Source organism: Protopterus annectens, chromosome 4.part1 (assembly GCF_019279795.1).
Source record: "Protopterus annectens isolate FY-2018-M chromosome 4.part1, PAN1.0, whole genome shotgun sequence".
Lineage (NCBI taxonomy): Eukaryota > Metazoa > Chordata > Ceratodontiformes > Protopteridae > Protopterus > Protopterus annectens.
In genome coordinates this window covers 707,560,256-707,632,344 of record NC_056734.1, presented here as the reverse complement: position 1 = coordinate 707,632,344, position 72,089 = coordinate 707,560,256, and positions in this window count along the sequence as shown.

The window sequence follows — 72,089 nt, the reverse complement described above, 5'->3', positions numbered from 1 at the left end:
AATACCCCTCTCTTTTCTTTCCACCAAATACCTACATCAACTATCTAAAATTGCCTTCACAAACTGAAAATCAGAACAACAGCTGCTGACAAACTCCCAGCAGAATACCTTAAGTTAGCTGTTGATGTCCTGGCATACTCCATGTCAATACTCATAAATAGATCTATCACAGAAAACTATGTACCCATTATCAGGAAAAAAATCACATATTATACCACTTCACAAAGGTGGATCAGCCACAGACCTTTACAACTACTGGATCACTGTGATTCTCTCTCCTATGTTCAAAATCTTAGAAAAATAGATACACTCCCAGCTCCTAACCCATCTCATAAACAACAAACTACTCTCCCCCACACACCATGGCATTTGACAACACCACAGCACAACAGCTCCATTTAGTTTCTGATAAACCATAAATACCAACAAAAACAATGATAACCTAATATCATCCCTTTTCCTAGATCTGTCAAAAAACACTTGACACAGTATCCCACCAACTCCTAATCAATGAACTATCTCATTAAGCTCTTACTTGGTTCTGTAGCTCTCTCCCCAACAGAAAACAGGCCATAAAATGGAATTAGGACAGATTCCCCTTCTTCCTTGTTTCCGTTGGTGTATCACAAGGGTCAGATAAACGCAATGGTTTTCAAACTTCCATTTACTGCAGCACAAACAATAAATAATAAAGGATAAGCGCTTTCATCTCAAAACACCTCCAAGACTTCATCAGATAAAACACTGTTACAAACTGCTTGATTTTAAACCTCAACTACATCATCACATGACTCTTACACCATTTCATTCTTAAAGTGACAGCTTGCTATTAAAAGTGTTGTGAAGTTACTATAGGAACAAATGTTCTAAAAGTCCTATAAATTATACCCAATAAAAATACACACACACATATACAGTATATATATATATATATATATATATATATATATATATATATATATATATATATATGTGTGTGTGTGTGTGTGTATGTGTATATATATATATATATATATATATATATATATATATATATATATATGTAGATCTAGGACTATTTGACGAAAGTTCAATAGTCTGAATCCAAAATACTCGAATGCACTTTAACAAAAGCAATTTCACAGAAAAAGCGCTTTCATTAAAGTCCGTCCAAAAAAACCCCAAAAAAAACGAAATCTTTTTTTATGCAGGGCCCCCCTGCACCCCCCAGCCCCCCACACACCCCTACTTTTATATTCTCACTCCGAGGTCGCACTACAGTGGGGAAAAGGGAATTCTCCCTTAACCGCACCGTAGTGCAAACGGCACAACCAGCATACACAACTGAAAGTGCTGCTTCGGTGAACAGCACTTTCGGTTATGTATGTTCAGTGATTTCTGCTTCGGCAGAAAGTGCCGTCAGGGATCCGTACGGATCACACACACATATATATATATATATATATATATATATATATATATATATATTTATATACATTTCATTTTTTAGTTTGAGTTAAAAACTATTACTTAATTGCCCACTTGCCATCAAAAAGCTCTCTTTATTCTAATTATATGTATTTTTTTTTTGTTTTCTCTGCGTCTCATTTCTCATATATGCCCGCAATTTTAGAATACACATTATAGAGGCCACCTCATTCAAACCAGGTGGGTAGGCTGCTTTTAAATGGACCTGCTGCAATAAATGGAAGTTTGAGTAACATTGCGTTTATTTGTTTTTATAGTTTATTGGTGCTGTTCGTGAAATATCACAAGGGTCAATTTTATGGCCAGTACTTTGAAATATTTTCATAAACAACCTGCACAAAGCCAACTAACCTGCCAGCTTAGTAGAATATGCCAACAATGCCACCATCAACAGCCTCAACCCTTCTGCTATTTTAGAAAATGACTCAACACTCTTTCACTTCCATAGAATCATGGCTAAAGGCACATTAGCTAATCTTAAATACCAAAAACACAAAATTAATTATTTTTATGCCCAGATCTCATTCAACAAGTAGTACAGCCTTTAGTATTACCTCAACAAGCACCACCACCATGGAAACTGTAAGAGATACCAGACTACTAGGAGTCATAATCAACAATAACCTAAAATTTGACCTGCATATTACCATCATCTTACCTTCTCTCCTCCCCTCTCTATGTACCACTTATATTAACCAACACTCAAGCCACCCTTCTAAATAAATTAGAGGCATGCTTTAACAAAATAACCAAGTTTGTAGCTAATGCAGCCTACTGTATGCACCACTGCTTAACACTAAAGAGGCTCAACTGTCTAGAACTACCTAATCACATTACATTCACTCAGCTTCAAATTGCCCACAAAATAACACACAAACTACATGCATGCCCTTCTCCACAAGAAGATTTTCAAGCACTACTCCCCACTACATTGCCTTCACTCAGGTAACCAGAGCCTACTAATAACTTCCAAATCCTGTAATTCAACTGGAGGCTCACTATACTTATCCTATGTCACCAGACAGTGGGGGTCTATATCATTTTATCTAAGTGACTACCCATTGAACACCCGTTTGTTGAACTTAATCCATTGAATATTAATTCTGTTGAAAGTTCATTTAAGCAAATTTCTTCCCAAGGAAAAACAACAGTCAGCCAACCTAGCAACCATCACAAAAAAAAACACATTATTTAAAACCCACCCATGTGGGGGTTATGCCCCCCGCACCCCCTAACTAAATATACCAATTCCGAGATTGCACTACAATGGGGAAAGGGGAAAATTCCCGATGATGGCCAACAAGTTTTTTCCTGAGAAGAAATTTGCTTAAATGACTGTTCAATGGAATGTTATTGGGTGACCATTCATTCATACAGCCTGTTCTCTGTGTTGGTGTGCCTTGTGCTCTACTTTGGTTTTAAGTCTTTTTTTTGGCACATTCCCCTGTTGGATTTATTTGTTCAATGGAATGTGCATTCAATGGATACAGTTTGATAAATAGGTATTCGACAGGTAGTTGCTTCGACAAAATGATATAGACCCAACAGTGGAACTCCCTGCCCATTCCACTAAGACAAGGAAGCTGTGCATCTAGCTTTTAACTCAACCTAAAGCAGCAAATAAACTCCCCCTGTCTCTGTTCTTGTTCACACCCTAACTAACTTTCTCTCTCTCAGATCTTTAGACTATCACCAACCACTGACTCTCCAGCGCTACTATCCTATCCTGCGAATAATGTAAACTAATCATATCTACATTTACAACTATATACTGCCTTTATCACTGCTATGTAAATAAAACCTGTTTATTATTGTATAACACTCCTACAGAAATCAAATAGTGTTATCCTTTGTCTTGATTGTATTACCTATTGCATGATTCTAAAATCCCATTTCTACGGTTAAGAAACTTAAATTCTTTTTTTCTCTGTAAAGTTTTTGTAATTTTTATAACTCTAATAAGCTTTTCATGAGGGGTCTCCTCTGACAATGGGCTTGAGTGTTCAGTCAGACCATCCTGGTAAAGAAAAGGCAATAAATATCATCTTTGAAGTAAACTGCAACTCTGATCATTAGTACAGCATATATTCTTCATCAGGAAATAAGGTCATCTGTGAAGTAGTTTTGTATAAAATGATTTCCACAAAACCACACAAAGGAAACACTCTGACTTCTACTAACTGATGGGTTCTTAGGCTAACCCTGAGCTCCACCCTGCTGGAACCCTGGCATTAATAGGCTGTACAACAAAGGAAAGAAAATCCTGTCAAGAAATAAGAGGGAATGTTCACAACAAAGCAAAAAGTCCCTCATTAGTCCAAACAAGTGAAATGGGGAACTAGTCAAGTCTCTGAAAGCTGAATGTAAGGTAAAAATAGCCTCTACAGCTAAGAATAACCATAAGGCATTCAGGTTCATAGGATGATACTAGGCTATTGGCCTGGAGGCCCTTATAAGCCTAACCAAGAATTTCATCCATGTTCCCTCAAAGTCAGCACCTGTTTCCCCTGTTCAGCAGGGACACAGGTGGGATCCCAGGGTGCATTTTCTGTTTCCCATCCAGCTGTCCAGGTTATTCGTAAAGAGGGATAGAGAAGTACTCTGCTTGACATGGAAAGGGAATCTATTCCACAGATAGGGTAGTCTTTGGGGCACAAATCTATCCCACCAACAAGTTCTATTAATGTCACAGACCAGGTTAAGGCCTTGCGTGTGGGTTGCGCAAGTGGAGTTTGACTTACAGATATGCAGCAACTCCATCATGGCTGTTTTTTCAGTTATGCCCTCAATGGGAAACACTCAACAATATGCTGAATTAGTTGTAGATGACATCACCTATACTCATCCAGAAGACATAGCAAATTTGCTGACCAACAAATTCAGATCAAATTTCACCTCCCCATCACCCCCAGTTCTCCTCTCCACTACTCCACTAGCAATTACCACCCACAAACAGGTTACCATTGTGCTCTCTAAGGCCTCAATGGGACCTGATGATATACTGGGTTGCCTATTAAACAGTATAAATCAGGTCCATTAGGATCTCTATTTAACCACAGTCTCTGGACTTTCTCCCAATAGAGTCATGGACAGCAATGGTCATCCCTCTGCATAAAGGGGGATTGATTACTGACCAGGGAAATTACAGACCCATACGTAAGGCCATGGAAAGAATAATCATGGACCTGATACATAATGACATAGTAAACCTTTAAACACTGGACCCAACCCAAATGGGCTTTGCCAAGGACAGGCCATGCCTACTGAATCTGATGGACTTTTTTGAGAAAGTCACTAAGGGCATGGATGAAGGTAAACAATACATACTGCCTACCTTGACTTGGCCAAGGCATTTAACACAATTCCCCACTCATACAAGTCCTCACTCAAGTATTATAAATAAACTCAAAAAAAAATGGAAATAAATCTCTACATCATCAGCTGGATAGTCAATTGGCTCATGGGCAGGACATGTGGTTAAAGTGGGTGAATCCAGATCCAGCAAGAGGCCAGCTACTAGTGGTGTCCCACAGGGCTCAGTGCTAGGACCACTCCCATTTGGAATATAGACTTCTATGAAGTCAAGACTAATGTGGAAAGCCTCTGGATGACAGAGATTGATGACAACTGCAATCTGGGGCAATCATTGAATGTCTCACTGATGGAGATATTCTTCAGGAGGGTCTAACTGAGTCAAATGATTAGTACCAGAACCATGGCCTAAAACTAAATATGAAAAAATCCATTATCATACCCTTTGGGAAGTCAAATAGCCCTGCAAATTACAACATCAATAGCACACTCCTAAGAGTAGACTCAGAGGTGATATATCTAGGTACACAGATAGACAGTAGCCTGATCTTTGACCACCATTTGTCCACAGTGGCGAGGAAGTCCTTCTATGTGGCACTACTTATAAGTAAAGGCATGGCATCCAGATTCAGGGAAATTATAGTCCCGCTGTACTCAGCCCTCATTAGACAGGTAATCAAGTACAATGCACATACTTTAGCACTTGTAGCAGCAAGAGTGATCACAGAGGTTCCTCACAAAGAAAATACAGGGTGTAAATAACATGTCCTATGCGGAGAAACTAAAAGCCCTATCCCTTTACTCTGTCTCCTGCCAACTATTAAGAGGTGACCTATGCCTAACCTACAAGGCACTCACAAATCCAGCCCTGATGGAACCACCACACATCTGCATGTTAAACAACATGAGGGTCACCTGATTTTAGGGATCCAGTCTTAGTCAGGAACTCACACAAAACATGCTGAAGAGACAGGCATGTGTCTCAGAGATTGCCCCTTCTTTGGAACAGACTTCTTATTCAAATTAAGCAGAGCCCGTCTACACCTGGGGTAGTGCCTATGTCCCTTATGGACAGGGGCTATCTATAAGAAACTCAAGACACAGGCACAAATCCATGCTATCCTCTTGCCCCTAGGAGCCATATATTGGGTAAAATAAGGTTATATTGGCTAAGCTGATAAGGGCTCTTAAGCCGTTAATCTAGTAATCTCCTATGAACCTATAATATTTGAATTTATGGTTAATGCTTTCATTGTCCTCTAAAGTTTCTCCCTGCTCTTAATGCTCTAGCTGATTATTCCTTGTTCTGTTTTCTGGTTATATATTGATGCGTACATTTTAACTATGCATAGCCTAAGCCTGAACTTTTTTGCACCTTTTTGTTAATACTGGACAAAAAATGGTTTGTCATGTAAATATTAGTCATTGTTATGTGTTGCTGTATGTCTCCTGTTGCATTTACTGATGTATTTGAGTTACTATTATTTATACTGGAACTTCTCCCTTAAATATTCTGTGAAAAAGTCATTGATATCTAATAAAGATAGTAAGATCCATAACTAGATAGACAGACAGACAGATAGATTAAAATGTGGAAAATTGCTCATATTACCACACACACTTGTTATGGTGTTTTTTAGTTTGTGAGTTCCTTTTCATCACAACATATAAAACCTACTTGCATGTGTCACAGGTCTGACGTTTTGTGCCCATCTTTGATTTAGCTTGTCTGTTAAACCCAACGGACTTGCATCTGTCTCAAGACTTGTTTCGTTTTAAATAAGTTAATCGGGTAAGTGGGAAAATTATATAAAATGTAACATACAGTGAACAGACTGACACAGTAATGTAAAACTAATCATGAGTTTAAGTTTAGATACATATCACAAGAATATTGCATGAATAAAATGATTTAGAGAGGAGCAGTTCACAATATTATATACAACACATTCAGACTGCAACTTGCACAAAGTACAGCAAGATGGCTAAATTGCTGAAGAATCAATCAAAACAAAAGGCAATGATGTAATGTAGTTGAATATATCATTAGCCAAGCGCATGAGTACAACTGCATTTAAATTTAAATTTGTCTTTTAGATGGTTCTTTTGTTTTCTCCTGAAAATAGTACATTCAGATATAGCTCTTAATTTGGGATTGGATGAGTTCCAAATTGCTAGGTTGATTTTTGGAGAGGGCTTTTTCATAATAAATAAGGTTAAAGGAAGCCTGACTCTGTGGTGAACCAGGCAATCGAAGTTTGATTAGAGACCTATGCCCTGGAGAATACAGATAAGGATGGACAGGACTGAAGGGGTATCCACAGCAATGTGATTCCTTTAGTGTAGACCAGGGAAACAGCATTACATGCTCCAAGTGGAGGCATAGAACTACATGAAAAGAACACCTGTTTGCAAAGTGACGGATGGCCTCCACAGTCAACCCACTGATCATCCTCTCCCAGGTGCCTGTGCCAGTCTTAACAGGAGCAATCTTGAACCACCCCTGATGACTGTCTAAATGATGGAGCCACAGGGCAATGAGAAATGAATGGTGCAACTGATGACGACTGACAGGCAGTGGGGTCAGAATGGGGCTAAAGTGAGATCCAAAGACTAACAAACCTTCTTAATTGCAAATATAATAAACCTTGTGATGTATTTTCAGTAAAGCAGACTGAGGGAACAATATCTATCATTTATACATTTAAAAGTTGGGAAATTTATGAGTAATGTTACTCTGGCAGCCACTGGTAAACAGTGCACTTTGGGTATAGTATCATAGTGATATTTTCAGTGCTAGGAAAAGAAAACATCTTTTTCAGCAGATTGGATTAAATAAGTGTGTTAAGTTAAGCTTAGAACAATAACTTTTAAGTTGTCTCCTAGGTATGGAAGTAAGACTTTGATAGTCTTTCCTGGCACAGACTGAAAGCATATGGAAATGTTTTTAAGAGAACTTTTTAGCTTTACACCTTTTTATACTTGGAGTTCTGTAAGGTAGTGAAAGTCAAGATCTTGTCACTCTCCTAAATATTTTTGTTTGGTAACCATGGGCATTAGGTTGCATAGGGGGTCTTTAATAGTTTTATGGGTGCTTCAGTGGGTACTGCAATCTTCTGAAAGGTACTTAGCAGTAGAAACATAGAGGCAGACTACTTCAATATTGAATATTCAATATTGATGCAGCTAACCAAAGTAACTAGCAAGGTGAAGTCTTCTTTAGGTCAGATTGTAGATTTCTTGAGGCAGTGGTACTTTCTTAAAGTAGCAGAAAACTGTGTCTAAACGTGGTCTTTATTGTAAGCCATAGTCTACAACTTACTTCCAGGAGAGTCACACTAATATTTGGACTTTTTCCACCCATATGTGTTTGATTAGCTTTATAAGATCTCTTGAGGTTTTCCTTTGTACTTTAGTTGTTTCTCGAGATACCAAAAGGTCATCCTTGCCGTGAAGTTCTGACCTTGAAAATTTCTTAACCACCTTTTCAGAGTCTAAGTACGTCTTTCTCTCTCTCTCTTATACCATATCATTAAATACAATAAAGAGAAATTAAAATTACTTTCACCACTAATATATTCCATAAGACATGGGCTATCAGATTTGATCCTCGATGTTTAACTATGGAATACAGAATTCCAATGTACGTAACATACTATATTATTCCAGAGCAATGTACCTTGTATTCACAGACCTCAAGTGAATATAATCTAAACACTTGAAGTCATAAACACACATTATTAAGATATACTGATGACCCTTTCAGTTTCTGGAATGGAACCAAGTCACATCACTCACTATTAGCACAGTGGACTGAAGTTTCTGACTTGTTAATGAGCTGTTTCCTTTGCCAAAGATGCAGAATTTGAATCTTCCCACCTTTATTTGCCTACTGTGTAACCTTAACCAAGGCATTTAATTAGATGGCACTTTTAGACAATTGGGAATTTGGGTTAGGCACCTTAATGGTCTCCTGTGAACCTATCATGCAGCATTACTTCCACTAAAGATTTCAGAGGTATGACTGCAGCCATTAAGATTATCTTCAGGATGAGGTATAAAACATTTGATCACATCCCTTTCCCATACCCTCTCTTACACATCACATAAGCTTGTTTAATAATTCTAAACTGACTGTTGTGTCCCTGAAGCAAATGATTATCAGCAATGTGCATTATTTTTTTTTACTTAGAATTCCTGTGACTTTAGTAAGTGCTGCAATTCTTCTTATATCCACTGGTCATAAAGACTTATTTTTAATAATTCTGCTGCTCATAGATATTACTTGCCATTGTTTCTCACCCAAGTAACATATTAGGTCTACTGTTCTAGGCTGCTGAATAGTACAACCTTTATATCTGTCTAATGTCTATATTTCTTTTTATTAAAATATTTATAATCTCTTTTGCATACTCCATTAGAATAGATTACAGGACCAACTGATACCTCTGTATTCCCCTTCGGATAAAGTTAGGGTAAAGTCCAAACATTCCTAGTTATATACACTGCATTAACAGTTTTATCATACTGCAATATAAATATGTTCATATGTATTGTATCAGTCACAAAAATAGGTATATTTATTATCAATCAAATCAGTCATCTTCTAATCAATCAAGAAAACAGTCTTGAAACAAAATGAATGAATTCCAGCTGTAAAATACATCTTGTGTTTTCTGAAAAAAATTTGGGCAATATGTAGTCTTTCACTGCAACTGTATGCTTAATACATTTTTGAATGGCAGTGGCGGTTAGTGACTTCAAATTAAAGGGGGGCTGCAGAAGACAGCTGAATGGGTAGGGCCAATGGGAAGGGTCTGGCCAACTAGAAAGGGGTGGAGCTATGCACAAAACCACAACATCTGGAACTTTAAATACACTCCCCTAAGTGCCAAACCATCATTACGAGAGTCCAATTAAGACAAAATGAAGTGTAGAAAAAAAATATTTCAAAACATTGGCTATATGACAGCTTATTTAATATATCAATGGAAACACAGAGGTTGTGAGGCATGAAAAAATAAATTACTTTTTAAATACATTACTGGAATGCCAGTCAAAATCAAGTATAAAAAAAACAAGCAGCACTCAACTCAAACCACTTCTCCTTGCAGTGCAGTTCCAATTATAATTTATATTCAGCTTTATAAAATTACTAAGCAACATGCTGAAAGTAGCAATCTCTGTGATACCCCCACTTGTAAAATTTTTTTTTATCCAAAAAAGACCTGCTGCCTGACAACTATCTACTTGTTTCATGGGGAAGACATGATCAAAGTAAAAAATGAACAGCAAATAAGAAACAAGCTCGAGGTAAATTGCTTAAAGGATCACTGCACAAGTTAAGGACCATACATGATAGATTAGCATTCTATTTAGTTTACGGGTAAAGCCTGCAAAGATGACTGCAAGTCTCCAACAAATGTAATGAGCTTCTGAAAATACTGTAATCTTGTCATTTATTACAAATAATGTCATATGCATTTCGATATCCAAGGCTTATACGTTATCTAGTTATGCAAATATTCTCTGAATGGCAACAATAAAAAAGGCTTTCAATGTTGGTAATTCTTTAACAATATGCTTATTGAAACTTACTTGCATCTTACAATCTCCGACAAGCTTACCTGATGGTCATTAAAGCATTTCTACTTAAACACAGAGCAACAGGGCACTGCGACAGCATGCATTTTCTGAATAAGAAGCATAAATCAACAGTATAAAAATATGACAGAAAACAAGAACATTCTGCAAAATCAAGGACAGATGAAAAGCCACTGTTGTACTTGTGTCCCTCTTGGATGGAGGAATACTCTGCACACTTACACTGCATAACTGCTCCTTGCCTTGCTTGGACACATCAAGAGTCACTACATGGGGGAGTGGGGTGCAACAACTATGTCACAAGTTGAAATGTCTCTGGCTGATGGTGATGGCTCTGACACTCATACCTCTCAACCTCAGAGCAAGAAATCTGGAAAAAGCCATACATAGAAGTGGGACACAGGCCCAAAAATAAGGATAATTTTTAAATATTGCTCTTATAAACTTAGAAAGATAATAGAATAGTAGGTCTTGCATTAGTATGAATTTTCTGAAGGGTATGAAATCTGAAAAAAAATGTCTGGCATTATTTTCTAACTTCAGTCTTTAATGATTTGCCACTAATTTGCCAGAAAACACAATTTTATGAAAAGTGGATCAAAAATGTGATGCAAAAATATAAAATTGCCACAGAATACAGCTGGGAACCTGTCAAAGAAGGGAATTTTTTTTAAATATTAGTATTGTTAACTTGAGCAGCTGACAAAATTAGAGACTCTACATGCATTTCGGAAATAAAAAGAATTTATAACTCTGATCATTACAGTTATTTATAATTGTAAACCCTCCACGTTTTCTTCCAAAATTGCTATTTTGCTGAGGGATTATTAGGGGGAGAGCAACATTTTGAGCCAAAATTGGGGACAGTTGAGAGGTTTGGATATTCCTAATTCTATAAAGTGATTTATTTGCATGTACCTCTCAACCTCTTAATGCAGGAAATCTGGACAAGGCCAAATATATTGGGGGAACACACAAACAGTACTAAAAATTGCTCTTGTATAAACTTAAGACAGTTGATAGAATAACAGGTCTTGCTTTAGCATGCATTTTTCTGAAGGTTACAACGTCTGAAACTTAATGTCTGTTATTATTTAGTGACTTCATTCCTAAATGATTTGCCAGGAAATCACAAATTTTATGAAGAACAAACCAAAAATAAGAAGCAAAAATCTATTCATTCACAAAAATAAAGTTGAGAGGTGGTGTCAGCCCGGTGCTGTCTTAGAGGAGTTGCTTGCCTTATTCATTCACAAAGTCATGGTCGAATGCAGCCATTCCAATGTCCCATTCCTTGGTTATTTCACCCCATTTACCATAAACACTGTAATGTGCATACTGCTTTACTTCTGTGATGATTTGGATTTCATTTGAAAGTTTTATTTTGCATTTTACAACACAAACACTTAATAGATATCTGCTAAACAAAGCAATGCAGTCTCACAATGAATATAGACTTAGCATTAAAACTTCTCTGCCCTTGAAACTCACATTGATTGAAACAGCATTGAAACCAACATTCAAAGAAAATACATTTTGCCAGTGGCCGATAAAGACTTTGGGCTGTTTTCAATTCATAGGCCCCTTGCACATGAAACATACACATCCTCTTTGATACACCTTCCTGATTGTATTAAATTAAACTATATATTGCTTGTACAATACAGTACAGTTGTTAGATGGCATTTTAAATGTATTGTTTTAAACATTTTTCCACTAAACAATGAAATAAAATGGATGCACCAATAATGGCTAAACTGCCCAATTCAGAACATTTCCATCATAAAAGTCTACTCAAACTTCTACAGTCCACCAATATCAGTAAATATGCACAATCTCTTAAGTAGTAAAAGTCATCTAAATAATTCCACATTAAAGAAATATGTAACTAATGAAGAGGTTGCTGCTAGCAAACAACTTTATATTTCATTGTTTCATCTACAAATAAAGTGGCTGCTGCCCTTCAGGAATAAATTGCCTATGTTGCATTAAAAAAATGATAAGCTATAGTAATATTGCAATAGGGAATGGACGGCATACTGATAACAGGTTCATTGTTACTAAGTACCTTCACCAAAAAGGACTGCAGCATCCACCACCCCTTTACAACACAGTACAGTATCAGCAATGCATCTACCTACTGTGGGAGTAGAACCCAGAACTTCTGCATCAAAAGCAAGGACACTACCTGTTGTGCTATGAACAATACAAGCCAACTTAGCATAAGCCGCACTAAACTTTAGTTCCCCTGCAGCTCTCAGCTCCTTGTAAAATCTACTCAACTATCAACTGTATCTCTGAACTTTGCAGCACAAGAAATCTGGAAAAAGCCAACATTTATTGGGGGGGGGGACAAAAGCCCAAAAAACAGGGACACATTTTAAAGTTGCTAGAATAAAATGCCATGTACCACTAAACATTTCACTGCCAAGACTAGAACCCAGTACCCTGTGCAAAACAGTCAGAGCAACATACTACTATGCCAAATCAGCTATTTTGTGAAATAAAGGAAGACTGAAACTTAAATGGCTACTATTTAGTGAATTCAGTTCTCACCATAGCTCTCAAACTCTTAGCAAAAACACCTGGATAAAGCCAGTAATTGAGGGAATACAGCCCCCAAACATATTCAGTGAATTCAGTTCTCACCATAGCTCTCAACCTTAGCACAAAAAACCTGGATGAAGCCAATAATGGGGGAATACAGTCCAAAAAAGGGACAAATTTCAAATATCCATCTTATAAACTTAGAAATTGCTAGAATAAAAGGTTCTGTGTTACCATGTATGTTCTGAAGTATATGAAGTCTGAAATTCAAATGCCTGTCATTTTTAGTTATTTAACATTTGTTAACCAGGAAACTCTGACTTGGAACAAAAGCCAATTTTCAGCACAGGGAGAAACACTCCAGACACATCTTTGTAAGATGGGAGGATATGCAGACTCCACACAGAAGGCACCCCAGCCAAGAATCAAACCAGAGAAGCTGTATCTGCCAAGCAACAATACTACCACTGCATCACTGACTGTGTAAGAAAGCAAAAACACAGAAACCACAGATTTTATGAGGAACAGAACGCATATGAGGTAAAACTCTGCAAAATTTGGCACCCCAGCCAAGAATCAAAGCTGTAGCTGTCAGGCAGCACTGCTACCACTGCACTATGGACTGCATAAGGAAACAAGATCACAGAAACCACAGATTTTATGAGGAACAGAACAGAACAAATATGAGGCAAAAATCTGTACTAAGATGGTAAGACATGCAGACTCCACACAGAAAGCACCCCGGCCAAGAATCAAACCAGAGAGGCTGTAGCTGTCAGGCAACAATGCTACCCCCTGCACCACTGATTGCACCACTAAGGGTGTAACAATCATACAAAAAACACAGATTTTATAAGGAACAGTACAAATATGAGGCAAAAATCTGCAATTTTATTTTTAGAAATGGTGGTGGGTAGGAAATTCAGGACCTTGCCATCTGCATCCAAGGTACACAGGGTTCAAGCCTGAGGTATTCTCTACCCACCACCATGAGTTCTCTCTAGCCACCAGTATATATCATCTGGGGCATTTCACATACACACACTTCTCTGAATCAAATACATTAAAGGGCCACTACAGACAAAAAACTGAAAAAAGTATGTATGTACACGACAGCACAATAACTGCTTATTATTAATTTTACCCCTGAGCACCCCAACTGGAAAGGGCATGTTAATATCTTGATTTCTTGGACAGTTACTTTTTGCCCATAATGCAGTGTGACAACCAAACCTCTCAGCCTTGTAGCACAAGAATTCTGAACACAGCCAAAAATATTGGTGGAGGTGACGGGAGTAGCAAAGGCCCAAAATCAGAGACAGATTTTAAATACTTCTCTTATAAACTTGATAGAATAACAGATTTTACATTTATATGTATTTTACAACACATATGAATCCTTTAACTCAAAAATATCCCGTGTCTTTATTCAATGGCTTCAATCCTCAATGTTTATGAGGAACACACCAAATATATGAATAAAAAGTCTGGGCATTACATTGTTAAGTATGAGAATCCTCACAAAGTGTTAGTGCGTGATTTGGAGTGACACCTGTATGCATTTCCTACAAAAACATTGCAGAAATGTAAACAAATAACTGAGTTAGCAATTTTTTTTTTTTAGTGTCAGGTCCTGTCTTCCTGCCACCTTCCTTCCCTGAGTCAGACACAGTATTGCATTTTATGGCTTGCCAAGCTTAGCTAATTTGTAAAGGTAATTTCAGTGGCCATCAGGCTTTGAGTTCGGTAAGGACCCATGAGGGGAAAAATGCAGCTATAAATTACATTAAACAATTTAAGAGGTATAACTTTTCAGGCTGAGTAGTCTTATTAAAACTGCAGTGGGTGAGAAATATACACACACACACACACACACACACATACACACACACACACACACACACACACACACACACACACACACACACACACACACCCTTTGTCCCAGTCGACACACACGTATATACATAATACCGCAAAGCTCCGTGAGCCCAAATTTCAAGTTCCAACGTAGTAATCCAAAGCTCCATGAACACAGTCTCCCAACTTGAATAAAAGTACCCGTGCACTCCAATGTAATCCAAAGCTCCAGTACCCGCATACTCCAATGTAGTAATCCAAAGCTCCAGTACCCACACACTCCAATGTAGTAATCCAGCTCCATCAGTCTCCATTTGAATAAAAGTACCCGCGCATACTCCAACGTACCGTGCACACACAGTAAAGTCCCGCCTGCAAGAGCATGATTAGTCCAGCCAAAAACTCACCTCCTGACTGGTTAGCCTGCAGATGATGCAGTCCGATGTTCCTCTATTCTGTGCGGTCATCACTGCACATACTTCTGGGCATCTGCGGGGCATCTCTGCTTTTCCCCTATCCGGACTGCTACCAAAGCAGTCTGGAGTTGTGTCTGTGAGTCCAGTGCATGCGCACATGTGTGCAGAGTTCTGGGACTTGTACAGTTTAAAGAAATGAAGTTTTACATATTAAAGAAGTAAGTTTTCTGCTTTTTTCATTTTTTTAATATGTTTATTTTGGTGGGAGGGCTGCAGTCTTGCAGTCCTATACCACGAGCTGCCCCTGTTGAATGGACATGTCCTAGGTAGAGTCAGAAAAGGCAGGGCTCACAGGAGGCATGAGAGAATAAGGACTTCTGAATCTTATAAATCCTTTGGTTACTGCTTCCGAAATTAGTTACCCGCTACCTGCTGTATACAGTCTTTGATAAGAGACAACTATTCATTCTCAGCTTTGGACAGTGTTATCTTATCTGTAACTACAAAAGAGCAAACATGGAGGCAGTGAATGGTTCTACCCCTTCAGAATTTCTACTAATTGCTCAGGGGTCTGTCTCTATGGTTTAATCAATTTCTTGCACTTTTTTACAAGGGTGAAAGCCTTTAACCATTACTTAAACACAAAAGTTATGAATCTTTTCCAATTTGTTTTACTAGGAATTTCATTCAGTAGTAGCTTCATGCCTAATCAGGAAGAATGCTTGCTTCACTTGCTTTTAATATAATGTAGACTTTATTGATAAGCTACTATAGTACATTAAAGCTTGTTCAGACAGAAAGAGGATGCATCATACCCTCAATTGCCAGTGGCACTTAATGGCCACTCATTACCCGCGGTGGTTGTGCTGCGGTAGCGTTGTTGCCTCACAGTAAGACGCTGTCCGGTTCAATTCGCAGCTAGAGCATCTTCTGCATGGAGACATGCATGAATGGGCATACCTTCATTGAAGGTTGTGCGTCAGGCCTGGCAAGCCGGTACGTAAAAATCAACTGCCAATTATTATCAGACCGGTGTTTCGCTGTGGCGACCCCTAACCGGGAAAAGCCGAAAGACACAAACAAACTTTATGGCCACTCATTCATTTGAAGTAATGAAGGCTTTGATGTCATTAACATCTATCTTTAATGACTATTGGAGGTGCATCAGAGAGGCTGACTTACAATGAAGTTATCTGTGATACATTCTGCTCCAGCTTTTGTTCTGCTTTCTTCTGTTCTTAATCTTTCTGATTTGTACCATCTAAATGCTAGAAAAATTGGCACTTAATCAGCAACATGTAGCTTTTACATCATCTCAAGGTCAAGTATTTTGGCAGACGCTGGTCTTCTTCTGCTCCATATTTTTCTCATTGTCTTCCGCCTTTGAGACCTTCTTTACTTTGTGTTTAAATTTTTAATGTAATTCCTCCTACATGGAAACATGTGTTAGTATGATTTTATTTCATAGGTTCATAGATTAGTACTAGGCTAACTGCCCTTGCGAGCTATTTTAAGCCTAGCCAGTTATCCCTTGTGAGACTCAAACCCTGCACCTTGCGTTTGTAAGGCAAACACCTTAACCATTAGGCCACCCTCCCAATACCTCTCAAGTTGTTACATTGGTATTCAAGAAATTTCTTTTATTACTTTTTTGGCTTTATCACCACAGTGATTTTACTTGAAGTCCTAGCCCACTTTTGACACCAAATATGAGATGCTTCCAAGACCAAGAACTTCATGAATCAGGGAGAGAGATGCTTCACATCAAATTGCAAAAGCAAAAAGTTATATGCAAACTTCACCAAACAATTAGTTTCATATTTTGGCATGTATTCATAGTCGGAGGCTTCACGTTTTCATAGTAGTAATCTGTGAGAGTGGTGCTACATGGCTATGCAAATCCCAGACTTTCAGCATGAATACAGAATGTGAAGGAGTTGTTATAAATATACCCTCTATCTCAAAAATGAAATATACTTAATACATAAGTGATAGGGGACAGCTAATATGCTGATAAGAGGCCTTAGACATTTGAGTAAGAGTACAATTCACAGACATGAATCTATAATTTGATAATGAGCATGCTAAGCATGTAAATAGCCCTGAACTTATTCCAGTAAACAGCAGTTTTCCAGGAGAATATGAAAATGCAAGGGGAGATCAGTTGGGTAAATGTTTCATTGTGGTGCTTGTGCATGCTTGCACATATTACTGAAGGGCGAAGGGGTCGCTTGGGCAAATGTTTAATTTTGATGCTTGTGCATACCTACACATATTACAGAGGGAAATGTTTCATTCTGGTGCTTGTGCATATTTGGACATATCAGTGAAGGGGTCACTTGGGGAAATGTTTTATTGTGATGCTTGTGGATTCTTGGACATATTTCTAAAGGGGCCACTTGGGTAATATTTCATTTTCATGCTTGTGCATACCTGGAAATATTACTGCAAGGGGTTGCTTGGGGAAATCTTACATTTACTACTTGTGCATACTTGGACATATTACTGAAGGAGTCCCTTGGGGAAATATTTAACTTTGGTACTTGAGCATACTTAAATATATTACTAAAGGAGTCACTTAGGTAAACATTTCATTTTCATGCTTGTGCATACTTGGACATATTCCTGAAGGGGTCGCTTGGGGAAAATGTTTCATTTTGGTGCTTGTGCATAATGGGACATATTCCTAAAGGGGTTGCTAAGGGAAATAATTCATTTGTGCCAGGGAAGTGCTTGTGCATACATGGTCAGACTGTTGAAGTGATTGCTTGGTAAAATAATTTATTTTGTGTCATTTGACTGCTTGTGCATATTTAAGACAAACTAATGAAGAGGTTGCTGGGGGAAATAATTCAGTTTTGTGTAAGGGAAGTGCTTATGCATACTTGGACAAACTACTGAAGGGGTGGCTGGAGCCAAGTTCATAGACTGCATCTCCAACATCAAAGGCAAGGTATTGCTTTTATCAATGGATGTGTGTACCATGTGGGTGTCAAACTATGAATTGTAAAACTACATCATTTGCATATGTCGCTTTACAACATTTCTCATTTGCATCTCATTATTTTTAAGGCCTTTGCCATTAGCTTAAATGGCCTCTAGGAATCTTGCCTTTGCTACACTCCTTTGTAAACATCATGGATACTCCTACCATATTTGCGTAAGCGACTATGAATACCAGTATTTTGTCATACAGCAGATTAGTAAGTGACAATGATTTAATGATTTCATTATTCATACCATTAGACATAGTCATTAAATTATGCACTGCTCTCTCGTACACTTAAAACATTTAATCAAAGAGTTCTTTTTTTTTTGTATTACATATTTCATTTGGCACAATTTCTCAATGCACCATATAATGACAACCTGTAATTATGTTTTGCTTAAAATCTACAAAACAAGATACTTTCAGAAAATGTCTGTTGAAGAAAAAGACAATCCTCAAGATAGGAAAATGTCAAAGAAAATCAAACAGAGAAGTAGTGTAATGTAAGTGCAACAATGTTATTGGATTGTGGCACCAGGTCTACCCATTTAGTTATATGAACTGTCTCCACACTGCAACATAACTTTACTTACCAAGGTTATTAGGATAAGTATCAATGTATGCAAATACTTCCATGGAAAAAAATGTTCCAGTTGGTTTGGTAGTCATTCATGGGACAATGTGGAGAATGTTATCTATGGAAGTGCATATCCTCAGTGCTTAGTGCACAATCTGCAATACACAAAGCTGAATCCGTCTCATAAGGGTTGTCCATATTCATTGAATCCCTTACATATGTCAAATATAAAATATGAAGGTACTTACGTATTATCGCAACCAGATTTCGTGGTTCCAAATTTCGCATACTTCTATAGAAAGGAGGCCATTAAACACTGCAATGTGGTATTTACAGTGTTTATTGCTGTGGATTAAGTTTGCATTACCTTCAGGAAAAGAAACATCATTTCCGAAAACCCTCTTCCAGTTTTTGCATGCATTACACATGCACACTTACGTTATCACATCTGCTACCTTTCTGATGAACGGATTCCTTGCACTGAATGGAAGGCTTCCTTCAGAGAAGGCAAACACAGACACAGAAAAGATTCTTACAAATAAAATGTTAACCAAAACTAACTGTAAACATATGAGCAGGTCACACTGAAAAACCATGCTACATGCCACAAATGACAAGGAGAATCGCACCATCAGGCAGTAAGATATTTTCCGAAGTGTCAGTAACAGGAGGTGTTTTCAGAAACTGACTTTGTATCTTCCGTTTTGTGTAAGGTGCGGACATTGCTTGTTTCTCAAATGGGGACAGTTTCTAATAGTACCTTAAGTGAAAATCTTGATACATAAAGTAGGAAAGGCAGCAATCCTTTGGCTTGACAAATGTACACTGTAGAAGGTTGTAGGGTGTTTTTCGTGACTCGCATTCCCTTTCCTAACATTGTAGTGAGAAATGCAGGTACTGTAAAGCATTTCAGCAACATGGAGTTACAGGAGCAATGAGGCACGTCATCCACAAGTACAAAATTTCATCCATACTCCTCTTCTGGGCTCATACCCACTGAGAGAGACTAATGCTTAATTCTTGATAGACCCTTTTTTAGGTTAAGCAACCTGTTCCCGTGCACACCAAACAGAATAATGTCAGTGCGGAAATCTGGTTGCGATAATACGCAAGTACCAATATGAATTAATGTCCCTTTGAAAGACCCCACAACTTTTACATAGATCTTTAATTCAGTTTTAGTTATCACTTTTTCACAGGTTCATAGGTAAATACTAGCCTAGGCAACCAGTCTGTAGACTACTACAAACCTAGTCAATAATCAGAGGTCATAATCAAACCTTGTACCTTGTAGCTAAGAGGTGAAAACCTTAACTATTATGCAACCCTGTCCCCATTTTTCTCATAGGTTCTGCTGGGCTCTAATCAAAATCACCAGCAATTCTCTTTAAAAAGTCCATCAGACAACCTCTTTCTTCTCTCTGGCACTACTCTTATGCTAAATCAGCCCTCCCTAATAGCCGACTCCCTCCATCTTTACTCCACAGCTTTCTAACCATTTGCACTCCTTGTAAAAACTATCAATTCACTTTTAGTAAAACTACTCTCTTCAATAAATTAACTTTCTATTTCTCTGAACTCGCTGTCTCTATTGCGTAATGCTATATAATATCCATATCAATTACTTGAATACAGCATAATGATCAAATTGCTATATCTGTACTAGTCCAACCATAACCCACCCACTTCTTCTGAACTGTTTCACACCATATATGTAAATAATCTAGTGTGCCTAGCTTAAATTACTATTTATATAACTCAGTGTACCCTCCACTGTTTTGTAAAAATATATAATCAATTGTGTGCTTAAGTATAACTAGTGATTACATTGTGTGTAAACAATAACAACTGAGGGAACATGACAACTGTGAAGGAAATTTGTGCAAGTGCTGAAATTGCTGATCCTCACAGAACATTTCAGATTAACCCAGGGGATTGCAATGATATCCTGATGTCATTGCACTAGTCAGGCCCACTCAATAGGGACTGTGATGGACTGCCATGAGAATGATGTCTACCAGCTTAGCACTCACAACCTTTTGTGGGAACCATCACTCCCCAGGGTTAACCAAAATATTTGGGTGCCTAACTGGCAAAGGATCATATTAGGTATAGCCAGTGTTGGGTGAATGTGGGGACCAGGGGGCATAAAACCAGAGACTTTTCAGGGTCAGTGGGAGGTTAAAATATATACAGAGAGAATGTTGTGGTCTTTAACTCCTTGGGGAAGTTAACATTCTATGTAGCTAATATTGCTTGTCAGTATTCTGCTACATAAATAGTCTGATAGCACTGTTCACACTGTCTAGGCATTTCCCATCAATGTGCAATGATCTCAGAATTTCCTTTATTTAGTGGCATACAGGGTGCAGCAACTTGCATGGGGGAATCCACCATGTAAAGTAGTTTTTTCTTCATGCTGAAATGTTGATATTGGTCACATGTTGCTCAGAATACAGCTTTTTGGAATCACAGTTGGCAAAATATGAGCAGACCGCATCTGTTTCAGCACACGAGGATTACGGATTTGACATCTGTTCACCTCTGAAGAACTATCATCTGCCCCAGATGATCCAAAAATTCATGTTTAGCTTACTAAGAACAATATGTGTTCTGTTAGGATACTGTTCTCCAAATGAAGTCTCACAGCATCAAGCTCCCCTGAGCCTTCATCTGGGATCCCTTTCTCTCTCCTTCTATCTTCACAAAGACTGGCTATCTAGAGCACCCTTCCATTCAGTCATTATAAAATTATGACAAATACCTAATTATTCTATTTATACATTATTCTACTGCATAGTGGGATTTTAATTCAATTTAGCATTGTTATTAATAAAGTATACCTAGAAATTACCTAGACACATTATTGAGAAACAGATGTGGATATTCCCATGGCATTAAACAAAATTGTTAATGTACTTTCAAACCAGTCTTCATAAAAATGATGGCACCTTCATACTTAATTGCTTTTGTACTAAAATACTGCAGTTTTTCACTGATTCTTATAACATTCAACATTAATCACATACCTAGACACTAACAAAATATATATTACATTAGTAAATAAAAGAACAACTAAACCATATGTCCCCCTCCCTCTGTTTGTGCTTTATAACAAACGATATAACCCTGCTACTGTCTAAAGTATTTTGCAAAGATTTTCAATGTCTACAGTATTCTCTTGTACACTGTGCACATTTTGCTGGGAAAGGCCTACTACTTGCACTACTTTCAAGTGTACAAGTTCTTTCTTGTACAAGGAAAATGTAGAAGGCAGAATATATTACCCGTGTCAACCTACATAGACTATCAAAGCATTCTAACCACATAGACACAGTAACAAAAAGATTAAACATTCACTTTGATAATGTGCAATAATGTACTAAAAAAATTTCTGTTGGCAATTTAATTTGGTCTGTAATAAAGGAAATATGAATGCCTTATTATAAGGCTTCCTTGATAAACACTTTTATAAGAACACATTGCTAAATCATCTGCACACAGTGTGCAGATGATAAAATAAAATAGTAAAAACTTTTTAACACCAAAAGTTGCAGATTTACAATCTTGCTTAAAAATAATATATTCTAATTTTAATTTACAGCAAGTCCAAAACATTCTGTTTGGTTGTGGAATGAAAATTATGAAAAACAATTTTTGATAAATTTGTCTTGACCACACAAAATAATTAAGCATAAATATTAACAGAAGAAATTTGTAATGAAAAAATACTTCATATAAGACATCTGTTTTTTTTATTCAAGTATCTGTGCAACCTTTAAAGAGACATTAATAGTGGTTTGTATATTATATTTGGAGATCACAAGAGGGCAGTGCAGATATGTCAACACAATTCTTAAAACTGGAAGCTCAAAGATGTGGTAAAAGCTAGACAGTCAGTATAAAGAAAGACCATTGTAGGTACTACAGGTAGACAAACATTGACTAATAGTACAGTGAGCATATTCAAGTTTTCACTTACCTGAAAATTAGTTAATAAAGGACAGATTAGAGACTGAACCTTGGCTCTAGCTGATTATTACCTGTAAAAACTATATGCTATACAAAATCACAGAAACACACACTGCAGTTGCAAGACCCATACAATTTCATGGAAAGACTCTGATAAACGAAATGCATGACAAAAAATATTTGAATCATGTTTCTTGAGTCACAGCATAAGATATTTGCATCTTTGTGGAAAAGAATCAGGATATTTCATGCCATATAATTTACAGTACATGGAAGGTATATTTCATAAATTCCAGGAATATTCAATATAAAGCACACTTCTTGTTCAACAGTGTAACCTCGCACACACAATGCTGAGGACTGTGGCATATACATTACCATGTCATATAATAGGAATACTCACTGGGTACACATAGTGATAAGGACTGTGGGGCACATGTCAGAATGTTGTATGGCAGGAATAAACTGGGTACAAAGTGATAACTGAGCTAAGGTGAACGTGTTGCGCATCTGACAGAATAGTTATCTAACAGTGTGCTCCTCCACCAAGTATGAGTGGATGACCGCAACTATTATCAGTGCAGACTGAATGAAAAAAATGACCGCACTATGTTTATTTATTCATTTATTCATCATTTATTTTTCACCATTTGAAAACATCAAGGCACAAAATGTCTTCCTGGCTTTGTTTTAAAAATGTAAACATTGCTTTCATGACTAGAGTTACTGAAATATATATATATATATATATATATATATATATATATATATATAAATATATATAATGTTTATAATCAAAATCTCAAATGCCATTATGTGAACTTAGATTATCGAAAGGCAGTTTCCAAAGTTATCATAACGGCGATTCAAGATATGTCAAACCCGCAACAGTGAATGCTAGTGTGCATTCGCTGTTGGGAGATCAATATTTCGATCATAGATCGTACTACAGTGGGGTTCGAGAACTTTGCTGTTTTCCACACTGTAGTGCGATCTCAGAGTTGTAATATATAATCAGCAGGGGGTGTGGGGACTTTCCCCCCTGCAAAATGAGAGGATACAGTCACCAGAAGTCAAGCTACATTTCTATAATATCAACAATGCCTACATCGAACAATCGGTGTTTTGAAGGTGTCGTACTTTAGACTATTTAATGTTGTAATTTTCGGCATTTTTGTTCACGTAAGTCATCATTCGTGGAATCGTTGTTAACATTTTGATAGTAAACCATATATATATATGTGTGTGTGTGTGTGTGTGTGTGTGTGTGTGTGTGTGTGTGTGTGTGTGTGTGTGTGTGTGTGTGTGTGTGTGTGTATGTGTGTGTGCAGTTTCTGAACACTGTTGGTTATGTGTTTGGTTAACAAAGTCTACTGGGTATGCTTTACATTAAACATTGACACTGTAGGTGTCAATAGACAAAAGATAGATTGTCAACTTCTACTGTTGCATGATTTATGCTTGTTTGGAGATTGGTAGCATTTTTCATATTAAGGTTGTAGGATAGCTTTAGTTTCATGTGTGTGCATGTTTGTGTGTGTCTGTGTGTGTGTGTGTGTGTGTGTGTGTGTGTGTGTGTGTGTGTGTGTGTGTGTGTGTGTGTGTGTGTGTGTGTCTCGTAGTGTTTGTGTGAGTCTCTGCAATTTAGGGTTAGATAATAATTTGAATGATATATGTGTGTGGTAGTGGGCATGTGCTATGTTTGTCCTTATTTTTCTTATTAGGGGATACTCTTAGGGAAAGGGTTTTTGATAAGCTAATGTGTCAGGCTAGGGTTATGGACAGGAGCAGGGTAAGAGTTAACACATATGAGAAAAGAGGACTGGGGGCTATTTATATGTGTTTTAACTTTTGTGATTTCATTTTATTTCAGGAAATTTAGTTCTAATGGGTTTGTGTTTCAACACTGTGATGAGCTGACTTTTGTATTTGTTTCACAGTGAACTCAGAGCATGCAACTAGAAAATGGGTTTTCTTGCAGGTGGCAAGCCCTCCTGTGTTCCCTATATGGAACCCCCCCCCCTGCTTAATACATATTCCAAGTCCAAGATCACACACTACTGCAGCCCTCATTCTCCAAATTATGTATGTATATATATATATATATATATATATATATATACATATATATATATATATATATACATATATATATATATATATATATATATATATATATATATATATATATATATATATATATATATATATATATATATATATATATATATATATATATATATATATATATATATATATATATATATATATATATATATATATATATATATATATATATATATATATATACATATATATATATATATATATATATATATATATATATATATATATATATAGCCACTGGGGATGCACAAGCCAGTGCATTTCTTTGGGCCGGGCCCAAGCCCAGATAAATGGGGAGGATTGCGTCAGGAAGGGCATCCGGCGTAAACTTTTGCCAAATCATACATACAGACAGCAGTACAGATATAAATGCTGGATCAGTTGAGGCCTGGGTTAACAACGACCGCCACCAGTACTGTTGGCCAACAGGGTGCTGGCAGAAATTGGGCTACTGTTTGCTGAAGGAGGAGAAGAGGGGGAAGGCATGCCTGAAGGCAGGTAAAGGCTAGGAATGTGATAGTGAGGGTCGGAACTTTGAATATTGGCAGTATGACTGGTATAGGGAGAGAGCTAGCTGATATGATGGAGAGAAAGAAGGTTGGTATATTGTGTGTGCAAGAGACCAGATGGAAGTGGAGCAAGGATAGGTGTATCGGAGGCAGGTTCTAATTGTTTTATCATGGTGTAGATGGGAGGAGAAATGGCGCAGGGGTTATCCTGAAGGAACAGTATGCTAAGAGTATTTTGGAGATGAAAAGAGTGTCAGATAGAGTGATGTTTATGAAGCTGGAAACTGATGGTGTAATGATGAATGTTGTTACTGCATATGCTCCACAAGTTGGGTGTGCGATGGATGAGAAAGAAAAATTTTGGAGTGAGTTGGATGAAGTGGTGATGACTGTACCCAAGGGTGAGAGATGGTGAATGGAGGAGATTTCAATGTGCATGTTGGTGAAGGGAACAGAGGGGATGAGGAAGTGATGGGTAGGTATGGTGTTAAGCAAAGGAATGCAGAAGGTCAGATGGTAGTGAATTTTGCGAAAAGGATGGACATGGCTGTGGTGAATACATATTTTAACAAGATGGAGGATCATAGGGTGACATACAAGAGTGGAGAAAGATGCACACAGGTGGATTATATCTTATGTAGAAGGGCCATTCTGAAGGAGATTGGAGACTGTAAAGTGGTGGCTGGGGAAAGTGTAGTTAGGCAGCATAGGATGGTGATTTGTAGAATGACATTGATGATCAAGAAGAGGAGGAGGAGTGTGAGGGCAGCACCAAGGATCAAATGGTGGAAATTGAAAAAGGGTAATTGTGAAGTGGAGTTCAGGGAAGAGTTAAGACAGGCACTGGGTGGCAGTGAAGAGTTACCAAATAGCTGGGTAACTACAGCAGACCTAGTAAGGGAGATGGCTAGAAAGCTGCTTGGTATCTGGACAGAGGAAGGATAACAAGGAGACCTGGTGGTGGAATGAGGAAGTACAGGAGTGTATACAGAGAAAGAGGATGGTGAAGAAGAAGTGGCATTAAAAAAAAGGCAAGAGTCAGAGCTGGACATGGCAGAGTTAAAGATGTTAAGATTTGCACTGGGTGTGACGAGGGTGGACAGGATTAGGAATAAGTATATTAGAGGGTTAGTCCAGGTTGGAAGGTTTGGAGACAAAGCCAGAGAGGCAAGATTATGTTAGTTTGGACATGTGCTGAGGAGGGATGCAGAGTATATTGGGAAAAAGATGATAAGGATGAAGCTGCCAGGTAACAGGAAAAGGGGAAGGCCTAAGATAAGGTTTATGGATGTGGTGAGAGAGGACATGCAGGTGGTTGGTGTGACAAAGCAAGATGTAGAGGACAGGAAGAAAAGGAAACAGATGATCCGCTCTGGGGACCCCTAATGGGAGCAGCTGAAAGAAGAAGAAGATATATGGATTCACTTTATAATCTTGAAATACTGAAATATCGAATTTCAGTATTTTGAGACTATAAAGTCAAATGTTCAAAATTGTGAAAGTGCATGACCGTGACTTCGGATATGTCAAATTCATGGCTATGGTTTTACAGTACATGACATGGAATGTATTGTGTGGATAGTGTCCACTTTAGTGTGCGGATTTAGGTGGAATTTAAAGTAAGTGAGTATTTTGTAAGGGGTTTGGGTAGGTGTTTGAGTCCATGTGAGAGTGTTTGGAAGTTGTACGTGTGGGTTAGGGTAGGCAGGTAAAAGTATGAATGTCTAAGTGTTGAAAGTGGTGGTGTTTGTATATATGTGATGTGTGTGAGGGACTGTAGAATGTCTGGTTGTGAGTTTACTGTTTTCTGTTTGGTGTGATCTCGGAGTTAGTATAGATATATATATATATATATATATATATATATATATATATATATATATATATATATATATATATATATATATATATATATATATATATATATATATATATATATGTGTGTAGCAGGGGTGTGGGGTGCTTATTTGTAGTGTAGGTTTGTTAATTAGTTTGTTAATTTGTGTTTTTATGTCTGTGTGTGTGTTTTTTTTTTTTTGTAGTGTGGGTAGTGTAGTGTGGTGTATGGTGTGTTCAACTTCGCGATTTTTACTTTCAGGGTTTTGGGGTTTCGGTATTTTGCAGATTCGACCTTATAGTCTTGATATACTGAAATTCGATGTTTCAGTATTTCGAGATTATAAAGTGAATCTATACATATATATATATCTATATATATATATATATATATATATATATATATATATATATGGGTCTACCTGAAAAACACTGACAACGAGATAATTGACACCACAAAACTGGAAGTTCAAATACATGAAACTTCACATGACCTACAAACCACAATCCTGACAAGCAACAAAACAAAACAAATACCTTTTTCATAAAACACACACACACAACACAGCACACCAAAAACCTTACAAACCTACAATAAACCTTACATACACAACTATCTATGCACTAACCTTAACCCAAACCCTAACCCTAAGGTCCGTCACTATCGCACACCCGCCTAACCCGTGCCCTAACCCTAACTCACTTAACCCGCCCCTAACCTTAAAGTCTGTCACTATTGCACACTTACCTTACCCGCACCCTAGCCCTAACTCACTTAACCCACCCCTAACCTTAAAGTCTGTCACTATCGCACACTTACCTTACCTGCACCCTGACCCTAACATCCGTCACTATCACACACTTACCTTAATATGTCAGTGTTCTTAGCGTCAGGGCTTTCAATCATCAGTCTTCTCCGTTGTCGATCTTCCGGTTTCGGTTATCTCGTTGTCGGCGCTGTCAGCGTTCGGTGTTTTCAGGTAGACCCATATATATATATATATATATATATATATATATATATATATATATATATATATATATATATATATACATACACACACACACACACACACACACACACACACACACACACACACACACACACACACACACACACACACACACACACACACACATATAGGTTTACTATTAAAAAAAAACTAAATTAAGAACAAACTTTGTTCATGTTTTCGACTCATATTACTGACATTCTGCATATTAATTAGGTTAGAATGTCGAATCTCATACAGACAAATGCAAATTCAGTATTATTCAACATCCTTATTCACCTGCCTGCTTTTTAGCAGTACAAACGTACACAGTTTAGTTCTGCACAATGCTGTAACTCACATAATTTCAGGGGGCCAAGCCCCCTGCACCCCCACATGTAGGGCTGTGCCCCCCACACCCCCTGCAAACTATATATTCCAACTTCATGATCACACAGCGAGGAAAAGCATTAATTTCCCAATCCACACTGTATGCAATCTGCATTTGTAACATCGACCATGTATAAGCGAATGCACAGTGGCATTTGCTGCACAGGACACTCAAACATTTGAAGGTCGGCAATACAGGAATCGGCCAACTAACTTTTGACATTCCCATTTTTGACAAACCTTCACTCTTCATTTTGATAGCAAACCATAGATATATATATATATATATATATATATATATATATATATATATATATATATATATATATATATATTGCAATTGCAACATATCTTCATCACATATGTGCTTGAATAACAAGCATTTAGGAGATCTGGAATAAATCATGATTTAAAAACAGTGAAAAAAATCTGAACCCTAATTTGAAGACCTGAGAGATGGTTTTGCTTATATCCACTCCAGCTGAATAATCTGATCTGCTTCTAATTGTGAATTTTCTACAAAGCAACTATTTTGCTATCCAGTTATTTAAAAGCAGTTAAAAGGAGCGAAAAAGGTATTGAAAGTTTAGTTGTTACAAAATTTAATGTAATTAAAGTCACACTAATATGTGTGTGTGTGTGTGTGTGTGTGTGTGTGTGTGTGTGTGTGTGTGTGTGTGTGTGTGTGTGTGTGTATATGTAGATGTATATATATGGTTCTACCTCACATAAACGAAACCCCAAAACACCGACAACGCAATCACCGAAACCACATAACCGACAGTGGCGGCTGGTGACTTCAAATCACAGGGGGGCTGCAGGAGACGCTGAATGGGTGGGGTCAAGTGGAAGGGGTGTGGTCAACCATAAAGGGGAGGAGCTATGCACAAAACCACAAAAAACTAACTTTAATTAAATACGCTGCCCTGGGTGGCAAACCATCATTATAAAAGTCCAATCAAGACAAAAATAAGTGTAGAAGAATAAAAATATTTCAATGCATTGGCTGCATGACAACTTACTTAATATCTAGATGGAAACAAAAGGTTGTGAGGCATGAAAAATAAATTACTTTTTAAATACATTACTGGAATGCCAATCAAAATCAAGTATAAGAAAAACCAGAAGCACTCAACTCAAACCACTTCTCCTTGCACTGCAGTTCTAATTATAATATATTCAGCTTTATTAAAGTACCAAGCAACATGCTGAAAGTAGAAATCTATGTGATGCCCCACTTGTAAAAATGTTTCTTATACAAAAAGACCTGCTGCCTGACAACTTGTTTCATGGGGAAAACATGATAAAAGTAAAAAATGAAAAGCAAACAAGAAACAAGCTCAAGATACATTGCTTAAAGGATTACTGTACAGGTTATGGACCACACATGATTGGCATTCTGTTTAGTTTACGGGTAAAGTCTGTAGAGATGACTGGAAGTCTCCAATAAGTGTAATGAGCTTTTTAAAATAATGGAATCCTGTCCTTTAATACCCAAGGCTTATACATTATCTAGTCAAGTATTCTCTGCATGGCAGCAACAGAAAGGCTTTCAATGTTGGCAATTCTTTAACAGTATGCTTATTAAAGCTTACTTGCATCTTACGATGTCAGACAAGCTTACCTTATGGTCATTAAAAGCATTGCTACTTAAACACAGAGCAACAGGCACTTTGAGTAATAAGCATAAATCTGAGTAATAAGCATAAATCAACAGTACAAAAATATGACAGAAACCAGACCATTCTGCAAAATCAAGGACAGATGAAAAGCCACTGTAGTACTTATGCAGTGTGTCCTCCCCATCCAAGGTAGATACAACTACTCCTTGCCTTGCTTGGACACATCCAGAGTCACTACATGGGGAGTGGGGTGCAACAAGCATGTCACAATTTGAAATCTCTCTGGCTGACTGTGATGGCCCTGACACATTTGTCATACCTCTCAACCTCAAGAGCAAGAAATCTGGACAAAGCCATACACAGAAGTGGGACAAAGGCCCAACAATAAGGACAATTTTTAAATATTGCTCTAATAAACTTAGAAAGATAATAGAATAGGTCTTGCATTAGTATGAATTTTCTGAAGGGTATAAAATCTGAAACTCAAATGTCTGTCATTTTCTAACTTCAGTCTTTAGTGATTTGTCACTAATTTGCCAAAAACACAATTTTATGAAAAATGGACCAAAAATGTGATGCAAAATATAAAATAGACACACAATACAGCTGCTACCTGTCAAAGAAGGGACACTTTAATATTAGTACTGCTACCTTGAGCAGCTGACAAAATAAAAGAATCTACATGCATTTCAAGTAATCTATAACTTTGATTATTACAGTTATTTCTTAATTGTAAACCCCCATGTTTTCTTCCAAAATTGCTATTTTATGGAGGGATTATTAGGGGAAGAGCAACATTTTGAGCCAAAAATTGGGGACAGTTGAGAGGTTGGCTATGCCTAATTCTATAAAGCAATTTATTTGCATGTACCTCTCAACCTGTTAATGCAGTAAATCTGAACAAGGCCAAATATATTGGGGCACATATAAACAGTACTAAAATTGCTCTTGTATAAATTGAGACAGTTGATAGAACAGCTCTTACTTTAACATGCATTTTATGAAGGTTATGAAGTCTGAAACTTATTATTTAGTGACTTCTGGCAAATCATTTAGGAATTAAAACTACAAATTTTATGAACAACAAACCAAAAATAAGAAGCAAAAATCTATTCATTCTTTGAAAATCTGGACAGTTGGGAGGTATAGTTCAGCTGGGCCTGTCTGAGTTTGCTGCCCTTCCCCTGACAAAATAATGGTTGAATGGAGCCTCTGCAGCCATTCCAATGAACCATTACTTGGCTATTTCACTCCATTTACCATAAACACTAATGTGCATACTGCTTTACTTCAATGATGAGTTGGACTTCATTTGAAAGTTTTATTTTGTATTTTACAGCACAAACATTAAGTCATCTGTTAAACAAAGCAATGCAGTCTCACAATGAAAACTTAGCATTAAAACTTCTCTGCCCTTGAAACTCACATTCATTGAAACAGCATTGAAACCCACATTCAAAGAAAATACATTTTGCCAGTGGCAGATAAAGATTAATTTTGGGCTGTTTTCGAATCATAGGCCCCTTGCATATGAAACATACATGTGCTCTTTGACACACCTTCCTCATTGTACTAAAATTATATTCCTTGTACAATACAGTACACTTGTTAGAGGGTGTTTTAAAATTGTTTTGAACATTTTTCCAGTAAGCAATGAAACAAACCATATGCACCCATAATGGCAAAACTGCCCAGTTGAGAACATTTATCATAAAAAAGTCTACTCAGACTTCCACAGTCCACCATTATTAGTAAATATGCACAATTCCACAGTCCACCATTATTAGTAAATATGCACAATTCTACAGTCCACCATTATCAGTAAATATGCACAATTCTACAATGCACCTTTATCAGTAAATATGCACAATTCTACAGTCCATTATCAGTAAATATGCACAATTCTACAGTCCATTATCAGTAAATATGCACAATCTCTGAAGTAAGTCATCTAAATAATTCCACATTAAAGAAATCTGTAACTAATGAAGCGGTTGCTGCTAGCAATCACCTTTATATTTCATGGTTTCATCGAAAAATAAAGTGTCTGTTGCCCCTCAGGAATAAATTGCCTATATATAACATTAAAAAAATGATAAGCTAATAATAATATTGCAAGAGGAAATGGATGGCAAACTGATAACGAACTCATAGTATCTTCACCAAGGAGAACATTCTCAGTACGGCAGCATCCACTCTTTGTGGGAGTAGAACCCACAGCCTTCTGCATCAAAAGCAAGTACACAACCTGTTGTGCTATAGTATTAACTAGGCAAAGCACTAAACTTCTATTCCCCTGCAGCTATCAGCTCCTTCTAAAATCTACTCAATACTCAACTGCATCTCAACTTCGCAGCTCAAGAAAACTGGAAAAAGCCAAAATGTATTTGGGGGGGGGGTTAAAAGCCCAAAAAACCAGGGACACATTAAACATTGCTTGTATAATCTTGGAAAGTTGCTAGAATAAAATGTTGTGTTGCCACCATATATTTTACTGCCAAGGTCCCTGAGCAAAAAACAGTCAGAGTAACATACCACTACGCCACATCAGCTGCTTTGTAAAAGAGAGGAAGACTGAAACTTAAATGGCTATCATTTAGTGAATTCAGTTCTCACCATAGCTGAAAACCTCTTAGTACAAAACACCTGGACAAACCCAGTAATGAGGGAATATAGCCCTCAAACATATTCAGTGAATTCAGTTCTTGCCATAGCTGTCAACCTTAGCACAAAAACCTGGACAAAGCCAATAATGGGGGAATACAGTCCAAAAAATAGGGACAAATTTAAAATATTCATCTTATAAACTTAGAAAATTGCTAGAAAAAAAGGTTGTGCTACTATGTATTCTGAAGAACATGAAGTTTGAAATTCAAATGCCGGTCAATTTTACTGCGGACAGAACAAAAACAATTTTCAGCAGAGACGCAGGGATTAATACTGCAGACACATCTTTGTAAAATAGCAGGGCACCAGAGCAAATCCACACAAACACAGGAAGGAGATGCAGACTCCACACAGAAGCCACCCCAACCAAGAATCAAACCAGAAAACCTATAGCTGTGAGGCAACAATACTACCACTGCACCATCAAATCTGCAAGGAATTAAACATTCAGAAACCTGAAGTCTGAAATTCAAATGCCGGTCTATTTTACTGCGGACAGAACAAAAACAATTTTCAGCAGAGACGCAGGGATTAATACTACAGACACGTCTTTGTAAAATGGCAGGGCACCAGAGCAAATCCACACAAACACAGGGAGGAGATGCAGACTCCACACAGAAGCCACCCCAACCAAGAATCAAACCAGAAAACCTATAGCTGTGAGGCAGCAATACTACCACGGCACCATCAAATCTGCAAGGAATTAAACATTCAGAAACCTGAAGTCTGAAATTCAAATGCCTGTCAATTTTATTTAACATTTGTTAATCAGGACAGTCTGACTTGGAACAAAAAACAATTTTCAGCAGAGGCCCAGGAAGAAATAATGCAGACATGTCTTTACATGGGAGGACACAAAAGCAAACCCACACAAACACAGGGAGAAGATACGGACCCTACAAAGAAGGAACCCCAGCCGAGAATCAAACCTGAGAACCTGCAGCTGTGAGGCAACAATGCTACTACTACACCATCAAATATCAAGCATTGCAACATTTACAAACCACAGATATTATGAGGAACAGATCAGATCAAATATGAGGCAAAAATCTGCAATTTTTTTACAAATGGTGGTGGGTAGGGAACTCAAGTCTTTAACACCTGCATACAGGGTACAGGGTTCAAGCCTGAGGTATTCCCTACCACACCACCATGAGCACCTGGGGCATTTACACACACACACACACTCTATCTAGTCAAAAGCACCAACACACACTCCCTTAAAAGCACCAGCTAACACAAATCTATCTAGTTAAAAGCACCAACACATAAAGTAAATTGCACCATACACTTACCTGTCTGTTCTCCATACCATATCCTGCCCGCGTAATACTCACAAAGACCTGCGAGATCCCAGTAAAGCTCCTTCCCGACGAGATCCCAAGTAAAAGCTCCCTCCCAATGTTCTGACTGCTGCTGTTGCAGTCCAGATGCGATAAATACTCCCAGCGTGACTGTGCACTTTAAAAGTGCACAGATGTCTCCTTGAGTCCCTCTATGGGGACAGCCAGACTGCCTTGAGCATGCGCATAGTCCTGACGGTAGTCAGGACTACTGCGCATGCGCGAAATTTAAAAAAATATTTTTTTTTGTTTTCTTTTTTAATTTTTAGTTTGAGGGGGCTGCAGTCCGGCAGCCTGATGCCACGAGCTGCCCCTGATAACCGACAGTACAAAAACACGAAATTCCACATGCCCGACAACGAAATAACCGACGGTACACAAACACGAAACCTCATACACTGCACACACCACAATCAACAAACAAAACACATTCCCCGTCCAAAAACCACATACACAACACAAGCACAACAAAATCCCTACAAACCCACACTAAACCTCACATACACAACTACCTACAACCCTAACCCAAACCCTAACCCTAAGGTCCGTCACTAGACACTTACCTGGCCCGCTCCCTAACCCTAACTCACTTATCCCGCCCCTAACCCAAACAAAATCACTACCACACACTTACCTGACCTGCTCCCTAACCCTAACTCACTTAACCCACCCCTATCCCCACAGACCATCAATATCCACACTTACCTTACTCGCACCCTAACGTCCGTCACTACCGCATACTTACACAGCCTTTTCCCATGTCGGCATCCTCGGCGTCGGTGCTTTCATCCGTCGGGTCGGTCTTCTGCACTGTCGATCTTCTGGGTCCCATCGCGTCGGTCTTCTGAGCTGTCGATCTTCTGGGGCTCGCGATTTCCGTGTCGATGTTCCGGCGTGTCATTTAACTGAGGTAGAATCATATATATATATATATATATATATATATATATATATATGTGTCTGTGTGTGTGTGTGTGTGTGTGTGTGTGTGTGTGTGTGTGTGTGTGTGTGTATTGTGTTAGCTGACTATCCTAAAGGAGTCCTTTGTATGTTTCTGAAACAGTAAACCCAGCCTCCTTAGGTAAAGCTGGACCTGTTTTAGGACAAAAGTTAATGCATCATTCAATACAAATTAATAACAGAAGAAGAATGTATTAAATCATATCTTGTTATTTTGAGTAATTGTGTGTTCTGATGGTCTGCATGTTTACAGTGTTTTTATGAATGGGAAGATCCAATGTACTTCTCCAGCAAGTTCTTCCCAGGGAAGGGATTTAAGAAAGGAATCCTTCTCAGCTCAATCTGTAAAGTGGAACTATGTTATAAAACTAAAGTCTTTCAAGGTGACTTTTCTGAGAACCATGCAAACCTCAATTCATAAGCATATGATAAGGAATGGATTGTTATAGGTCATTAATACTGTGACTGCCTCCAAGGAAAGCCAAGCTTCCACATGACCCTGCAAAGGAGGATGAGCTGCAGTCAGAGCCAGTGGAATGAGTATTGGCATGTAATGTGTACTGGGGGGTTAACGTTGGTACTACTGATGCTGGATGATTGTACACCTTACCCAATATTTGTCCTGGGATATGTGTAGGCAAAAGTAGTCCCAGTGGTCTGACACTGGGGGCAACACTGGATATGAATCCTTAGCCAACAATGAAACTTCAATAATGTGAGCCAATATCAGCAGTGTTGAGGAAGAAGGAGGTCAGGTACAGCTGACACTGAGGTGCTGTCATTAGTCTGCTCAATAACAGCAAAGCCACCCCTAGGGTCACACAGATAAGGCAGTGCAAATCAAATATTTCTTGTGCCAAAGAAGATGCTCTCAAAGCTTCTGGCTAATGAAAAAGACAAAAGAAATATAATTGTTCCAGTAGAATCCACAGAATGTCTATTGAATTACTAAGAGAAGAGCCTGGTTAAACCAACCTCCTCAGATGGCATCCACAGTGCTAATTCAAACAAATAAACCAAACCCTACCACAGAAAGGGAGAAAAAAAATAGGCTTGAGACACAGGATAAAGCAGTCAGAGGTAAAACTTAATGATGTTTTATAACACCAATGGGGATAGAAAATATAAAGAAAGACTTCACATAATTGGGTGGGAAGAAGAAGGAGAAGATAAAATATGGCCACACAATCACCTTAGAAAAGCTTGAAAACTAGGACATTTGAGAGGCAGAATGGACCATGGAGTAGACTTCCAAAATAGAAGGACTGCATATATCAAAAAGATTGATAATCCAATCTTAGAGAAATAGAAGGAGAAGGCTCAACCATTAAAAAAAATACAGAGTAGAAGCCTCTCCCTAAAGAGACAGACATGCTAATAAATTAATAGCTGAAAATCCTATGGGAGCAGTCCAAAACAACAGAATGTTCAAGGATAAAATAAAGTAATGTCAAGGAAGGAAACAAGGAATGGGTGCAAAAATTAATAAAACCAAGCAGAAATAAAAAGTACTAGCCAATACACACACATTTTAATGGATTCTTAGGAGAAAAATAAGATATGTGCAACTATAACAGTTATATGGGGTCATAATGATCTAACCAGAAACCTTCAGTAATGTGAAGAAACTGGAGAAGGAGATGTGGAGGACAGAGTAACATAGGCAGGAGGAAAAACAGGTAAAAAAGTATCTTAGGAAGGTTTATCTGCTGAGCAGAGAATGCATGTAATGTGGCAGTCCTATCAGTAATGTAGAATCATTCACGCCCATAGCACATTTTTGTATACTCACATTTAGCACCCCTAGCTTCTCAAGGCATTTTGATGTTTTCTTGGGTTTGCTTCTTTTCCTAATTTATATTCATATTAATTAATAATAGGCAGCATTAGCAAGGACACAGTGTAAGCATCAAAATGACACTGACATTATAATACAAGATATTTTGCACTAGAGATTTTAATCACTGTTTGTCACTTGTTATCATATTTTACAATGTTACAAAGTAATATTTAAGCAAGTTCAGGACCTCTAGGATCATGAAGGAGCTCATGTCTGGTTGAAATATTACATTTCCTACCCAACAGTCTAGTAAACTTTTAAAACATACCAGATTATGGACAATTTAATAGACAAAGGAAGCATATTCCACAAGCTCTCTGCACTAATAAAAATATTCTGTTTAAGTGCAGTAGAATATCTTGATACATCTACTATTAATGAGTTATTGTATATATCAGTATTATATTTTTTGAATGACACTCCAGTACAAAAAGTCAGTTCCTCACCATTATGACATTTATACCTCAACATTAAATGACCCCGCAGAATCCTATACCTAACAGAGAATAATCTGAAAGTCATTAGTCATTTCCTATATTTTACATGTCTCAGGCCAGCTACATTCCTTGTGAATGTTCTCTGTAATTGTTTCAAGTCTTCTCAGTTAAGTTTTATTATAGAGACATATTGTGCTGCAATATTTTATATAAGGAATACTTGGAGCATCAACTTTCCTACAAGTTACTGCAAGAAATAAATCTCTCAGAACTGCATAACATCTTGTCACCTTTTGATCAAACTCCAGATTATTATCCTTGAGTACATGTAGATGTTTAAGAACAGTATCACAAGAGTAATTTACTGTTCTTTACACACCATAATGTATAATGTTACACTAACTTGCATTAAAGGAAACAGACCAATTCACCAAATAGTATACAAAATGTTGAAATGTAAACTGATCACTAAGCAAGCAAAACTGTCTCATAGGGTGGGCATTATTGGGGAAATAATGGACTGCCTCGGGATATTATGAGACCTGATGCCACAGGTGGAGTGCCTCTCCACCCATGGCAGGCCCATTATTCTCCTACAGCTTGTACCCTAGTGGGCATTATTGTACTTAAAAATTAATTATCTGGTAAATTGTTTTGTATTTGTTTTATTATTAGTATATACCAGATTTAAAATAGTTCCTGCACCTAATGTTTTGTATTTGCTGTAGGATATGTAATTGTTGGAGAACATATTTTTACATCCAAAAGATTAACTTATGTAAGGATTTAATAATGTCTTCAGACAGCCACAAACACACACAATTACACACATAGTTACTTACTTATATGCACACAAAAACAAATACAGAGGCAAACAGCTGGTCTGTCACGCATACAGAATATCAAGCATACACGTCAGTACACACACACACACACACACACACACACACACACACACACACACACACACACACACACACAGACTCACACACAAAAGCACACAACCAGCAATTACAGCCACTTTTTTGACTGTCCACCTCAGATGTGTCACTGTGATCAAACTGATAAAAGTTCTCATAGTACAAAGCACTGCAGCTTATCCCCTACATACCCTCTCTCAACTGTCCTTGACTTTGTAGAACACCCTGATTTTGCCTCATCGTTTTGATAATGTCTCTGAAAAAAAAGATTCATCTTTTGGTAAATTTCTGTGTACTACATTCGGTTGAAGCATCCAATGATGATAGTTTCATATGTGCTATTTAGAAAAAAGGAAGGTGATGTAAACCTTTTGCTCTATTAAACTTTAAGCTGATTTTCTGTTTTATTTATTTTCTTTAGACTTGACAAACTGTTGCATTTGGCAAACAAAGGCTATATGACAGTCAATTATTTTATTTTTTTTTCTACAGTTCATGCTTCACGGTGACAGATGAATTTCTGCTAGGCTCATCTTGTACATTAATTCCTTGTTGGAGAGCAGATGCTTTCCAAAAGGGTATCGTATTTTCATTCTACCCATTTTTTAACATTACTAATAATATTATTATTATTGTTGGTGTTATCAGCAAACTGGCTAGGCCAAGCCTGTTCTTGATATATTTACATTCATATTTTCATAACTGAGAGTGCTAGGCGTTACTAATGCATACATCATAGACAATTAAGGCTAATAGCTGTTAATGAGTTGCTTCCTATAGTTCAGGGTTTGATTCCCTCAGCACCCATTTGATCTGTGGCAGTTGGGAAACTGGGCAAGTTTCCTTAATGGTCTTGTAAACTGCGTGCCTAGTGACTATCTATGAATGTATGGTTTGATATGTCATAGATGGAGAAAGAAAGTTAATTGTCATTATCTATGTATAGTACACAAGACTAAATATATATATATATATTTTTTTTCTCTGTTCTTTGACTCCTTCACTGTTCATCCCTCTCACTCTCTTTTATTCTTTATTCAATACATTTCCCTTTATCTTTTTCATTGTCTCTTTTTCCACACCCTCTTCTATTTATTTATTTTCCTTTCTCTCTTACCCATTCATCCCCCAATCCTCTTGTTTAAATCATATAAATTCTTCCTACCAAGTTCCACAATAAAGTATCATGAAGGAGAACAAATACCCAGCATGTAACCTTTCCACTCTTCGTCTCCTCCTGCCTTGAAACATTGTCATAGCTTAAAACATCGTTCTCTCTGATCAGAGAATATAAATAATTAGGTTAAAGAAAGGAAGTCTCCATTCTGTGCAGCATTCTTAGCACAAGATGATGAGAGAAACACAAACTCTGTACTCCCAAGGACAACTTTGCTCCATATGTCAGTGCATCACAACAGGAAAAGCAGCACATATGCATGCTAAACAACTGACTGAAATCTCCCTTGCCACCAAAACAAGGAGCAAGCAAGCAGGATTAAGATCGATACAAAAGTAAACAGGCAATCACCTTTATAGCAGAAAAACACAAGACTCGCAAAAAAAGTGAAGATCACCACATGAAATAATAACGACCAACGTAACACCAGTCGGAGCAAAAAGTGAATGCCAGCAAGCCAATCCCACAAGTGCTACACACTTCACCAGCTGCTACCAGACGTGATAAAACAAGTGCCACAACAGAGCATACAGAGCTATTATCAACTGTTAGTTTAAGGCAGGAAATGTTCATATTAACATCAGAATTAATCTGCTATGTGACTGCTACCTGAGTGAGAAAGAAAGACAGTACTGACATTTAAAACAAGTACAGTAAGTGATGAGTTAAATAAAATTTGAGTCACGCTTGCTATCAGATGAAACTGAGTCAGGTAAGTTAACAATTATTAGAGTAGAAATTACACTGGTGGTAAACAAAGAGTGCCATGAAAGGGAAAATACTTCTCAGGTGTGAGTTCCTAAGAGAAGGCAAATCAGTGCAATTCACCATCCACAAAGGAAACACTGACCAATGCAACAACAACTCAAACCAACCTCCAACCCATTTCCCCTTCCCAATACAACTAAAAGGTCTATTATCACAGAACTGTACACACACACACACACACACACACACACACACACACACACACACACACACACACACACACACACACACACACACACACACACACACACACACACACACATATATATATATATATATATATATATATATATATATATATATATATATTTTATAGTTAAAGACTTTAAACAGGGGATGAGATAAAAAAGATTATTTAAATGTATTGTACATTTAAAAAACGTGTTACCAAAATGACAGTTGAGTTAAATGTATTTGAACACTAAGTACTTAAGAGAATACAATTATGAAGAAGTTAAAAAAGAAAAAACTTATAAATCAAACTTAGAGGAGAGTCACAAAACATATGTTATGTTTAAAACAATTACCTTTATGATGAGAATGGACATTGTCTCAGTTCTCTAATGAGAGTATATATTTGTTTATATATATATATATATATATATATATATATATATATATATATATATATATATAGATATAGATATATAGTATATACTCCATGTTTCTCACAACTTCCCCTTCATTTCCTTCCAATATTCCCTTTACTTACCACTTAAAATTGAATGGAATCTATGGAGAGTATCTGGTATGACAATGTCAAGGAATAAGAAAGTAATTTTACTAAGAGATGAAATTCTTTATAGCCTTTGTGTTGTTTGAGGTTATATCTCTTTTTTGCTTCCTCATCTTCTTCTTCTTCTGTGTCAGACCAGAAGTTCTTCTCATGAGATCTTTTTAAGGTAGGGGATGTCCTGCCCATGTCTTTAGCAGATTGTAAAAGGTTATTCTTTACTGAAGGAAGAAGCGTGTTCTAAATTAATGAGAATTCTGATACAATTTCAGAGATTAATTTTTATTGTAACAGGGAAATCTATTTAATATTTGATCCCATTTTGTTTGAGTGTTTTCACAAGAAGCCAGTGTTTTTAGCTCATTCTAAGGTTCTAGCTGAATAATCATTATCATATCTTATGCTGTTTTGACCATATTTTAATGGAGCCATAGGATAATTCTTCCTTCAGGTTTGATAATTTTGGAATCCAAAAAGATTAAAAAAGTAACTAGGTCATCACCTTCTGTGTTTTCTGGTAAACCAAATATTCTTTAGTTGCATCCCCTTTCTCTGTTTTTGGGCTCATCTAATTTAATAACCAGCAGTTTTGTTTTAATAAATAATCTGTTTGAGTTCCTTCCTCCTTTTATCTTCCCTCCATGTCATTTAGACCATTGTGGTTGTCAGATATTTTAGTTTGGTGCTGTTGGAACATCTCTACTTCTGTTCCAGAATTTCTACGTTCTCCTGAAAGCCACCTATTTTCAGAGATAACCCCGGATGTGTTGTTGTCACCCCCCTGCATATCTTTCTTCAGAGAAGGGTCAAAGTGGGAATGCTTAGAGTTACTCATTTTACTTCCTGCCAACAAGTGTCTAAAAATTCTAACAGGAAAAAAGTTGATGAAACTTCACAAAATTCAGAGGCAATTAAGTTTACACTACTATAAAATTGTGTGAGGTAAATTTTCTTAGAATTAAATATTTTCATGTTTATTTTGATTTCACTGCAGACCTCTAAGAAGTTATTGCTTTCACTTGTCCAACTAGGGTCCAACCCTATCATCATTCTTGAATGTACTTCTAGGATATAAATCTCAGATAGACAGCAAAAGTGATAAGGATATCTTCTTCCTCAATAAGAATGTCATCAAACCCAACTCTTACCTTTGGAATAATTTCTAATAGTTGATGTGTCATGCGTGGCTGTTTTGTATCCCGTGAATGCAAGGAGAGATGACGACAGAGCCATAGGTTGGCCAAGCATGGCCAGGATGGCAGGCATTCTGTTTCAGTGTTTATCTCTCTGTGCATTCTTATCACATTTACCTTGCACTTCTGTTCAATGTCTAATACATGTTGAATGAAATAGGGAAGGATATCAGTTTGCATCAAAAAGAGACAGAAATTATGTTTTAAGTAGTTTGCTAGGAACTTGATGCAAGTGTCTGTTAGCCATTATTTTTAACACTGGATCAGAAAAGTGAAGCCATGGAGCATGTCAATACTGTCAGCTTTCTGCAATTCCTTCCTATTGTAGAGCAGTCATAAGGATCTGCACATCTCATTTTCTAAATCAACATGTAGATCAAAATAATAAGTAAAGTTCCTTAAGTAAAACAAAAGAAGTAATTCATGAAGGTCAAACTAGGCTATATCTGGCTTCTAAAACCACAGACCACAGTTTCAAAATATTTCAAACAATCAGAAGAAAAAGAAACCTCATAATGTAACTGTGTGATATACATATTTTAAGGTGAGATTCATAAAAAGAAAGGGATAACAATTGTACGATCATAAAGAAGAAAAAGAGGACTTTGGATGACAAATGTCTATATTTGTTTAACAGCAGAAGGTGACAATAAGACAGTCTAGTAATCTATTTTAAGTATCTATCCTTATCTTTCCCCTTATCCCTTTTCCAAATGTCTTATGCCTCCTTGAATGCTCTTGTGTATTTCTTCTTCATTACCCAGTCTGGAAGTCCATTCCATAAGTCCACAGCCCTCTCAGGGAAAAAGTTTTTTAAAACACCCCTGGGATAGTGAATCCCTGCAATGTGCTGCCTATAACCCTCCTTCTACCTTCATCTCTCCTGATTATAATGATTCCCCTCTAATCCATAGATCATTCCGGTATATTTTCTTTGGATTCATTTCAGCAGCCCAATGAAATTTTCTTTGAACTGGCTCCAGAACCACATGCAATATTCAATATGTGATCAGACCAAGACTCCATAGAGTAGAAGTATCAGCTCCTTTCTTCTGGTATCTGCCTTTGAGGATTTACCTCAGCATTCTTTTTCATGCTAAATCTTGAGGGGGATCTACAGGGGGATAAAAATTGCATTCTTTTTAAATGTTCAGATTAAAATTTACATAAATATCTGAGCAATGAAATTAGAAAGCCAGTGCCTGTCCTTCATACTGATGACTCAATATGCAATTATGAAAACAAACTGGATATAAAATTCATAATTTTTTTTGTACCTTGTGTGACTGGAATCCAATGTATAATAACCATAAGTAAGTACTAGGCAGTCAATCTGCAGACCATTACAAGCCAAGCCAAGAACCCATATTCAGAAGTTTCCCCCAGTCTCAAAGAAGGCAAATCAAGACAAACTGGAGGGACAATTGCAAGCTAGCATTCTAGAGGTAGTGACTTGGACTTCTTTACATTGTTTTACCAAGCACTACAAAACTGATTGTTTATCTAGGGCTAAGGCTGGCTTTGCTAGGACCATCCTTCTGGAACTCCAGGACTCTGACCCTTCTTCCTCCTGCTTTTCTATCTAAGCTTTGGTATTTGTTCTATATAGTTTGGGCTATTGCAACAGTGATATAATCATGAGTATAGTGCAGTTGTGTAAGTATATGTACCATAACTATGGATGTTCGAATAGATTACTGTTGCAGTGCAAACACCATCCCTCCCTCCTTACCCATTGCTATTGTTTATGTCAGAGTGGGGGTCCCTATCTCTCTTCTCCTAGTACATATTTTGTTGTCAGAACTCTAGCCTCCCTTTTTACTGGTGCAATAACGCTCAGCAGTTTAGAGCTTGTATGTCTACTTATATACCAGCTCACTTTTGAGCTCCAACTACGGCTCCATGGAAGGCACCCTAAAGCTTTGGAATATGGCTGGACATTCAGTCAGGCTATATCCCATACTGCATAGAATACTACAACAGTGATCTAATGATGAACATCAAGCGAAATCCTACACTGGAACCCAAGCACAGGTAGCTGTCAACTGAATGGCTCTGCTCTGACCAAAGGCTGGAACACTGCAGATCCTGTCTGCACTAAATTATCTGTGAACTTCTTGTCTTCAGAGTAGCCCAGCACACTTAATAATATGAAAGACTGAAAATACTCTTGACCTGCTACTTTGGAACATTGCAGTTACCACATTAATTAAAATAAATTACATAACAGTACTTTATGTGACCTCATTTTAATACTTGTCTTAAACTGCTGACATGGTGGGACCAGCAAAGTAAAAAAAATCTTATACACCTGTCAATAGAGAAGATATATACATTTTGGCTTGAATAAACTATACCCCTACCACTCAAAAAATGAATGAAACATTACTGAAACATAATAAACAAAGAGCACCTGATATTAGTAGAAAACATTAAACAAAACAACTAGTGCAGGTAACAACCTAGATATGTCCAGATGGTTAATTCTTTAACAAATGTATGATGTCAAAATCATTAAGAACAATGTTTACTAAAGTACTAAATTACCTAGGAATAATGCTTTCCATTGGAAAGATATGAATATTTATGAAAGTCTACTCAGAGACATTTAAAATCAGATTGAGATGCATCCTTACTCCAAAAAATAGCAAAACGTATCTGAAAGAAATTCGATTCACATAAAAACAATCATCAACAATAAAAATAAAATGCTAAATTATTAAGAATATGAAGCTGGCTAAGATGATGTGAACAAAATATGGAATATCACATGCAATTTACCCATATCAACAGACTATAACAACTGCATACCAAGAAATTTTTTATCTTGGAAATTAGACACAATATCCTGAGAAACACATACTATAGTGGCAATGTTATAGGTTTATAGATTCATAACAACTCTGTATAGCCTAGTTATGCACCCTAGGAAGTATCATTGCTAGGGTTAACCTCTCTTCTCAATAAAGCACATACTATTAATTCACGTGTTAAAATTATGTGAGCCCATTCCATTATCAAGACTAAACTTGAAGGACAATAAGGTGTTTCACTGTTTAATATGCAAAGGAAGTTTGTTCCACAGGTAATGAATCATTTGTGTAAAAAACCTATACTTTTTAGAAGTATTTATATCATGATATAAATGAAGAGTTGTGGATTGAGTGTTCCAGAAATTACCAGTGTGTCTAACATGAAGGTATTCTATAGCCCAAAAGGCAAGATAATGACTTCCATGCAGGAGTCTGAATGAGATGGAAAAAATGAAAGGTGCTTTTTTTTTGTTCCTGGAATATCATGTAACCAGCCCAGCCTGCAGAGCTAATGTCTATGCTGGGTCTACCAGCTTTACCTCCTTCCCTCATACATACTCCGATACTGCTGGATCCCAAGGACATCATGGGAGTTTATCTGTCTCCGTTTCCATACTGGAAGGGGGGATTTTTTTATCATTTACCTCCTTACCAACTCCCTGCTCTGTTCCTATGCTTATTGACAATTTTCCTCTTTGAACTATGCCTCCCAAAAGGGAGCATACCCTCCCATCCAGGATAGGCATGACTATCTCTCCCTGCCACTCCTTCAGTTGGCCGATGTGGTAATCAAACCAAGGTCGGCTAGGCCATATTCAGGGCTTTATTCTTCTACTCCACTGCAGCAGCTAAAATGAAATGTGTTTTAATCTGGATAGCTAAGGAAACCTTGCCCTTTGAGTTCATTTGCTAAGGGAATTATGTATTTTTTCAAAATAGGATACATGTTTGGTAACATACATGCCAAATTAAGTATTGCATTCAATGATCAGCCTAATAAGGGAGAAATATAAGAAACAAGAAGTTATGTACTGACCATAACGTGCCATGTTTGTTGTCCATGATCTCACCTTCATTCTTGCTGATAGGGTTCGGAACCGAGCATTGGTTCCGACTCGGTTGCATACTAAAGCTCGAGAGCTCTCACTGGCTCGAGGCTACACTATATCCCATGATGCCTAGCAGCTGTTCCCCAGATCTTGTTTGAGAACAAACACTAGATTATACCAACTCATCCCATAAAAACAAAATGAAATAGATGCGTTGCCCCTACTCTGAAACAGACGTGAGGAGAGTCAGGCACCTATAGCCAAATTATAATTCCTCTTGATCCTCTCAGAAAATGGAAAGTAGGGTGGCTCACAAGAATGAAGTTGAGATCATAGACAACAAACATGGAATACTATGCTGAGTACATAACTTCTTTATGTTATGTTGTCCTATCTCACCTTCATTCTTGCTGGTTGGGACAGCGTCCCCAGCACCTTCATTTTGGGTGGCTCAAGGGAATAAACTCTTCAGAACTGTGGATTCAAAGGAAGCCCTGTTCCGAGAGGTCACATCTACTTTGTAATGAGTAATAAAGGTATGAGGGTTAACCCATGTGGCAGCTGCATAAATTCAATCCAAAGGAAGTTTAGCTTGGAATGCAGTAAAAGTAGCCATGGCTCTAGTTGAATGCCCTGTAATTCTTCCTGGCAGCTGTTTGTTATGCAGGTTATAGACATAAGTAATGGTATCTGTGGGCCATTTTGATAAGGTGACCTTTGAAACTGCAGCACCTTTCCTGTTGTCTGAAAAAGACACAAAGAGTTGGTCAGATTTTTGAAATTCTTTGGTCCTATGTACATAAAAATGTAGTTGTCTATGCACGTCCAACTGATGAAGCTTGTATTCTGCCTTGTTCCTATAATTAGGGAAAATACAGGTAACTCAATAGACTGGCTCAAATTGGCCTCAGAACAAACTTTTGGTAGAAAGGAAAGATTTGTTCTGAGGGACACTCTGTCTTTATGAAAGATTAAATAGGGAGGACGAATAGACACAGCTTGCAATTCTGATACTCTTCTAGCTGAGGTAATTGCTGTTAAAAAGATTGTCTTCCAAGATAAGAACTTTAGTGAACACAAGGAGGCTGGTTCAAAGGGAGGTGAGGTCAAGGACAATAATACCAAATTGAGGTCCCACAGAGGAGGAGATTCCCTTAAAAGAGGCCTCAGAAGAAAAGTACCCCTGAGAAATGCTTGGCATAATCTATGGGACATGATGCTTGACCCCATGTCTCCGACATGGTAATTTGAAATAGCAGCTAGTAGCACTCTTACTATGACTGCTGCTGTGCCTTGATCAAAAATTTCCATTAAGAATTCAAGAATCGCAGATACAGGAGCTGTAAAGGGATCTATATTGTTTCTGTCTGCCCAATAAGAGAACCTCTTCCATTTATTCGCATAAAGTTTCCTAGTTGTATTCTTGTGTGATGAAACCAGAATGTGCTTTACTGCCAGGGATAAATCTGGAAGCCTGGCTAAGACTGGAAGTGGAGTAACTAAGCTGTCAGCTTGAGATTTTGAAGGGATGGGTGGAGTGTTCCTGACTGATGAGTCAGGAGGTCTGGCACCAGATCCAAGATCCAGGGCTCCTCCAGAAGATGGGGCCATAGGAAGGGAAACCATATTTGTTGAGGCCAGCAACGGGCAATGAGAATTAGCTTGCGACTCAATGATTTTGCTTTCTGGAGTACCTTGGGTACTAATGGAAACAGGGGAAAGGCATACAGAAGTCCTGGGGGCCAATCATGCACAAGTGCATCCCTTGGTGACTCCACTGGAGGGGGGGCTAGGGCAAAGTAGCTGCTGCAATTGGTGTTGATGGACATGGCAAATAGATTGCAGCAAGGCTGGCCCCACTTGAAAAAAAATTTTGTTTGCAGTCTTTTGATTCAAAGACCATTTGTGAGGCATAAGGATTGCTCTGCTTAACCTGTCTGCTATTACTTTGGATTTACACAGGATATGCATTGCAGTCATAAAACATTGAGAATAAATTGCCCATTGCCATACCCTTTGAGCCTCCTGACATACGGTGTAAGATTTGGTTCTCCCTTGCTTGTTTATGTACCATACCAATGCCATATTGTCTGTTTGAATTGCAGTATTACCTGTCAGTAGAGAGCTGTGGAATGCTTGCAATGCCAGAAGCAACGCCCTTATCTCTAGGACATTTATGTGCAAGTGGTACTCGTGTTCCTGCCAAGTCCCTTGGACAATCTGTCCCAGATAATGCCCACCCCACCATATCTGGGAAGCATCTGTGGTCACTGTGGCTATGGGATGGGGAAGTACAAATGATCTGCCTATAGTTACCTGGTCGGAGTGAAGCCACCATTGTAGGTCCTTCTTACAGATGTTCATGATGAGAATTTTGTGAGACATAGACAACTTCTGCATAGACCAATGGGCAAACAAAAGCCACTGTAATATTCTCATGTGTAGACGTGCCAATGGAACTAATGTGATTGTCGCTGTCATTGAACCTAGGACTTTGAGGACAAATTTGGCTTGTACTTTTTTCTTCTTGATTAGTATGAAAACTGGGTGGCATAGTGTCTGTACTCTTTTGTGAGGCTGTTTTGCCACCATATTTCTTGTGTATAAGTCTGCCCCTATAAAGGTAATATGCTGAGATGGCAACAAGACAGATTTTCCTACGTTTACCGTAATACCCAACTGAGATCAGAGATGAATGGTGGAGTCTCTTGTTCTGGGTACTAGATGCTCGGTGGTGGTGGTCAAGAGCCAGTCATCTAAGTATGGAAACACCTGGAATCCTTGATGCCTCAGGTGAGCTGTAACTACTGCCATGCACTTGGTAAACACTCTGGGGGCTGTAGTAAGACCAAAGGGCAGACCTCTGAACTGGTAATGACTGGCTCCCAGCCAGAAGTGCAGATACCTTCTGGCTCACCTGTCCATCTTTATATGGTAGTACACTTCCTGAAGATCTATCGAGCACATCCAATTGTCCTGTCCCAAAAAAGAGAGTATAGACTGCAGTGTTACCATCCAGAACTTTGTCTTTTTGACTGACTTGTTGAGTCTGCTGAGATCTAGAATTGGTCTCCAGTCCCCTGTCTTTTTCAGAACTAAAAAGAACCTTGAGTAAATTCCGGATCCGACTTGGTCTGCGGGGACTTCTTGGATGGCTCTTTTTTCTAGCAACCTTTGGATCTCTAGGGTTGCTTGATCCCTTTGACTGGGTGGAATGTCTGGGATGGACTTTGACAGGAGTGGTGAATGGGAGAAAGGAATTTTGTATCCTCTGGATATGTTGGACTATACCCATTGGTCTTGAGTTAAGTCTACCCAAGCTTTTGGGTACAGTGATAATCTCCCCCTGACTGCCTCCAGAGATGGGCAGGTGGGCCTCCTTTGAGGAGTGCTAGAAGAGTTGACCCAAGAATGTATCTCTGTCACCCTGGTTCTGTGGACCCCCTCTGCCATGTGAGTGGCATCTTCTGTTGCCCCCCCCCCCTGCCCCGGGGGAAAAATCAGCACAAGTGTTTGGTGAGGCTTCTTTTGGATTTCTGGAACCAGATCTTTCCACTCTTCTGGCTCTTGGGATAGGGCCTCATTGGGCAGAAAAATGTAATCCCACAGCAGAAAGAGTCTTGCCATCCTGCTCACTCCTGGCTAGGATTTCTTTTAATTTTGGCCCGAACAGGGATGAGCCATCAAAAGGGGCTTCAATAAAGGAAGACTTGAAGGGTTCAGCAAAATCACAAAGACGCATCCAGGAATGTCTCCTTAGAGCTATTCCTGTACCTGCTGCCCTACTCACTCCATCAGCTGCATAGGAAATGAGGCACATGGATGAGTTAGTAATAGAGGTTGAGAACACAAGCTGAGAGTTAATTTTCTCAGATAATCCCTGAGCTGTGGCACCTTGTAGGGTATCTCCTAACTCCTTAAGGAGATCCCTCTTCAAGCAAGTAAAATGGGATAAGGTAGTTCAGCAACCAAAGGGTAACGGCTGCTGAAGAAAACATATGCTTCCCGTATCTGTCCATCAGACAAGATTCCTTATTCAGCGAGTGAACAGATGCAGAACTTTCAGCGAGTTCCTTCTTAGTGGCTGTTGCCACCACCATAGCATCTACCAGGACTCCTTTTGTTAGAAACTGTTTGCCCTCTGGGGCTGTGGCAAATTTGTTTGGCCTCCTCAGAACTGGCTACACAGTCTCTGGAGAGCCCCATGCCTTCCGACTGACCACACCCAGCAGCTGGTCAAAAGGCAGAGACACCCAAGAGGTGGAGGGTCGAGAACCAAATGCCTCCAGGTATACCGACTCATTTTCAGAAGGGGAAAGGGCTTTCCAGCCACCTCTTTGTTTCAGAATCTCTAAGATGTCGGAAAATGAGACATCCTCAGAGGGTGACCATGGGGACCCTTCCGATTCTTCTAAGTATCAGATGTGACAGACACGGGGGAGTTATGTGCTTCCTCTTACATGTTCTCTTCCGAGGGACTTCTTCGGGGGGATGTTCCAGAGAGGTTTCTGAAGAGAGGGCTTTGCCCATTGGAGTGTCCTGGGGCATTGGTTCTCTACACAAGGATTGGAGGAATGATGTAGATATTGACACCAGGCCCTTTGGGGAAGAGTAGCTGTAGCCAAGGGTGGAGCAGTCTCAATGGAAACCACACTCCTCATCACTTCAAAGGCACCCTGATCTAGAACCAAGAGAGACTCCTGATCCAAGGAGCCAGGAGATCTGACCCAAACCAAGGACAAGGGCTCTGAGACAGATGTGGTTGCTGGACTGACATGCTCTGAAGCTCCGAGTGGAAGAGTCAGATTCAACAAGGGTCTGGTCCTACCCCCTCCCCCCGGAGCCGATGAGGGAGTTTCGACCCCTAAATCCTTCGACAGAAGACGTTATCAAAGTGGTCAGAGCTGACATCGGCACCAAACCTTCCAGAGCAGACTTCAGAACTGAATGTTCCACCACAAGGACTTCCAGGCACTCTGGCCCCGCACTCAACTGAATCGGAGGAGGAACCAAAGGTAAAGACACTATTGGAGTCAGCTCCACGACCTTCTGGGCTGGGCTGGAAAAACTTTTTGCCAAAGCCGGTTTACAAAGCAACTTTCTCACTACTTGGTCCAGATCATCATCCAAAAGGCTCCAAGAGGAATGAGAGGAATGGGAGGACTTATGGCTACCAGCCACAGATTGAAGCAAGGGAGACTGCAGCACTGAATGAATCGGTTCCAATGATGGTGACCGGCTCCTTTTATTACTACTTGATGGCTCCGAAGACACAGATGGAGCCGAAGTAGATTTTTGTCTGTCAGAACTGCTTGGTATTGGTTCTGAAGAAATAGGTTGGTCGTGTCTCTTTGATGACTACGAGCACAACGCTGAAGAAGTTTTTGGAGTTTTGTCTATGGTTTTTGAAGCCTGACTGCCTTCAACTACTGTATCAAAGGGTCCCTTCAATAAACCCCTGAGAGTAAGTTTGTTTTTCCTTTCCTGTTGGACCCTGTAACTAAACCCATGAGAGATCAAACAGGAATCCTGCAGGTGGATGGCGCCGAGACAGTACACACGGCTGGTGTGACTGTCAGTAAGAGACATTTTCATAGGTTCATAGGTTCATAGGTACTGAGCTATCTGCCCAAAGGCATATATTAGCCCAGCCACGTTGTGCGGTATTCAACCCCCCTTTAGTAGTTCCCTAGACCCTTGTACTAGCAGCTAGTACCCTTGGCCCCTATCTAGTAGTGCTGTTGGTGTGATCCCTGGTGTGAACTTTCTGTTACCCATTCACTCATCAAGGTTCCTCTTGAAGAGTGATAGTGAGGAGCTCTGTCTTATGTAGATCGGGACCCTGTTCCATAGTAAGGGAAGTCTCTGCGAAGGGAATCTATCCCTCCAGCATGTTCTATTCATTGTTGTGTTGAGGTTTATATCCCTAGAGTGTGTAGCTCGAGTAGATTTGGTTTTGCTAAGATGGAGCATGTTCAACAACTGTGGGTTGGACATGGCTCTGTACGTTAGACAGAGATCACCTCTGAGAAAGCGGTATACAACAGAGAACAGTCTTAGCTTTTTCAATCGTGCTGCATAGGGCATCTGTTTGAGGCCAGTAATTCTCTTGGTTAGGTACCTCTGTGGTCTCTCCAGCTGCTGGAGTTGTCTAGCTAGGTACATTCCAATTGGTGCATTGTACTCAATAATGGGTCTGATGAGGGAAGAGTAGAGGGGCACCATTACATCCTTAGATCTTGATGCGAACCCTTTCATGATCAGATGGGTCACATAGAAGGATTTTCTAACCACTATGGCAACATGGTTATCAAAGGAAAGCTGGCTATCTACTTGGGTCCCTAGATCCCTTATTTCTTCTTCAGATTTCAGGGGATTACCTCCTATGTTGTAGTTTGCGGGTACTCTGTTTTTTTCCAAAAGGGATTACTACGCATTTTTTTGCATTTAGCTTGAGACCATGGCTTTGACACCATGCATCAGTCTCATTTAGGCCCTTCTGGAGGATCTCTATGTCGGCCGGAGACTCTATTATAGCACCCAGTTTACAGTCATCCGCAAACTTAGTCAGCCACGGCCCTTCTATGCTTGCCTGTACTTCTGAGAAGTATATGCCAAACAGGAGGGCCCCCAGGACAGAGCCCTGAGGCACACCACTCATTACTGGTCTGGATTCGGACATGGATCCCGCTACTCTTACTTTATGGGATCTGTCTGAGAGCCAGTTTGCGATCCATCTTATGATGTAAGGGTTTATGCCCAGGCTGGTGAGCTTATCAATAATACCCGAATGGGGAATGGTGTCAAATGCTTTAGCAAGGTCAAGGTAAGCCATGTGTACCTCCTTTCCCTTATCTATAGCCTGAGAAACTGTCTCAAAGAAATCCACCAGGTTCAGGAGGCATGATCTGCCCTTGATGAAGCTGAACATGTTTGGGGTCCAGCAATTGGAGGTTCCCAATCTCTCCATTTATGAGTTCCATAATGATTTGCTCCATAGCCTTACAGATCAGACTGGTCAGGCTTATTGGTCGGTAGTTCCCAGGGTCAGTTGTGGCCCCACCCTTGTGTAGCGGGACAACCATTGCCATGCGCCATTCTCTGGGAGCATATCCTGTGGAGAGGCTGAGACTGAACAGGGTATTAAGATGCGGGGTTAATTCCTTTTGGAGCTCGCGTATGACACAGCGTGGGACACCATCTGGTCCCATGAAGGCAGTGCTTTTAGCTTTAGATAGAGCCTTGTTAACCAATGTATCAGTAATAATTGGACTTACACAATCTCCTGGAATGGTAATAGGCCCTGTAGGTGGTGGTGGTGGGGGGGGGGATTTGCACTGAACCTGTCAGTCAAGATGTTGGTAATGTCAGAAGGGTCAGTGTATTTTGTTCCATTTTGTACTAGCTCAGAACAGACCTGAGCGTTGCCATTTAGGTTTTTGACATAGCCATAAAAGGCTTTATGGTTATCCTTGGCATCCTTGGCAACTTTCATTTCAAAATTAGCTTTAGTTGACTTGATGAGGGCCCTCAATTTCTTACTAATGCTGATCAGGGATGATTTTTCTAGTTGAGATTTGGCCTTTTTTGTATGTCTCCTCCTTTTATTGTAAAGTTTGCTTATGGCCGGGGTCCACCAGACTCTTTTCTTCTTGCTTGAGGAAGGAGTCTTGGTTTTATTTGGGATAGCACGGTCCATGCAATCCTGAAGATGCATATAGAGTGCCTTGGTGTAGGATTCTGCATCCTGGATATCATTATCCTTCTGCAAGGGAATAGTGAAGCTTTCCACTTCGGATGCAAGTAGTTTGAAGTTTGCTTTGGAAAGGTTTTTGACTATGGTTTTTTTGACTGTGGGAGGTGGAGGGGTGAGGATGTCCAGGGTTATCAGTTTGTGGTCGGATCTGACCAAGGAGGGAGTAATAATGGGTGTGGTACAGTGGGCGCCCATATTTGTGATGATTAAATCCAATATGTTGTCCCCTCTAGTGGGGGAACATACTAGTTGTTCAAGGGCATTTGAATTTATAAATTCTATGAATCGCTGAGCATAGGAGTTGGAACATTGGTAGTTCACCCAGTCTATACCAGGGTAGTTGAAATCACCCAAGATTATGGTGTTGGGTAGGACCTTTATATTTTCCAATGCCTCAAGGAATGCAGAGTGAGCATCTTGGGACATGGTGGGTGATCTATAACCGGCTATGACTTAAAATGTGGTTTTGCCTGCTGACAGTTGCACATGGATGATCTCTGGGGCATCATGCTGCGCTACTAACCTGGAGATATGGGTATCCTTGATGAATATGGATACACCTCCGCCCTTTGTACTGCGATCTGGTAACTGAGGCCGGAAGGTATGATATGAATTGTAACCTGGCAGTGCTGGGGTGCTCTCTTGAGCCTTGAACCAGGTTTCCGTCACTGCACAAACATTGATTTTCTCCATGCTGAGGAGAGCCTTGAGTGTGTGCATTTTGAGGTTGAGACTTCTGGCATTGAGTAGCATTACCCTTAGTTTTTGGTTACCTGTGCTGGTTACGGTGGTTGGTTTGTCCTTTGAGCCTTGCCTAAAAAAGGCACTATGGGGACTGCAAGAGCCTTGGCCAGTATTCGAAAACCTAGGTGTGTCAGGTGCAACCCATCTCTGGCAAAACAGCGAGGCTTGTCTATCATGTCATCCCAGGCAGACAGACACTGGATCCCCTTAGAATTACACCAGAAGCTTAGCCAATTGTTGAAATTGATAATTTTGTCTTTGTATTGTTGTATCATTCTAGGTGAAGATAATATGCTACTCAAGGTCAGGGTCATACCAGCTTGGGCTACATGATCAGAGAGCTCCTCAATGTCTCTTTTCATGTAGTCCAGGGAGGTACGTCTTAGATCATTCACACCAACATGTACAATGACAGCATCATACTTGTTCTGGAGTGACCTAAATGCTTGTGTTATGTGGCGGATCCGAGCACCCAACAGGCAGCTGACAGCAACCTTCTCCTTGTTCAGCCTGGTGAGTGGAACATCTGTGTGCCTTACTATAGAGTCTCCTATTACTAGCATGTTAGGTATGGTGTTTTGCCTTAAGGGCTATTGTGAGGCACACTGCTGAGGTGAATTATGTGTTTTCTGGCTTGTGTTTGGGGGTGCAGGTTGCTTGCTTGTCTGCTTTGGAGGGCACTGTTTCTTTTTCAGATTGGTACCTAGTGCCTCCGAATATGTTTTTGTGTATTTATGCATATGTTTTGCCGGTGCTTGTTTTGTAGATTCATGTGTGACAGGTGGTGTGATGCAAGTGTGTCCCTTATCCTCTTGACTTTCTGTTACAGTCATGGGTTGAGAGTGCTTAGCCTCCAGTCTGGCTGTGTATTTGCATCTCTCACAAGTGTTTGTATCTAGAGGTAATCCAAACCCTCCCTCCTCCAAACACTTATCCCCAACACACCATCTCACTCGTCTAACCCCTCCCCTACACTATCACCTACCCACACCTCACTGCATCACAAACATAATACTACATATACCTATTCTCATCCAACCTATCCCAATACTCTTAATACTTCACTGTTCCCAACATGGCCAACAGATTCTCACAGTCCCTAGCCCTATTATCACTCTCACTCTCACTGTTTTGCCTTCACTATCTCACCTCTCTCCCACTTAGCTCTCACTCTCCTACCTACCACACAACTTACTCTTTTCTCCCAAATAAGTCACATCCAACTCCCTACATCTCTCCATTCCTATACAATTACGATGACTCTCTTTCATTTAGGAGAAAACTCTTACCTAATAGTTCTATCACAACCCAAATTTCTTCCATACCCACTCAAAACCTTTACCCCACTCACAAACCTACCTCCAAAGGCTCTAAACTCCTTTCTACACTTACACTTCAATTCCTCTCTGTCCTGCTCTCTGGCAACATCCATCCTAACCCTGGTCCCACAACCATCCAAAATAGTACCTCACCCCCTCCATCTTCCCCCTCTACCTTTAAATCTCTCCTATTTGCCACAATAAACACCCAAAGTCTCTGCAATAAACTAACTGAATTCCATGCCGGCTATTCTAAAACCAACCCAACATACTTTCTATCTCAGAAACATGGTTAAAACCTCATATAAAAGATTCAGAAATCACTCCCCCAAACTATAGCATCCTAAGAAAGGACAGAACCCAAAAGAAAAAAGGCGGTGTAGTAGCATTACTTTACTCATCTTCCCTGACAATTACCCCTTATATGAAAGCTATACCTCAATTTGCCACAGCAGAAGTAACCTTAACCCTTCTATGCATAGTAACCCTGTACATTCCACCAGCAAATAATATTCCCATATTAGAAGATATCCTCTCCTGGATCTCGTCCAACATACAAAATGAGACTATAATCCTAGGAGACATGAATATCAACTGGGCTTCCATAAACTCTCCCATAAACTCCCAAAGTATAAACCTATATAAGTTCACCCAACTTATAAACACTCCCACTAGACCAACTAAAGATGGCACTTCTGGTACTATTTTAGATTGGATACTCGTTTCCCACCCCCATATTATCTCAGACAGTGGCACCTTACCCGACTCCCTTAGCGACCATCTCCCTGCCTTCGCTCGTCGTTCTCCATCTTCCCTCCAATCACTCCATAACATTATCTCAGTCCGTTGTCTAAAAAATTTTGACTCTCAAACCTTCTCCAACTCCTTAAAACTCATAAACTGGAACCCACTAAAAACCCTTCCTCTGGATACTGCAGTTACTTACTTCAATACCTCCTTTCTTAACCTTCTAAATAATTTCTCCCCCCTCAGATCCAAAAGGGTCAAAGCAAAAACTACTCCTTGGCTTAGAAAAGAAACCATCTCTCATATGCATCTCTGTGATAAAGCATGGAAACAGTACGAGAAACATAAAACTCCCGACTACCTAGCTGAATACAAGCAACTCCGCAATAGAGTAAAAAAACAAATTACTAAGGACCGTAAAACCTATTATTCAACACTACAAAATAATCAAAAGTCAAATCATAAGAAATTCTGGAATAGCATTTCTACCCTTCTCCAGCCTGGAAAAAAAGAGAATCCCTGCCCAGATCCTAACTCCTCTGATTTGTCCCTGGCTTCTCAGTTTAACTCTTTCTTTATAGATTCAGTAAACAAACTCACCAAATCTTTCACAAACAATGCAACAGGCCAGGCCTCATCTGCCGCTACGACCTCAACCCCCCACAAACACTACTGATACTTCTCATCTCCCCTTCTCTTTCATGCCTGTTCCTGTTATTATTATAAAAAACTGTTACTAAAGCTGAAACCTTGTTCAGTTGCCCCTGATCAACTCCCACCACACTTTCTCAAATTAGCCGCCGATGGCATTGCTTTTCCCATTTCCATCCTAATAAACCGTTCTATCCAAGAAGCCTATGTACCCTCCTTCTGGAAGCAAGCCTTCATTATCCCCCTTCACAAAGGAGGCAATAACACTGAAATCTTCAAGCCCCCCCCATTGCCATCCTATCCCCCATTTCCAAGATCCTCAAAAAATGCATCCACTTACAGCTCCTACCCTATCTCTTAAATAACCAACTACTGACCACCACACAACATGGTGTTAGACCAGGACACAGTACCACCACAGCCCTCCCCTTTTTTCTAGAAACTGTTAACCATGCCCGTGATTCTGGCAACTTTGTATCCACCTTACTCTTAGACTTATCAAAAACATTTGATACAGTGTCTCATAACCTTCTTATGTCTAAATTACCCCATCTTAATCTTTCCTCCACCTCCACTAACTGGTTTTCTAGCTACCTATTCAATAGGCAGCAAGCTGTCAAATGGAAAAACTCTACTTCTTCCTTCCTCCACATTCTCACAGGGGTTCCACAAGGTTCCATACTTGGTCCCCTACTATTTAACATCTTCATTAATGACTTTCATTACTGTATTCAAAACACCAAGCTCATCCAGTATGCTGATGACTCCACTATAATCTGTTCAGCCACATCCATACCCACACTCTTGAAACTTACTCAAGATGCCTTCTCTTACACAGAGGAGTGGATGAGAAACAATCATCTTTCCCTCAAACCCTCAAAATCCAAAATTATATTTACTTCTTCTAAATCTGTCAAAATAGATAAGCTCTCTTTCTCCATAACTAGTCAAAATTCAACCCCAGTAGATATAGCTCCCCGTTCAAAGATTCTAGGAGTCATTATCAACGAACAACTAAAGTTCGATGTCCATCTACAGATAAATATCAAAAAAACACATCGGAAACTGGGCATGTTATATCGACGCAGACGTTATCTCACTCCTTCAACCAAGCATACCCTCTCAATCACATACCTTATTCCCTCTCTCATGTATGGTGCCCCTCTTCTTACAAACCTTCAAACCTCTCTAAAGTCTAAACTTGCTTCCTGCTACAATCAAATTTCTAAATTCGCAACTGGATCCAAATCCTCCTCACACCACTGCAAGGCCCTTCACTCCCTGAACTGGTTGGAACTACCTAACTATCTCTCCTTTATTCAACTCTCCCTTGCTCATAAACTCATATTCAAACCTTTAAACTGTCCCTCACTCTCCTCCACCTTCAAACTCCACCAGCCTAACAGACTTCTCAGGTCCAACAACCCAAATCTTCTGGAAGTGTATAAGCCAATACAGACTCCAGGTACACTTTTACTATCTTTCTCTCTTGCATGATTATGGAATTCCCTTACCCTCCAAATTCGAACCACTAACAATCCTGCGTCCTTTAAAAAACTACTTAATTCATATCTCTCTTCACACCTGGAAATGCTCCTGTTCCCTACCTACTTGACCTTCCTGTCGACCCTCACCCTTCTTATCTCTACTTTTATCTCCACTACATTGCTTGATATCTTTCTCTTTCTGCCTCCCTCTCACTACATATCTTGAAACTTAAATGTGCACTCTGTCCTATACGTGTTTTTACTTGCCTAACTACTATGACTCCCACAGATAATTAAATATATAATGTTATATTGTCCCTGACTGTGATAAATAAACTATGTATAATTTTGAAGACTGTTGTATTGTGATTAAAAAAAAAAACTTGATGTACTGTAATGTGTTATTAACGCTGTACTTGGAGCTTTTCTCCCCGGGCCTCCATTGAAAATGGGCTCATTTTTCAGCCCAGTGGACTTTCCCAGTAAACAAATGGCAAATAAATAAATAAATAAAAACAAAAGCCTACATGAGGAATCATATTGGATGGCTTAGCAAGGACAAGCTAAGTACAATAGATAGAATGATCCTTATCAATGCATGGCATCAGAGTCTCAAACAAAAATTAAGCAAGCAAGACCTACCAAAGCCTATGCTGACTAATATCAAGTGTTTATAAGTTATCAGTTTTGCTGCTAATGAAAATGACTAAGATCCACTCCATATTTTATAAATAATACTAGGGTAGCTAATCGGATAACAATTTCCAGGGTCAGTTACAACATCACCCTTATGTAGAGGCATCACAGCCAGTGTTCACTAATGCTCAGGGATATACAATGTGGAAAGGCAGAGATTGAAAAGCTTATATGGGGGAGTTTATCAATAATGGGAACAGAATTCCATTGCTGTTGCTGCAGTAATTAATTCCATTGTGTCTGGTAATTTTACTGGACAGTAATATCTAGACTATGCAGTTTACCTGCACTTGAGCTCTACAACCAGCATTTTTATATTAAGAGGGTTTGCTGACTTTAATCTTGTGGCAGAATTGTGCTGCAGCAAACCTATATGAGTTGGGGGTTGCTGGCTGAAAGCTTATTGTGTCTTTTCCTGATTGGTCTGTAGGGTTTGTAGTTGTAAAACTTGTATTTCTGATTCTATGTAAACCCAGTGTGCTTGCATTAGGCCTCTCTCCACACAGGGGAGTTTAGCAGTGCCCTGTAGAGATGCAAACATAATCAAATTAACATTTTCCCTTAAAATAACTATCTCTGAAACCTTCCCCAGTCCCCCTGCTGCTGTAGGAACATCTGAGTTGCACACAGAGCAGAACAGTACCCATTCTTCGACCGTGTGCTATCATACCATCCCAGCCAAATATTTTCACTCTTCTCCCTGGGTAAACCCATGAAAGCCTGAAACCACGGATAGACACTTTTCTTCTGTCTCTGTGGCCAGCCTGGTGGGCATGGGCATCCTGAGGCAATGTAACAATTGTCTCACTTTTACTGAAAACCACTTAATCCTGAAACAAACAAAAAAACAGTATGTAAGAGAGGTAGTTACACTATGAATATTGAGGCACAACTCTGACACACTGACAAATCAAATGACAAACCAAATCACTGCACTCTCTAGAGATAGAAACACAGCATCAATGAGCCCTGATGGAATCCCAGGGTGCCTGTTAAACAGTTTGAAACAAGACCTAGCAGACTCACTTGGATCTCTGTTTACCCACAGTCTCAAGACAGGCTTTGTCACAGTAGACTGGAAGACAGCAACAGTCATTCCTCTGTATGGGGGCCATGCAAGCTATGTAAAGGATAATCATCGACTTGATTAAGAAAGACATAGCAAACCTCCAGACTCTAGACCCAACCCAGTTCAACTATGTCAAGTGCAAGTCATGCCTGCTCAATCTGCTGGACTTCTTTGAGAGGATCACTAAGGCCACAAATGAGGGTAAGACAGTGCATACAATCTACCTTGACCTGGCCAAGGCAATTGAGACAATACCCTGCTTGGGTGTTATAGCTAAACTCAGAAAAATTAGGCATAAACCTCTACATCACCAGATGGTTAGCCAAATGGCTCATGGATAGGACACATGTCATTAGAGTGGGAAAATCCACATGCAGCAAGAGGCCAGTCACCAGTGGAGTAATGCAGGGCTCACTGCTGGAACCCTGCCATTCAGAATATATTTCTGGGATGTCAAGTCAAATGTATGTTGTCTTTGGCTGACCAAGTTTTCTGATGACTGCAAGTTGGGAGCAATCACTGACTTCTCAAACAATGTTGATATCCTACAGAAATGTCTGATGCAGACTAATGATTTGTGTCAGAGCTATGGCCTCAAACTTAATGTGAAGAAGTGCATAAGAATACCCTTAGGGAAATCAAATACCACTGCAAATTACAAAATTTAAAGCAACCCCCTAAGAATGGACCAAGTGGTGAGAAATCTGGGTACTCAAATAGACATCAATTTGAACTTTGATTACTATGCATCAACAGTCCTCATCAGACCAATAATTGAGTACAATGCTCTCTTTGGCATGTGCCTCCACAGGCACCTGCAATAGCTGGAGCATCCTCAGAGGTTTCTCACCAAAACAATTCAGGGTATAACCAACATGTCATATGTGGACAGATTAAAAGCCCTGTCACCACATTCATTTTCCTACCGAATACTGAGGGGTGATCTGTGCCTGACCTACAAGGCAGTCTCTGACCCAGTCATGATGGAAATGTTGTGTATTCACAACACTAACTGCAAGGTTAGCTGCTCCAAAGATCTAAACCTGATCTCTGATATGAATAGATCATGCTGGAGAGACAGATGTGTGTCAGAGATTGCCCTTCCTCTGGAATAGGCTTTCTATTCATGTGAAGCAGAACCCTTTCCTGACCATCTTCAAGTGCAATCTCGACCAGTGGATGGGAAATCACAAATTCATTCCTGGGGTGGCATCCATGTCCCTTATAGACAGAGGCAGTCTGTAGAAATTGTCAAAACTTCACTTGTTGACCCTAGTCTTTCCCCTAGGGATAGAAAATTGGGTAAAATCTGGGTAAAACAGGCTAAGCTTGTAAGGGCTGTTGAGCCGTTAGCCTAGTAATCTCCAGTGTACCTATGAACCTATAAAAGATTCAAGGGATGGCAGGGGATACTGGGGTGTAAGGGAGGAGTAAAAATTGAGCTAAATTTGTTAGCCAGGGCATTTGCTATGTTACTGTAATAGGTAGTGGTGTTCACTTTGAGTTCAATGCAGTACTGGGCATTACTTCTAATACTCCCAATATAGTGAAAAAGTCTTGGGATTATCCATCAGCTAGTTAGCTATCTTCAGTTCATAGTTAACATTACTCTTCTCAATGGCATAGTTAAGATCTCTACAGACCTGTATATTAACCTCCTTCTGATTATTTATGGAAAGTTTTATGTAAGTTATATAACTTTCTCCTATTATAAAGTATGATTATCTGATTGTTCCACTATAGGACTTTATCCTTGAATTTTCAACCATATATATGCCTAATAGGTACTGCGCTATTTATGTATTGTTTGAGATTACTGTAAAAATAGCAGGTAAATGTGGTTTAGAGATCAGGCCAGCAGGAAACTGTTAAAGCCGTCAGATAAGGATAAAGACTGGCTTTGACACAATCTCTAAATGTAGCCGAATCTGAAATTTGGTACTAATTCCAAGGTAAAAGTTGACAGTCTGGTAATAATAGATCATGAGAAAGCAAAGACAATATTTATAAATATGAGATCAAGTCTATTTCTCTCTCTCATTAGAATGTGGACACTATAAATGTAGGGACCAGGAAAGTGAATTCAAAAAGAACAGGTTAGAAAAGATTTGTGACAGTTAGTATAACATCCAGATAAAGATGAAATATAACCATGTTAGTAGTAAATGCTGTAAATAAAAAAAAAAATACACTATTTTAATTGATGTACTTTAGAGCTTTTCTCCCCGGGCCTCCAGACTGAAAATGTATACTATGGATTCAGCTGGATTTCCCAGTAAACAAATGCCAATAATTAAATAAACTGATCTAGGAAAACTGAAATCAATGATACATAGAAAATACTCTGCATATTTATTGCTAATTGTGTAAGACTTCCAGTAGATAGCTGGAACATTCGAGTCACCTAAAATAAGGATGTGAGGATTAACTAATATGGAATCCAGCATATCAAGGTATATGTTGCGTTCCTTAGGTGATAATGAAGGAGATCTACAGTTGACAATTATTTGGTAATTGACTTTAGAAAATGTGAACAATATGTCAAAGAGCTCAAATTCAGTATCTTAAAGTATTTGACACAAGTTAATATTTGCACAGTTAAAAAAAATTAATTCTACCCAGCGAACCCCCAATGGTCTGAAAAGGTGGTAGGTGTTACACCTATTAAACTGAGCCCTGCACCAATAACATAGCTCAAACTGAGCCCTGCACCAATGAAATAGCTCAGACTAAGCCCTGAACCAGTAACCTTCAATTAGATAGTCCTACTGTACACTCCTGCCATGAGGGTATTGGGGGGGGTACGCCAGATAATATGATAGACTTTCCCACAAAGATACTAGGTATGAGCCAACAATCCATCCTATGCTGTAGCTTTGCTCTCTCACATTTTGTTATTCTTCTTTGAAAGCTACATCATGATACGTATTCCCTCTCTTTAACCTTCCAATTCCTATTTTGCTGCTACTTTTATCTTCTATGTTTAATTTGTGCTGATCAACCTCACAAACCTCTTTCCTGCTTTTATTTTCTATAGCAACTGCTCCTTTAGTTAGTATTTATTGGCTGTCCTTATTAACCACCTGTCCCCACCTCTGTTCCGCTCACCTGTTTCTCCCTCCTTCCCCATATAATTCCTATCTGGTTGTGTTTCACCATTCTAAACTTCCCCTTACTCTCCTCCTTAGCTATCTGTGCCCATATCCTGCCATATTCTTTTCTGCCTTCCCTATTATAGAGAGGGTGTTACTAGAACACTGAAACAAAGTTTCTGTAAAAAAAAAAAAAAAAAAAAAAAAATATATATATATATATATATATATATATATATATATATGCACACATATAAATATATACAAATGTGCTCAAGAATCAGGAAGTTCCTCAAAATCTAATGTATTGATCTGATTTCTAGCGCTGAGCCACCTTAATACACACACACACACACACACACACACACACACACACACACACACACACACGCACACGCACACACACACACACACACACACACACACACACATATATATTTCTATCTCTCTCTTTCTATACGCATATATATATATATATATATATATATATATATATATATATATATATGTATATACACACACGCACACACACACACACACACACACACACACACACACACACACACACACACACACACACACACACACACACACACATATCCCCTGCAACCTGTACACAGCCTCTGGCTGCTCCTCCCGGTCTCAGCACTTTTGCACCTGCCCAGATATGGATCCCCCTATCACTCCAGACAGGCATCCCTGGATAAAGCCCTTCTCAGGGTGAGCTTCCTGACTCATCATGGAGATGACTTAGCTGTCACTCAATACTAGATATATAGGGATCATGGAAAATCAAGTGGAAGTTGTGCATGGAGTCAGCAGCCATCATTTTCACAGTGGCTACCCATTAACTTTAACGGCAGAAATGGCAAGCACAATGACCTCATAACATTGCTGATATCCCCTTGCTTACTCTGAGATGTCTTACAAGGCTTCTGGGCTCCTGCAGAGGCTGCCCAGCCACTAGGTTCTCCAATCCTGACCCCTGTTTTAGAAGAGTTGCCCAACGATTGCTTCAAGCTATACTCCCAGGTAACCCTAACAGTGACCCAATCCATTCCCAAAATAAAGGCTGCCAGCAGGTCAGAGACATGCCCTGCCTCTGTTTCAACACATATATATTATTCATTTAAAAAATCAGCAGAATAAGACAATTTGTATAAATGTGCATTTTTTAAACAATGCTAAATTTTTAAGTGAATATATTAATTCCTTCATTTATTAATTCTATAGTATCTGCATTACCCTATTCAGGGCTGTGAGGGAGCTGGAGTTTAACCTGTACTTTTGCAGGGGACAAAGTCAGCCACAATCTCACACAAATACACCATAACTTTAGCACTAAACCTCAACCTTCAAAGATACTCCTAAACCTAATCATATCCCCATCCGAACCCACAGTCATGGTTCATAACTAAAACACAAGCATAAACTGTATCTGTAAAATCACTGATCTGTGTACGAACATATTTGTCCAGTGTCGGTGTTAGTCTGGTTAATGCAGAGTATTAAGGCTATGAGCTGTTAACAAACTACTTCAGTGCTGGATTCCCTCAGCCTCCATCTGTCTACTTTGTGACCTGAAGTAAGTCATTTAACCTGAGAGCATTTGGGGATAATTTGGAAACTGAGCTAGACTCCTCAATGCTCTCTTGTTCTGCAAGTGTTGTAACAACCTAACTACCTATGAATGTTGAAATAGAGAGCGCACCTTCCCCTTGAAGTTGGTCAGCCACAAAAAGCCAATAATAGTAAAAAACGAAGTAGACCAACACCACGAATGATAAAAAGGCTTTAATTCATATAAAAATCCAGGATGGCTGCCAGTGCACGCTTCTTCAGACAAGTTTAAAACACTCTAAAACACTATTGACTTATATATCATTCAACTATATCTGTTAATTGATTAATTGATCCAAGAGAATGAACCAATTATATTCTTAAAGTCAAAATGCTTCTTAAAAAACGTATGCCTTACAACCACAGCACATCACCTCAGAACAAAACAAAACAAACCAAGATGTGCTGAAACATATATATAATTCACTTATATTCATATAACAGGAAACATGAAATTTACATTTTATTTTTCACTACCTAATATTATTTGATTAAAGAGGCTATCATTAAATAATTACATTTGATCTCAACAAATCTAAAAACTACAATCTATAATAAAAAAAAAATATATATATATAGCCAATATTACATATAATATATACTTCATGTATGCTGCTTAAATATAACTAAGCTAATGATCTCAATATGCATTTCAAACCATATCAAGAGTTAAAAACAAATCCTCCTTCCTGTTTTTTGCATTAGCGTTTAAACTACAATAATGTTTTATTACGTTTAAAATAATATATATGTATATACTCATCTATTCATCATAATTACAAATTAAATTTAACAGAATGTTGTGAATAAGCATAAACAATTAAAATGAAATGTGTTCATATAAAAAAATACTAGAAATGTAACATATGAAACATGACATTAGACTTATGCATATTGATCCAGAAAAAACCAAGGTTGTACATGGTAATCAGCTGCACACATTACTATATAGTGTATAAATACAAAATAAAATAGAAAGTGTAATTAAATGAAGTAAAATGAAATTACTACTCATTACTCAATTACTACTACTTAATACTAATGTTATTTCATTCATGGTAACAGTCACATAAAACATTTCTCATTCAGTACAAGAATCACAAAAATTAAATCTGGGCAAAAATGAGTTGGAAAAACTGCAAAAATGCCAATCAGCAACTTTCTCTTTATGTTGAATCACTACTAATTACAAATTCTTCTTTTCAGCAGTTATGCAGCAGCACTGGTCTGGTTAGGTGGCTTTATCAGTCACTCATTTTGCATGTGACTGTATACTAAGCAAATCACAGAAAGATATACGGGATGAAGTTCACAATCTTAATCTTCAATGTGGTCTTGCCATCAGATACAGAATGAAGGAACTAAAACAACAACTAGAGCATTTAAGAATAATGTGGATACAATTAACCATGCATTTCCATGATATCTGAAAAAATATTTTAGATGTGAAGAGTGAGCATATCTGGAACTGCACTTTTGTTCTAAATTAAATTTTATGAATTCTTATTTAGTTCAATAATTAGAAACATAACTGAAAAAATAAGGAAATAATCACCAAATCAGAGAGACTTTAAATACTGATATTAGTCGCTTAAAATGTAAACAGAATAATATGTGTATCATAGTGCATTTTTTGAAGAATGCTAAATCTATAACTGTATTCATTTCTTCATTCATTTTGTAATATCTGTTATATCATATTCAAGGCTATGAGGAAGCTGAAGACTTTCCTGGCACTCAGTGAGAGTAAAGCAGAGAAAGTGATCTCAGTCAGAATGCCAGGCCAGCACAGGATGGGCATGGACACAAACACACACATGTACACACACATGCAGACACACACACACACACACACACACACACACACACACTCACGTGCTTAGTTTGGAGGATGGACTGTTTACCTACAGCATCTCTTTGGAATGTGGGAGGAAGCTGTAGCCCACAGTGGAAACACAGAGAGGTACAGAAAGAACATGGAAACTCTGCACAGAAGGTACTCAGCCAGGAGCACAGCCAACTACCAAGTGACAGCGACACTAACCTTTGCACCATTTTGGCACCTATGCCTATCATAATTTGGTAACTGTAATCCTCAGTCTTTTTGCCATACATCACTTATTTATGAATGAAAATGCAGTGTTTTTAGGCAAAATCACAGACTTTTTCAAAGTTAGTCCAGTTAATGAATCATGCTTTCCTTTTATGTGTTAGCCTGACATGAACTTGTGACAGCACTGTAGTCTGTGGAAAAAAACAGTGTCACTATAAACCAAAAAGTTCCCCACAAAGATGAATGAGAAAAATTACCTCCGTTTTAGAATATCAGTACAAAACTAGATTTGAATTCAGCAACTATACCCAGTGATATATAATAGATCTTATATGCCTTTTATCAAAGTTGATGCATGCAATCTTTGCCAAAACTGCACATTTTCTACTGATCCTGCTTATGTGGCAGCCAGTAGAATGGCACATGTTACAAATCAAGGAATGTGATGCTACCCAATGTCTGGGATACTCCAGATGTGCTTCACATTTTCATTTTCTCTGAAGTACTGTTCATTGATCAAAATGTCTGTGCATGTATGTGCCCGAGTGTTATAATCTAACTATACCAGTAACGAATACAAATGCATTTAGTACTGTTTTGTTCCTGAACATACATTTCAGTTCTTCCTCCAGAGATGGCAGGGTTCTCTACCTTAGATTCAGGTATTGTATTCACTTGTATTTATTCTGTCTGAATGTCAACACTCATTCATATATTTCATTGGTGTAACCTAATTATGGATTTCTGTGTTGACTCTCAACAATTACTGTAAGAATGTGACACATTTAATGATGTATAATGCAATATTTGTAATTATGTGCTGCATTCCTATTATTAGATCTTTCACATAAAAATCAGTGAAATGTGGATGGTACAAGCTAGTATCAACATTTATAAGTATATTTTTTAGCTTTAAAACCAAATTTATGTGATGCCAATGTTTCTGAGCAACTGGAGGCCCTGAAGTATACTTTAAGACAAAGATACTTCCTTAAAAGACAGTGTGACATTCTAATGTCTCCTCCATGCTGTTAGTATTTTAAAAACATTTCATAAAATGAACTTTTCAAGCTAAATCCATTTAATGACAAACACATTTCACAAGCAATATATGTTTGTAAACAGCCTTGCAAACAGTTGTAGTTTGTTTATCAAGAATTATATTTTACAAACAACATGCTTTGCTAAAATGGCTTTTCAGGCAGCAGGGGTTTGCAACAAACACATTCTGCCATAAACATTTCACTGTAACTGAAAGTACCTAAACCTCCTTTCCAAAGTAAATAAACAACTTGCATTCCAAGAAATATAGCTCTGAAATTATTTCCAAATGTAGCAACAGAACACACACATTCATGCTGAGAAAGCTGATTTTTTTTCCATGCCATACAGGCTTACTGTTGCATGCCCAGAGAGGAAGATGAAGGGTTGGATTCATAAAGCAATTATACTAAGTGTGGTTGAGTTACTGCACTATCTATATGCATATGAACCTTCCAATAAATGGTTTACTTAAGCTTAAGTATCTGCTTTATGGACAATTTTAGGCTAATCAATTTGCATTTTCTCCTTTGCAATGTTTAGGCAGTACATAAATGATGGGAACCTAGTTATGCAGCCAAATAAAAAACAATGCTAAAATTCATTTGACTGTATACTGCATATAAAACATTACAAAATTATCTTAAGCAATAGTGGATTTCCAGAGACCATGTGAACTTATAATAATTCAGTGCCTTCTGATTTGTGGAATACTGGTGCCTACCATGACACTGTGCTACATCAGTACATGGCTTTTATGGGAAATTAAAGTGGCACGGAAGGTAAATATTTAGACACAACTCATGTTTTATACATGTGTAAAATGCAAGCAAAATATGTAGAAAAAACTAACATGATTAAGTTCTCTATCAGCATGTGCCAATATTTTAATATAGATAAAATCATGCTGAATGACTCATGAAAGAGAAAACAGCAGTTTATTAATGAAAATATGGAAATCCTTGTTTATTATCATCTGTCTTTAATTTTTCAAACATCCACTAACAAACTGTGAAAAATGCAAAGAGTGCTACAACTGTGTCAGGAAGTCTACATTTTATTTGCTAAATGGTTAGTTAATTGTTAGCATATTCTTGAATAATTATATCAGAGTTCAATAACTGTCATGTAAGACTACTCTGAACTGGCTTATTGATATGAATAAGCAGACTTACACTTATTGTTTGTTAACCCTGATATTATCTTTAAAGCTATTCAAATCTAGAAATTAATACACAGATAAGGGAAATGCAGAAAAAAGCATGGTGTCCCACTTTTATGTTCCTTTAATTTCCTTTATGGAAATCTGTTCTTGATAAAAAAGCTAGCTAAGGAGTAATGTGGAAAAAAGTTCATTCATTCAGTATTTACATTCCTGTTCATACCAGGAAGTGAACCAATTACAAGCACGAGCCAAAACAGAAGTTGGGACAGTCATTTAGGAAAATCTTCTTCCTAAAGTAGTTACCGAGGAAGAGAAAGTGTCCTGGGAAAACTTTACTTTTTGATGATATGACATTAAATTCTCAGACTAGTAAATGAAATATTAACCCTCAAATTTAAGCAACAGTGAGAAAGCTTTTTGGTATAGTCATTTTAAAAGTGAAGTCAATCTTTGTGAACATAAAAATATAGTTATCATAATAATGACTGTCCTGAATATTGCAGACACATAACTACCAACTGATTTATAGTTTTTCTAAGTCCCTAATATTTCCTCATGTTCCCTTCCACAACAGACTTAACTTTCCCTTCAGTAAACATACATAATTGTTTTTCTATGAAGCCTTACCAACAAAACAGGAATGGTACAATGATCATATGTTCAGCTCATGACACTAGAGAGTTGAAATCACTGTATATCCCTGCCTTCACGTTACTTTTATTCCTTTGTAGATTCATCTTGCCTATAGACTATACTGTTATGCATGTCCATCTTCCTTTTATGCATTTTCTTTTATCATGATCATTTCTCTTCTAGTACCATCCTTAACTCACAAATAAAAAAGGCAGAAGTAGCAAATGGAAAAAAAATAGACAGATGAAGACACTGAGAAAGACAGAAAGACAAAAGGAAAGAAGCAATATCTTCAAAACTGTATTTGCATATAATATGCAGTACAGCTGACACCCTGCATAATATTACAATTACAATATCAAAGTTTAGCAAACAATAATTGTAATATAATGTTTCCAAGGTATACTGATTCAAACAGAGGCAGCCTTCAGGAAAAGGAAGGGTCTGATATTTAGTGTGACTGTAAATACAAAAACAAAAAAGATATGAGCCAGACAGAAAAGTGTCACAGAAGGATGAATCATTCTGGAATTTGGACAGATAACAACTATTTATAATGGATTATACAATGACTGGCCATTAATATTTATTTATTTATTTTATTTTACATTTGTTTACCGGGCTAGTCCAACTGGATACATGTCCATTTTCAGTGGAGGCCCGAGGAGAAAAGCTCCACTACAATACTACTTAAAAATTTTAGCAAAATATCAAAATTCAAGATATTAGATTATACAAGAAATATGCAAAAAAATACACAGAACTGTAAGCCTATGTTCTGCTACAATACTTCTAAACAGGTAAAAATATACAGAAAAAAACATAGAATAGTAACACTCCAACAGGATGTGAAGTCATTTGAATACAGAATAGTGTAGTACTGGAGAATATAGGAGTTATGAACATTGTTTACTCTAAAAGCAATTTCATTAGAGGTTGAGAAATTAAGATATATGTCATTTAGTAGAGGGAGTATCAGAATCAAGTATGGTGATGAAAATCTAGTAGTCTAGATTTATTAAGTAAGAAGGAATGTTAATGAATCAAATAAATGAGAATAAAGGAAATGAAGATTAAGATGATTAGTCAGGCTTATTGTTGAGGATGATTAGTCAGGGTTATTACACGAGCAGAGCCAGTGGTTGGATAGGAAGAGTTTTAGGTTAGTTTTAAATAGTGGGAGTGATGTTAGGGTTGTGAGGTGTTGAGGTAGTTGATTCCAAATTTTTCCAACTGAGTTGGAAAATATAGAGTCCCCTGCTAAGTTATTAGATAAGGAGCTATGAATCAATACTTTGTTAGAGGAGCGTAGGTTCCTCAGATTGTTGTAAGGTTTTATGAGGGTAGAGAGCATTGGAGTGTTGTCAGGGTGATAAAGGGCATTGAGTGCAATGGTAAGTTGGTTGCCAGCCTAGTTTTTAGATTGTGACAGTGATGAGTCCTATATGAAGAGTTAGTGGCATATCTGCTAGTTACTTTTATATGCTATTGCTAGTTTGTTCAGATTAAACTTAGAAAGATTAGTAAATATAGGGGAGGCATATAATAGGGTAGAAATTAAGTGGGTTCTAGCTATAGTAGTTCTGGCTTCAGGAGTTAAGAAGGATTTGATTCTATAGAGAGAGCCAAGTTTTCTATTAGTAGATTTTATTATAACGTTAATAAGAGTGTCAAATTTTAGTTGATTATCAATTGTAATGCCTAAGAGTTTGGTATTCTGGTCTGGAGAGATAAGGGTGCCATTACTAGATATAAGAGTAAAATTAGGGGAGGGAGACAAGTGAGTAGGTGTAAAAAGCAAGAGTTTTGTTTTTTTGGGGTTAAGGAGGAGACAGTGATTTGAGAACCATTGTTCTATTGTCGAGAAGGATTTTTGTGTGAGGGAATGAAGTTCCG